Below are 67126 nucleotides of genomic sequence, written 5' to 3' on the forward strand. Positions count from 1 at the left end.
TTCCCAGCTTCTTCATGGAACATAACAGGAATTACAGTGCTGATGCTGACTACTCAATTTCTGAGGCCAGAGGAAATGGGAGACACTTGTGCAGGCCTAGACCAGTGCCGGCATGAAATCAGTCTGATCATGGGGGGATCAGGAGAGGGAAAGCAGTCCTCTTATTCTCACCTTCACGATGGCTTTCCCCACAGGTGGAGCTCATTGCGGGCAGCTCAGAGGAAGTTATCCCACGCCTAAGAGCTCAGTACCAGCTGAATCGGGCAGATCTGGTGCTACTGGCACATCGACCTCGATATTATCTAAGGGATCTGCAGCTACTGGAAGCCCATGCTCTACTCCCAAGTGGTGCCACTGTATTGGCTGACCATGTGCTTTTTCCTGGTGCACCCCGCTTCCTACAATACACAAAGAGCTGCGGCCGCTATCGCTGTCGCCTCCACCACACCAGCCTCCCAGACTTCCCTGCCATCAAGGATGGCATAGCCCAACTCACCTATGCTGGACCTGGCTGAGATCTAGAACCTGGGATAAATTACTGACACAACCCCAACCCGACTCAAGCAAGGACCTCAGAATATTCCCTTTCCCTTTCTGTTAGTGTCCAACATATGCTAGGTTCAGGCTGGGGAAGCTTTCTTCTCAACTCTGCCTGCTCCCAACCTCCATATCAATCCAAAGTGTCAAATTCTATCAGTCTTCTTGGTCCCACAAGATCCTCTCCTAGACAACTGGAAACTGGAAGCAAGAGTCCTGAGCCCTTGTTCTGTTATCGATTGCTCCCTCCAGGTGAGTCCTTCCTTCTTCTGAGATTCTTATTCTCTTAATACTAAGGGCTGGAAAGATGGCTCAGCAGTGAAGAGCACTGGCTGCTGCTCCCTATCTAGAGGACTCAGGTTCAATTTTCAGCACTCACATGGCACAGGCACACATGTGATATACATACACACATACATACAAAAAATCTCTAAGCATAAATAAATTACAACAAAAAGACAGCTGGCTGGCAGAGCCCCAGAGCCTCCCAGCTGTGAGACTCAGACAGCTTCTGGATGGAATCAGAGGCAGCTGCAGACAATGAGGCCCCGTAGAGCATCCAGGTACAAGCTAGGCCACAAGAATTATCAATCACAGAAGCCTGGCCTCCAATCCTGGCACACTTGGTCAATTAGGTTTGCTTGAGATCCCTTAAAGACCCCTTCCCACTGTCCAAGAAAAGATACTGGACTCCTCTGGGTCCCACCAACAAACAGGGAATAGACATTGGGGGAAAGAATCAGTCCTGTGTCTTTATTAAAGAGGGTTAGAAAGAGACCACACCTGGCAACCAAGGAATGAGGTACCAGCCAGGAAGGTGGGATGGGCTCAGGCTCTAGGGATTCAAGGGAAGACTGATGGCCTGGGAGGGCCCAAGGAGACCTTGTCCTGGAAGCAGCAGAGACAGTGCCTAAGGGGAAGCTTTAGACACTACAATCACAGCTGGTTCTGCAGGCTGAGGGGCTGAGGCTGTGGATGTAAGATAGGTTGGGGTGGCCAGGAATCACCCTGAGGCCACCTTGGCTTGTCTACCTAGATCATCCACTGGTCCTGATCCTGTTCGTTGCCTTCCATGTCCACCTGAAGAGGAGGCTGGGTGTGGGTGGGGAGGGGCCTCAGCCAGCCTCAGCCCAGATCCTGCCCCTGGGTAGAGCCAGGGTTTTTGCATCCCTCGGCCATCAGTTAGATCAGGGGCAGGAGCCTAGGAACAAAGGCACTCCCTACACCCCGCCTACCTCGTTGACCTCTCCATCATCAGGGGACTCATTATAGTCATTCATCTCATCCATGTCCTGCATGTCCTCATCATCTTCTGAATCCTCTTCACTGTCCTCGTCATCTTCATCATCCTCTTCTTCCTCATCATCATAGTGCTGGTGGGGCCAGAGAGAGTCTGGAGGTCTCAGGGCTACCTGGGCCAGGTCAAGAGCTGGCCTACAGGGAGCCTCCTCCTTTCCATCCCTGCCCACCTTGAGTATGGAAGGCTGCTGCATGACATGGAGGACCTTAATGCTAGGCCTAATGCCTACCCCCTCAAGTACCCACTTTTGCTGCCTACCCAGATTAAGAACAATCGTTCTGAGTCAGAAGCAAGGCCATTAAATTAAAATGAAGCCCTGATCTACTGGGCTCCACACGGTCCCCATCCGCTGGGGCCACTCACCTCTGAGGCTGGCTTGCCAATAGGTACCAGGTTGTTGTCTTTCTCTGCGATGCTTTGGAGCTGTGGGCAAAGGAGTTTGGGGAAAAGTGGGCCAAGGCCCAAGCAGAGCAGGTCAAGGGCATAGGACTAGCTTACTCTATCCCTTCCAAGATCCCCAAATGTTGAAACAAAACTTCTTCCCCCCAGTTCCCAGGAAGATTCGACCCCCTTTCTCCTGTCATCTGCTCTTTATAAAATTGTGTATGAAGTCTTTTGGTCTCAGGTTTCTCATATAATTCTGGAGAGAGTAAAATGAGACACTCAGCCTGGAATATGGCATCTTGTAGGCCCTCACTAAGTAATTAAGTTAAAATCATTAAGTTCTGTGATATATAGATAGAATTCAGGCTGTCAGGAGCTTGACAACTAATCTAGCCCTGAAGTCCTGTTCCCTCAAGCAGTTAGGGTTCCACAAAATGAGAACTTCAGCCTCCAAGTACCCAGCGTGATTATCCCAACTCAGAGAGAAATGCTTTTCCCAAGCAGGTCTCCAGGATAAGGTAAGGTCGTCTCCATGCTGAGCTAGGTCCTCACTCACCCAGGCCTGATGCTGCTGCTCCTGCTGCTGCAGCTCTGTCTCCTCCACACAGGGTCGATCCAGATTAAACCACAGTGTCTCAGTCACACGAGGGAACAGTGACGGGAACAGGGTGGACATGGCCCCTAAGCTGAGGGAGAGGTTCAAGTGAGTACGTTTTGTTTTGTTCTGATGCAGTTGTAATTTGATTTAGGGGTGGGGTGGAGTGGAAGGCAGCAGAGAAGCTTCCCTTCCCTCTCGAAATCAGACAGACCTGAGTTTGAGTCCTGGCTCCATCACTTACTAGCTGTTTGACTTTGGCCAATACACTTAACCTCTCTGGGCCTCAGTTTCCTCATCTGTAAAAATGGGGATAATAACAATTATATCATCCTTAAAGTTATTCTGACAACAAAACAAAATAATGGATAAATTCGTTTGCCGCTTAAGAAGAGAAGAGACTGGGAGCCAGAGATGAAATGTGGCATTGTGATTATATACAAAATTAGCACTAGCAGGAATCCAGTAAAATTCTCCTTTAACATACACACAAACACACAGACAACATAAAACTCATTCTTTGCTCTTTTGATTAATATCACATCCAACCAGTGCAAAAATGTTTTGGACATGAACCACCTCTCACCGACCAGTCAAACTGCACAACACACAAGTAGGAAGCATGGACAAATAGACAGACAATAAACAGAAGAATGAATGATGAACTGACATGTGAGAGAACAAATAAAATCAACTTTGTGGATTAAAGTTGAAGCCCAGGAAGGTCAACAAGAAGCTGATTTAAAATCTACCAGCTCATAAGACCCAGTGACAGGTAGGCTTGACTTTATGTCGCACGCTGGGTGGGGTTTATTTAGAACACACACAAGGAAGGGATCCTAGTCCAGCAATGTAGCAAAAGAACAGGAAAAACAGAATTGGTGTCCCCCCCCCTTTTTTTTTTCCAATGAGATAGGGTCTCATTAAGTAGCCCTGGCTGGTGTGGAACTCACTATAAAGACCAGGCTAGTCCCAAACTCACAGAGATCCGCATGCCTCAGCCCCCGAATGCTAGGATTAAAGGCGTACACCAGCCATCACACTCGGCTCTACTCTATCTTTTGTTCTAATCTGATCCACGCAGAACTAGCCGCTGCCATTCCCTAGACCAGAGTTTCCCAGACCCGTGTGACAGGAAAACGGGGCCAACCCTCATCCCAAAAGTACTGACAGAATCTGTATCCTAAAACCCTACCCACCACCGCCCATTCTTGGCTCATTATGATAGTAACTGTGAGCTTGACCAACAGGAAGGAGGTAGGGGCGGGTCTCTGACAGAATTTTGCCCTAATAGGGATGCTAGTCGCAAAAAATGCGCGCGGCCTGGCTGAAGCCAATTAACTGAAAGAAATGCTGGGTGACAGGAAGTGAAACCAATGAATGACGGAACTTGTGTGATGGGTGGGGCTTAGATTTAAGGAAGCGGCCAATGAACAGGATGTCGTTAAGCGTCAAGGAGCGGAATATGAGTTGCTGGGAAGGCGAGTCAAAGGAACTGGGTTTCTCTGGAAGCAGGAAGAAAGAACGAGCAAGGAGACGGCAACAGCTTCGTTTCCGCACTTACCGCGCCAAGAACCGGCAGCCGGCAGCGACCCGGAAGCGCTTCCCCAAGCCTGAACGGAAGAATCCACCAAATTCCGGGACCCACTCAACGCATGCGTCCTCCGTCTTCTTTTGTTTCCCGCTCTAACCTACCAGACCGGAAGTGATGTGACGTAACGTAGCACGCTCTAGTTGGGGGGGGACACTTACTTGCCAGGCCTACCTGTTGGCCCCGCCTGGAATCTCAGGCCTCGGGTTTCTGCAGACCGAACCCTTCCCCGGCCTGGCGTTAGGCCGTGCGTGCGTGCGTGCGAGCGAGCGTGAGTGCGTGCTAGTCTCTTGGGAATAATGCCTCCCATAGACGTGCGACGTGCGCTTGTTTGAACGTGCGTGTGTCTCGCTGCGTTTCAGGACATCTATTTCCAGCCTTCTCAGTCTCCCATTTGAACAATTTTTTTTTTTTTTTTTTTTTGGTGAGGATACCTTGAACATGCTGGACAAACCTCATATTCATAATATTTTCTTTTCATTTTTGAGACAGGGTCGCACTGTGTATTCCTGGCAGGCCTGAAACTCACTTTGTAGACCAGGCTAGCCTCGAATTCTTCCTGCCTTGCCCGTGCCTGTATTAAAAGTGTGCACCACCATACTGGCCTCCTTTGAGTTATTTAATTTTAAATTTTATCTTATGTGTATGAGTATTTGGCCTGCATATATGTATTTGGTGCCTAGTGGTTGTAGATGCCAGAAGAGATTGTTAGATCTCCAAAATCCAGCTGGAGTTAAAGAAGGTTGTGAGCCACCATGGCAGTGCTGGAAATTGAACATGGGTCCTCTGGAAGGGCAGCTAGTACTTTTTTGTTGTTTTGGATTTTACAGGCACGGTTTCTCTGTAACTGCCCTAGCTGCCCTGGAACTCGCTTTGTAGACCAGCCTGACTTTGAATTCTCAGAGATCTGCCTCTCTCTCTCTCTCTCTCTTTCTCTCTCTCTCTCTGTCTTTTATATGTTGTTTTTCTTTTCTTTTCTTTTCTTTTTTTTTTTTTCCGAGACAGGGTTTCTCTGTAGCTTTGGAGCCTGTCCTGGAATTGCTATGTAGACCAGGCTGGCCCCAAACTCACAGAAATCCGCCTGCCTCTGCCTCCCGAGTGCTGGGATTAAAGGCGTGCACCACCACCGCCGGGCCTATATGTTGTTTTTCAAGACAGGGTTTCTCTTATGTAGCCTTAGCTGTCCTGTAATTCACTCTATAGACCAGACTGGTCTGGAACTCAGAGGTTCACCTGGCTCCTAAATGCTGGAATTAAAGAATTGAAGATATGTGCCACCACACCTGGCCTTTCTCATTCTTTTATGTATGCCTTGGACAAAAAAGTATTTTGTGTCTGAAGTCTGTTCCAGATTCTGATACAAACTGGGAAGAAATCTATGAACATGGCTGTTGCCCTCAAAATCCTTATAACAAGCTTATGGAACTAGTCAGCTGTAGACACTGCATTCTATTTCTAGGAAACTCAACGGCTCTTCTGAGGTGTCGTCCAAACGCCCTGGGAAGGTCTTGGTTACCTGTTCCAGTACTGATGCCTCATTTTGCCTCTGCTTTGGCTTTCCCAGTCATCCAAAGTCTCACTGTTGTCCCAACTAGACCTGTAAACTTTGGAAAATTCATTAGTGTTTTTGTTCATTTGTTTTTCTTTTCATGAGCACGTGGTGTGTGTGGGTGCACATATTTGAATGTATGCAAGTGCACATGCATGTATATGTGAACAACCCAAGGTGACCCTGGGAATCTTCTTCAGTGGTCTGTCTAAGACTTTAATAAACTCTGCTTTTTAAAATTGTGGTAGCACAGACCCATAATCCTAGCACTCAGAAACGCGAGGCAAGAGGATGTGAAGTTGGACTAGGCTGTATAGCATGTTCAAGGCCACCCTGAAATATATAATTAGACCCTGTCTCTGAGAAAACCAAGTATAAATTTTAAAAATAAGAGCCAATGAGATGATTCAGTGGTTAGAGATACCACTTGCATGGAAACCTAATGAATACTCTGAGCTCAATCCCTGGGACGCACATGTAGGAGAGAGCTGACTCTTCTAAATTCTCTTCTGGCCTTCACACGCACACTGTGGCAGTTGTGAGTGCTGCCTTCTACACTGAATAAATGGGAATCAGAAAAAAAAAGGTTAACCAGGCATGACAACACACGCCTTTGATGCCAGCACCCACAACGGAGAAGTAAGCAGATCTCTGGGAGTTCAATGCCAGCATAGTTTACAAAGTGAGTTCCAGGACAGTCAAAGCTGTCTCAAAAAAACATAAATAAACACATAAATAAATAAATAAATACCCCTGTACTTGGAGTTGGGGTCTGGAGAATCAGGCATTCAAGGCCACCCTGGATTATACAGCAAGTTTGAGACCAGGCTGTGCTGCACAAGATTGCACAACAAAAGGCAGAGGCAGGTAGATCTCTGAGTCTGAGGCCGGCCTGGACTACAAGAGTGAGTTCCAGGACTGCACACTAAAAACCCTATCTTGAAAAACAAAAATGACCAGGCATCCAGTGCAGAGGCCCCAGCAAAGCCCCAGCTCAGTGTCCTGTGTGATAAAGGCATAGAGAACAGGGAGGCAGCAAGAGCCCTAGGCAACACCACCTCGCAGGGAGGGGCACAGACTCTGACTTTTATGTTGTGTGAGGAGAAAATGAGGGTATGAACAGAGGTCTATACAGTCTTTATATTTTAACATTAGTTTGTCTCCTTAAGAAAAGAAATGGCCTGGCCTGATAGCACACACCTTTAATCCCAGCACACAAGAGGCAGAGGCAGGTAGATCTCTGAGTTTGAGGCCAGCCTGATCTACAGTGAGGGTTCCAGGACAGCCAGAGCTGTTACACAGAGAAACCCTGTCTCAAAAACCAATAAATAAATAAATAGATAGATAGATAGATAGATAGATAATAAAAAAGAAGAAGAAGAGTATTAGGTATATTTCTTAAGACAAACCTCTCCGCTGACAACATTCCTGATTCTTTTTTTAAAATATTTATTTATTTATTTATTTATTTATTATGTATACAATATTCTGTCTGTGTATATGTCTGCAGGCCAGAAGAGGGCACGAGATCTCATTACAGATGGTTGTGGGCCACCATGTGGTTGCCAGGAATTGAACTCCGGACCTTTGGAAGGGCAGGCTCTTTACCACTGAGCCATCTCTCCAGCCCCCAACATTCCTGATTCTTGATAAAGGGAATTGGGAACTCTGGATTTTTAAGATCCACCTGAAACCTGTTAGTTCAGGGCAGTGAAGCCTGTTAAAGAGGCACACCACTCTGTATTTTAGCAGGAAACTTTGCAAATAAAGTAATGAGCTACCAGTACCCAAGTCATTAAATGCCATTAGACAGATCTGGAAGAGATAAATGAGCAAAAACGAGACAGCTTTTTTAGCTATGCAGGCAATCCCAAGTCTCTTCCCAGTCCTTGGAGAACACCAGCCTAGAAGCAGTGCTTGCCCTTAGCTGCTGAGTACCAGAGGTCCAAAGATTTTTTTCTGTGTGTGTGGGGGGATTTAGTCTACCTCTCTCAGCAGGATGAGAAGATCGATTCCCCAGAAGGCATTCAGGAAGCTGAAGAGGTGAAAGGCCGCTTTTCGCTGTGTGGGTGGCTTTGCCAAACCCAAAAGCAAGCCTGGAGGCGAAATGATCTTTGCAACCATGTATATCCTTTCTTTCTTTCTTTCTTTCTTTTTTTTTTTTTTTTTTTTTTGGTGGTGGTGCACACTTTATTTTTTTTCTGTACATGCACTTTTTTGATATTTTTTTTCAAAATATTTTTTATGGTTTATTTAACTTTATTTTATGTGCATTGGTGTGAACGTGTCAGATCCTCTGCAGCTGGATCTTCAGACAGCTGTGAGCTGCCATGTGGGTGCTGGGAATTGAACCCAGGTCCTCTGGAAGAGCAGTCAGTGCTCTTAACCACTGAGCCATCTCTCCAGCCCCCTTTTTTGATATTTATTGAGCGCTACATTTTTCTCTGCTCCCTTCCCTGCCTCTCCCTTCCCCCCTTCAGCACTTCCCCAAGGTCCCCATGCTCCCAATTTACTCAGATCTTGTCTTTTTCTACTTTCTACTTCCCATGTAGATTAGATCTATGTAAGTCTCTCTTAGTGTCCTCATTGTTGTCTAAGTTCTCTGGAATTGTAGTTTGTAGGCTGGCTTTCTTTGCTTTATGTTTAAAAACCACTTATGAGTGAGTACATGTGGTAATTGTCTTTCAGTGTCTGTGTTACCTCACTCAAAATAAGCTCCATTCATTTCTAGCTCCATTCATTTTCCTGCAAAATTCAAGATGTTGTTAATTTTTTCTGCTGTGTAGTACTCCATTGTGTAAATGTACCACATTTTCCTTATTCATTCTTTGGTCAAGGGGCATTTAGGTTGTTTCCAGGTTCTGGCTATGACAAACAAAGCTGCTATGAACATAGTTGAGCACATGTCCTTGTGGCATGATTGAGCATCCTCTGGATAGATACCCAAAAGTGGTATTACTGGGTCTTGAGAAGGTTGTTTCCTAATTTTCTGAGAAATCACCACACTGACATCCAAAGGGGTTGTACCAGCTTGCATTCCCACCAGCAATGCAGAAGTGTTCCCTTTTCCCCACAACCTCTCCAGCATAAGTTGTCATCAGTGTTTTTGATCTTGGCCATTCTTTCAGGTGTAAGATGGAATCTCAGAGTTGTTTTGATTTGCATTTCTCTGATGACTAAGGACGTTGAACATTTCCTTAAGTGTCTTTCAGCCATTTTAGATTTCCTCTGTTGAGAGTTCTCTGTTTAGGTCTGTACTCCTGTTGTGATCCAGCTGCCCTCACTCCCCCTGACTGACTGCTGAACTTCCTTGTGGTCTGTATGACATCTGTTGACAAGGATGTTTGTGTTCTTTCTGGGCGGTGGTTTTCCACAGATGCAGTAGAGGTATAAAAGGCTTTAGCTGGGCAAAATAAAGGTTGTTGTTCTTCCACCTGAAAAGAAGCCTCTGTATCTCAATCCCAGCAACCCCTGCCAGTCTCAGCATCCAGGCTGTGCTGGGTGCGGCATACTCCATTCTTTTTTTTTTTATTGGATTATGTGATCTTTTGGTGTCCAATTTCTTGAGTTCTTTGTATATTTTGGAGATCAGCCATTTGTCTGATATGGGGTTAGTGAAGATCTTTTCCCATTCTGTTGGCTATTGTTTTGTCTTGTTGACCGTGTCCTTTGCTTTACAGAAGCTTTTCAGTTTCAGGAGGTCCCATTTATTAATTGTTTCTCTCAGTGTCTGTGCTGCTGGTTATATTTAGGAAGTGGTTCCCTGTGCCAATGAGTTCAAGTGTACTTCCCACTTTCTCTTCTATAAGGTTCAGTGTGGCTAACTTTATGTTGAAGTCTTTGATCCATCTGAACTTGAGTTTTGTGCATGGTGATAGATATGGGTCTATTTTCCTTCTTCTACATGTTGATATCCAGTTATGCCAGCACCACTTGTTAAATATGCTTTCTTTTTTCCATTTGATATTTTTTTGCTTCCTTGTCAAAAATCAGGTGTTTGAAGACGTAACCACATACATTCTTGGAGGAGCTAAAGGGTGTTGCAGAAGGTGGCATGACTCTGTGTTAGAGGCTCTTTTCTTAAATACCACACTCTGAGATTTGTAAAGGCACTTAAGAATTGGGTACCATTACCTGTTATTTTTAACTGGGCATATAAGCTAAATTTAGATGTGTATTTTATCCAATTAGTTACAGTTTACCAATGCTAGTAAATATAATAAGATTAAAGGAATATTTTAATAAGTCAAAGAATAATTAGCACACATGGGTACTTTTATCCAAGATGGTGATGGGGATCAAAATGGCAGTTACCCACGTGTTTGTATTTTTCCAGAGTTGTTTTAGTCTGGAGTTATCTTAAAACAAGCACACATGCACAAGGAAACATAAATCCACATATTTACACAGACATACTGTGGCCACATCATTCTAACAGACAGACAAATAAAACACTTTTAGAAACCTGTGTCAGCTGACTAACTTAAAATCCCAGTGTAGTTTAGCAAACGCTGTAAGCGGAACCAGTGTCAGCTGACCAACTTAAAATTACGTGTAGTTAGGTGGCAGAAGCCAGGAAAGTGGAAGGACAGGAGGAAACAGATTTTTTTAAAATCCCAGAGTGAGACAAACAGCTTAGAGAAGCAGGGAGAGGGGAGCAGGGGAGCAAGCAGAGCACACATCTAGAAACTGTGGGCTTTGGAGCCTTGTTTGCTTTGCGTTAGATGTTAGATAACCCCAGTTTAAAAGGATTTTTGTAAAAGGCCACCCAAGGGATTTGAGTAATTGGCTTGAATCATGGGAACCTATCTAGAAGCCCATGCCTTATTGGGACTTGGGTCTGTTGCAATGCATCCATCGGACAGAACTCAAGTGAAAATGGGGCGGGTGTTGTACATGAGAAATGAGTGGTGGACATCTCTAAACACACCCAGATCTCATCTCAGCTAAACCCTTGGCTTAGCCGCCTGGGTCAGGCTTCTGGTGCAGCCATACCTTCAACGGAAAACCCGAAAAGCAAATGGGCCCCCCTACCCTACCTGCCATGTACTCCAAAAGGGGAACTGAGGGAGTCTGAGCCCATCTTAGCCTGGTGGAGTGTGCTCTAAGGGCGTTTCCAGCACGTGGCACTGAGCCTGTGGGAAAAATAGATCCCCACAGTGGGAAACCTCCATAATGTTAGAAATAATCCTTAAGACCAGACTCTTTGCCGATACAGATAATTCCAGTCAGACCAAATCAGACCAAATCAGTACCCATGTTTACTGCAGCACTCCCAGGTGACAGGCAAAACCCAAAAACCACATGTTTCAGTTTTTGGGCAGCAGCCTAAATAGCCTGTGGGAGTGGTCCTGACCCTCCGCGGGAAGGGGTCAGTGATTGGCAGGCCTTTCTGGAGGTAGAGTCTGGACCAAGGCAACTCCCAGGTGAGGGTTTTCCAAAGGTGGATGCTGGGGCTAGGATGATGCTTTCAATCAGTCAAAAAGAAAAAATTTGGGGGTCTGAAGGGATGGCTCACTAGTTAAAATTGCTGGCTGCTCTTCCAGAGGTCCTGGGTTTAATTCCCAGCATCCATATGGCAGCTCACAACTGTCTGTAGCTCCAGTTCCAGGGGATCCAACACCCATAATTGCAGACAAAACACCAATGCCCATGAAATACAAATAAATAAATAATGAATAATTTTCTAAAGGAAGACAAGACTGGGGAGCTCAGCAGCATGGGCAGGGAGAACCTTTGGAAGCCTAAAATAATCTGGATGAATGGGACAGGAGATATCTCTCAGCAATTAAGAGGCTGTTTTGCAGAATATTTGTGTACATTGTGAAGATGTGTCTTTGCTAAGGCACTTTCTGATTAGTTTAATAAAGAGCTGAATAACCGGGACTGGAGAGATGGCTCAGAGGTTAAGAGAACTGACTGCTGTTCCGGAGGTCCTCAGTTCAATTCCCAGCAACCACATGATGGCTCACACCCATCTATAATGAGATCTGGTGCCCAGAACACTATATACATAATAAATAAATTTTAAAAAAAAGAGCTGAATAACCAACAACTAGGCAGGAGAGGATGGGTGGGATTTCTGGGGGAAGAATCTAGGTGTGAGGGTTATTCATTCCAGTGAGATGCCAGAGAGACACTGAAGAGGTCAGACATATAGTACAGAGCAGAGGTAACTGAGTCACATGGCAGAATATAGATTAATAGAAACAAGTTAATTTAAGTTATAAGAGCTAATGGGACAAGCCTAAGCTAATGACCAAACTTTCATAATCAATAAGAAGTCTTGCTGGGTGGTGGTGGTGCATGCCTTTAATCCCAGCACTCGGGAGGCAAAGGCAGGTGGATCTCTGTGAGTTCGAAGCCAGCCTGGTCTATAAGAGCTAGTTCCAGGACAGGCTCAAAAACTACAGAGAAACCCTGTCTCGAAAAACAAAAAACACTACCAACAACAAAACAAGTCTTTGTGTCGATATTTGGGGTCTGGTGATCTAAAGATAGTCCAACAAGAAAGCTTGCTACAAGTATTGTTCTTTAAAAAGAATATAATGATGGGATGCCCCGGGCGGCTCGCAGAGCAGCTTCTAGTCCGACAAGGATGACTGTGGGTCCCTGCAAGATCTCCAGGGTGGCAGCACCATGCGGCCGGGGGAGTCAGGCAGGTGGTTACGGCGGATAAAAGGTTCATAGGACATAGTATTATTTAAAGAAGAGGGAGACATTTATTGCTTAAAGAAGAGGAAAACAGAGAGACATAAGAGAAACAGAGAAAAGCAAAGACACATGTACACACGACAGGAGACAAACACAAGAGAGAGAAAGATGGCGACGGGGGAGGTCAGAAGTGGCTGGGGTGGGCGTGGTTAGCTCTGAAAGTGATCGCAAAGGAATAACAAGAATGTATTAAATCAAAATACTGGTATTGGTTTTAATATTGGTTAACCTTAATCCCCTTACAGGCTGTCCTTGACCTGGCAATGTAGCTAGTATAGTCTTGAACTCCTGATTTTCCTAAGGACAGGGATTATATATGTGCACAGTGTCTCTCAATGAACTATCTTGCGATTGGAAAAGTGGTAGTGTACAAATTCATTGCCAAAATTACATAGAATCTTTTATCTTTGGCATTACTTTCATCAAAACTTTTCTATAATGTAAACAGATTTTACTTTGGGCCACCAGCTCACTAAAAATAACGCAGAGCCTTATTATTAATTATGAAAGCTTGCCTTAGATTTGACTCGTTCACTAGCTTTGATAATTTAATTAACCCATATTTTTAAGTTTATGTTCTTTTACATGGTTCAGTTACCTTTGTACTATCCATCCTGCTTCCTCAATGTCTGACTGGCAACTCTGTGTTTCTTCTTCCCAGAGCTCTCTCTGTCCAGAAGCCGTACCTAAACCTCCTGTCTAGCCATTGACCATTCAACTCTTTATTAAACCGATCACAGTGACACATTTTCACACAGTGTAAAGGAATATTCCACAACACTCCGAGAGTTCTCGTCAAAGAATGCCTTTGCCTTATGTGAATAACATCTGCACTGCATTAGAGGGTGCACTGCATTAGAGGGGTGCACCGCATTAGAGGGGTGCACCGCATTAGAGGGGTGCACTGCATTAGAGGGGTGTACTGCATTAGAGGGGTGCACTGCTAAATGTACTGCTCCCACAGAGGACTAATGTTCAGTTCCAACATCCGTATTAGGAAGCTGGCAACAGCTTAGAACTCCAGCTCAAGGGGACTCAGTGTCCTCTTCTGGCCCTATGGGCACTGTATTCACATACTCAGACTCACACACAGACATACACAATACTGATAATTAAAAATAAAGACAAGTGTGGTGACACACACCTTTAAACCCAACATTCAGAAAGCAGAGACAGGTAGATCTCTAGGAGTTCAAGGCTAACCTGGTCTATATATCAAATTCCAGGCCATTTAAGGCTACGCAGTGAGACCCTGTCTCAAATAAAAAATAAAGGAACAAGAAGAGTGGCTCTACAGTTAAGAGTACTTGTTGGCTGGGCTGTGGTGGCGCATGCCTTTAATCAAAGCACTTGAGAGGCAGAGGTAGGCGGATCCCTGTGAGTCTACAAGTAGTAGTTCCAGGACAGGTCCCAAAGCTACAGAGAAATCCTGTCTTGAAAAGCCACAAAAAAAGCAAAAAAAAAATGTATACACATGAGATAAAATAATTTTTTGTATAGATTCTTTTTCAAAATTTAATTTTTTAAAAAATTGCTTTTTTTTTTTACTGATTTTATTGAGCTATACACTTTTCTCTGCTCTCCTCCCTTCTGCTCTCCCCTTCAACCCTCTCCCATGGTCCAAAAGAGATAAAATTTAAAAGAAATCCAGAAGTAGAGGATAAGAAGTGAATTTTGAATGAAGTAGAAGTAGAGAAATCAGCTGGGCATGGTGTTCCACATGTTTAATTCCAGCACTTGGGAGGCAGAGGCAGGTGGATCTCCATGAGTTTGAGGCCAGCCTGGTCTACGTAGCAAATTCCAGGACAGCTAGGATTATATAGAGAGACCTTCTCTAAAATGAAACAAAAGAAATATAGAAGTTGAGAAATCAAGGTTTGCTGACAGGCTATAGTTTCTGAAGCATCCACAAGAAAGAAACTATAAATTTTGACTCAAACAACTAGAAGATGGTTGTTGCCATTTTTTGAGGATGAAAAGACCTTGTTTTGGTGGAACACTCTTTGTTGAGTTTGAGATATTGAGGGAGTACAGGGTCTTGTGGTCTGCAGCTCAGTGTTGAGAGCTTGGGACTTACGGTGTCTAAGGTACATGATGGGGTGAGGTCATCGAGAGTGAATGGAGACCCAAGAGGGGACGGGGTGGGAAGTCCTGCTCTCTCCTCCTATCTTCTTACATCAGGTCACAAGATCAAGGTGAAAAGGAGAACCCCATGTAGGAACTTTGCATCCATAAGTTCTGCCTCAGTATCTGTGTTGGGGAGAGCGGAGGCAGACGGACCCAGGCAGCCAAGGTGTTGGAGCAGCTCAGGAGAAATGAAAAGATTACTGACTGTTCACTGCACTCGCTGTCCGTGAGCCAAGGCGGCCTGAAGGGGCGGGAGTGTGAGTTATGGAAAAATAACTTCTCACATACTGGAAACCTTGGCTTTGGGATTCAAGCACACATTGACCTGGGCATCAAATATGACCCAAGCATTGGGATCTACGGCCTGGACTACTATGTGGTGCTGGGCAGGCCAGGTTTCAGCATCACCGACAAGAAGCTCAGGACAGGCTGCATTGGTACTCAACAGAATCAGCAAAGAGGAAGCCATTCGCTGGTTATGGTTCTATTATGATGGGATCATCCTTCCTGGCAAATAAATTTTATCCAGAAGGCCTACCAGCTCTCCACACCACCCGTTGTCATACCTGCCATCCTGCCTGTGCCTTCTCCTTACTCTCTGCAACTTCATCCTGCCCAGGGAATCCCTTGACTCCAGGATGGTTATCTCTGTCCTCTTGTTCTCTGATTCTCTATGATCCATGTGCCATACTGAGAAGACAGGGAACCATCTCCTGGACCTGTTTCTCACAAAGTACCCATTGCCATGGTGACTACACAGTAGGATCTCAGTCAGTGCCATTCCTTGGGCACACCACATTCTTACGGCCTTGTCTGTCTTGACCAGAACGTCTTCTCCTGACTCCTTTATCTTGTAGGTTTCATTTCCTTTGAGGACCCTTTCGCAGCTCTCTCCTTCATGCTGTTTTTCCTCAATAACCCCGTTTTTCTCTTTTCCGAATTGATCTCTATTATAGCATTCGTCACATAAATTAATGACATGACCATTTGAGTGACTGGAAAGCCAGTTCCAGTCACTGGAAACAGACCCACACTGCACAAACACTGAGCAGTTACTCTACAGGGTCTGCGGGACTGGGGACTCAAATCAACTCTCTCTGTGGGTTTTCATTGTGAGGAGTGTTGAGATGGTTCAGTGGGTAAGGGGACTTACTGTCAACCTAGAGACCTGAGTTCAAGTCCCTGAAGCCACACAGCGGAAGGAGAAAACCAAGTCCTAACCTCCACTCAAGTGAGTGTGTACACACAAACAAATATAATTTCAGAAAGATTAGAAGGTTTTACGAAATGAAAGAATTGCATTATTTTTGTTTGTTTTGAGACTGGGTTGCCTGTATCTGAGGTTGGCCTCAAATTCACCATACAGCTGAGGATGACCTTGAATTTCCGACCCTCCTGCGTCTGCCTTCCCAGTGCTGGGATCAAGGCATGGGCTACCACACTCAGTTTATGCAGTGTTCATGATCAACCGCCTGCCTCTGCCTCCCGAGTGCGCCACCACTGCCCGGCTGCCAATGTTCTTAATAGTAGATTTAGCTCAAGTGAGCCACTTTGCTTTCCTGACCCCTAGGCTTATATATATATATATATATATATATATATATATATATATATATATATATATATATATATATATATATATACACACACACACACACACACACACACACACACAGGGTTTTACCTGTCTTAGCTTTGGTTGGCTCAGAATTCTCTATGTAGAAGAGAGTGGCCTTAAACTCAGACATCTACCTATCTCTACCTATCTCTAGTGCTGAGATTAGAAGTGTGTGTGAGTGTTTTGCCTGTAACTATGTCTAGGTACCACACGTGGGCAGTGTCCTTGGAAGCTAGAAGACACCATTGGAGCCCCTGAAACCGAAATTAGAAGGTTCTAGATTACAGATACAAATACCTTATGGGTGCTGGGAATAGAACCCCCAGATCCCTGAAAGAGCAGTCAGTGCTCTTAACCACTGAGCCGTCTCACCAGCCCCCTTACTAATCTTCTAAGGACTCTTGTCCCCATCCAGCATGTCAGAGAATCTAGGTAATATCTGTCTCAAGATACATATCTTCATTGCACCTGCATTCCTTTTTCCTTATGAAGTAAATTCACAGCTTCTGGATGTTAAGTAAATTCACAGCGTCTGGATGCCATTAAACACAGGTACCATCCCTCTGCCATACAGTCTCATAATAGCACATGTCCTGCCTGTGTCCCGGCCTCCCCGAGTTGTGGCACTGTCCCAAAAGCAGGAATGTTGGATAGAGACCCAGGGAACAGACTATAGCAATCTTGTCACAGGAAGTTACAACCTCAGGAGCTGGCTGTTTACCAGCAGGAGTTCCAGGGCTGTGCTTCCAGGCAAACCTGCCTTGTTTCTTCCTAAGGAACTTTAGCCTTCCCCAAAGTCCACCCTTCGCTATCCAACAGCAGCCACTGCCCACAACGCTTGTCAGAAACAGTCTTTATCCCCTGCACTGTGAGAATCCTAATTATTCTTCTTCCCACACAGCACCCGATCCTAGCTTCAAGTTTTTCGGTTTCTAAAAACGGTTTGTGAGGCAATAATGGCACATGCCTTTAATTCCAGCACTGGGGAGGCAGAGACAGGTGGATCTCTGAGTTTGAGACCAAACTGCGTTACAGAGTAAGTTCCAGGATGGTCAGGGCTACACAGAGAAGCCCTGTCTCAAAACCAAAAAACAAAGAACCCCATAAAACCAATAAATAAAATAAAATAAATCCAACTGGTTAGGCCTCGTGTGGTTGCACATGGCCATAATCCCAGCACTTTCTATATAGAAGCAGGAAGACTCGGGTGCTGGAGAGATGGCTCAGTGGTTAAGAGCACTGACTGCTCTTCCAGAGATCCTGAGTTCAATTCCCAGCAACCACATGGTGGCTCACAACCATCTGTAATGAGGCATGGCGCCCCCTTCTGGCATGTGGGCACACATGGAAGAAATGCTGTACACATAATAAATAAATCTTAAAAAAAAAAGCAGGAAGACTCAGTAGTTTAAGGTCATCCTTGGCTACATTATGAGTTTCAGGTTAGCTATATGAGACTCTGTTTCAAAAATAAAGTAAATTCAGCTGGGTGGTGATGGCGCACACCTTTAATCCCAGCACTTGGGAGGCAGAGGCAGGGTCTATAAGAGCTAGTTCCAGGACCGGCACCAAAGCTACAGAGAAACCCTGTATCAAAAAAAAAATAATAATCAATCAATAAATAGTGCTGGCGAGATGGCTTAGTGGGTAAAGGCACCCACTGCCCAGTCTGACAACATGTGCTTTTGACCCTTGGAGCACTGGTGGGAAGAGAGAACTGTCTCCACAAAGTCGTGACCACCACCCCACCAGATGAGCCATCTTGTTGGCCCATTTTAAATATTGCTTTTCTGTTTAGTATGTGACTGTGTGCAAGTGTCCTAGGAGGTCAACAGGTGTCAGATTCTTAGGAGCTGGAGTTACAGGTGGCTGTGAGCCACTTCATATGGGTGCTAGGGTCTTCTGTAAAAGCAATGTGTACTTTTTTTTTTTTTAAAGTAGTTGTTTTAGATGTTTGTTCTTGAGATAAGATCTTTTTGTTTGTTTTTGCTTTGCTTTTTGAGACAGGTTTTCTCTATATAGCTTCGGCTGTCCTGGAACTCACAGTAGATTAGGCTGGCCTCAAAATTATCTGTCTAATTCTGCTTTCCTGAGAGCCACTACTGCACACTGTGTAGATCAGACTGTTCTCTTATATCTGTGTTTGTGAGCCTAGCCTTTAACGGCTGTGTCATGTGCAGCACACCAAATTTCCTTCCTACGGGAACATACCATATTTTATTTTATTTTATTCAATTTTTAAATTTTTTTCAAACCTGTCCTGGAACTAGCTCTTGTAGACCAGGCTGGCCCCCAAATCACAGACATCTGCCTGCCTCTGCCTCTCAAGTGCTGGGATTAAAGGTGTGCGCCACCACTGCCCAGCTGCATACTATATTTTATAATAATGAAAAGGGGACAGGAGAGATGGCTTAGCACTTGAGAGCACTGGCTGCTCTTCCAGAGGACCAAGGTTCTAGTCATAGCACCCTCATGGCAGTTCACAACTGTCTGTGACTCCAGTCCCAGGGTATCAGATGCCCTCTGCTGACCTTTTTGGGCACACATGTACACAGTCATGCATACAAGCAAAACAGTCACATACATTAGAAAACACAACCATTCTAATACAATACAATCGAAAAATATACTTTTTGGGGGGTAATTTGTTTATTTGTTTAGGTTTTTGGGGACAGGGTCTCATTATATATTTCTGGCTGTCCTAGAACTATCACTACATAGACCAGGCTAGTCTCAGACTCACAGATACCCACTTTTCTTTTCTTCCAAAGTGCTGGGGTTAAAGGTGTATGTGACCATGCCTGGCTCAGGTAAGATGATGATGATGATGATGATGATGATGATGATGATGATGATGATTTACGGTTTTCTTAGGTAGGATAATTTTTTGAGATAAAGTCTCAAGTAGCCTGGGTATATCTCCTGACCCCAATCTCCTCAGTGATAAAATCACAGACATGCACCAGCTCATCCAACAAGCAATCTAACAAGGATACTTACATACTTACATGTTGAGGAATAATGGCAGGAAAATACTCACTCTTTATTTCTGTAATTAAACTGGTACATTCTTACATGAACATCAGTAACTTTCATGTTGTTGTGATAAAACACCTTGACAAAGACAAGATAGGGAAGAGAGAGTGTATTTTGGCTTACAGTTCTGGGGAAGCACAGTCCTTCATGGTGGAGAAGGCACCGCAGCAGGATGTGAGGCTGGCTGGCAGTTAGGAAGCTGGCTCATCACATTCTTTCTTTGGTTTTTTGTTGTTGTTGTTTTGTTTTATTTCGTTTGTTTTTTTGAGACAGGGCTTCTCTGTGAAACAGTCCTGAGTGTCCTGGAACTCACTCTGTAGCCAAACTGGCCTCGAATTTACAGAGACCCACCTGCCTCTGACTCCTGAGTGCTGGGATTAAAGACATGCACCACCACTGCAGGGCTGGTGATCATATTTCATATGCATGCAGGAAGTAGATAGAGATCAGGAAGTAGGGTCAAACCAAAACAAACAAACAAACAAAAAACAAATACAAAGACTCCTCTGAGAGATGATGTACTTCCTCCAGTACAGCCCCACCCACTAAAGGTTCCATAACCTTTCAAAATACCAGTTGTGGACTAAGTACTTAAAGAAGTGAGCCTGTGGGGGGCTGTAAATGAGGCAGAGCTTTTCTTTTGTCCTGACTGCCCAGTACAAATTGCTGCAGCCAGCACAGCCTGGATAACCAAGACTGGACGGGGTGGAGGTGGGGTGGTGGTGGGGATGGGGGGGGTGAGGGGAGTGGTGAATAGCCCTCTAATATTCACTGTCTTAGGTAGCATCCTGCCCCCAAAGTATTGCCTGTCCGTGGCTACCCAGACACATAGCCCTAAACCAAGTATCCCCAGGACTGACCGTGTCAAGGAGCCAGATCAGTGCTGCAACCATCTAGCATGCACTAACTGGGTGGTAAAATTAACAAAAGCAGTATTCCAAACCCCTCTCATATGACGGTTGAGTTCCATAACAGTAGCAGAAGCATGCAATACAGTGCCATGAGTAACACACATAACATGATTAACTGTTGAAAAGTCCAAAGATAGTCCACTTGTTCTTGAACCAGAGCCACTTGTTGGTTCAAGGTCAATATGCCCAATTGAATATTGAATGTCCAAAACATTGCTGACTCTTTCAGCAATCTGGTTGACAGTCTCAGCCGTCTGCACAGTCTGTGAGAGAGCAAGTCTGGCAGCAGTAGCTGTGGTGGCAAAGCTCTGCTCCAGCTGCCTTCTGGCCCCAGCCGCACTCACTCTGGATCTAAACTGCTGCATGGAGTGGAGCAGAACTCAGGGAAGCAGGCTCGCTGCTCCTGAACCACTGAAGGGGTGCCCATTTAAACAATCTTTTAGGGAATTTCGGCGTCGTCAATCTGTCTGGCTACTTCCTGCTGAGCGGGGGTGTTGCATTTTTGGGGGTATTTTACATCAACATTTCAGGGGATCTCGGTGATTCAAACCACATAAATTTGCAACGAATCCACAGGTTCTCATCCTCTGTGGAGACAAAAGCAGAACCTCTTTTTCAAAGCATCAAATTCTTAGGCCCATATTTTAAAGTCAAAATACCTTTCTTAGCAGTTCCCAGATCAAATGTCTTTGTTCAGTACAGAACACAAAAAACAATACAATTAACACAATAACATATATCTCTACACATTCTATCTTTTGAGGCCTCAATTCACCTTCCTGCCTCCTTTTTATTACTTCCCTACTGGCCAATCTTCCAGAGGGCCTCTCTCAGAGCATCTCTGGGGATGAAGAAGCACATATTCATTTTAGTCTGACTTGACTTGTTCCCAGTCTGGAACATTTAAACCCCCTCCTGTACAAAATCTTCGGCTGTCTTCCTTGTTACTTCCGTGCCTTGTTGCTTTAAGAGTTTCAGTTACTTTTTGAGGCCTTTCAATTCACCCTCCTGCCTCTTTATACTTGCTTATCTTTTGGAGGATGTCCCTCAAAGTTATCTCTGGGGATGAAAAATAAAAACACTTTACCTTCCCCAATATGGCTAGAGCGACCCCGTTCACATATCCCCACTTTCCAGATCTTGATGGGACCTCTACTTGCCACGGCCAGTGCAGCCTGGATAGCCAAGACCAGTGGGGGTGCCGGGATTGAGACACAGAGGCTTCTTTTCAGGTGGAAGAACAGCAGCCTTTATTTCACCCAGCATCCTTCTATCTCCTTTATCTCCTTCTGTGGAGACCCCCCAGCCAGAAAGAACACAAACATCCTTGTCAATTACAGACCACAAGGAAGTTCTGCTGCAGGTCAGGGGGAGTGAGGGCAGCTGGATAACAACACAAATAATTGCACAAAAGCTTATATTAGTTACATAACGTTTGGCCTATAATTCAGGCTTATTATTATCAAGCTTTTATAACTTATATTAACCCATTTCCATTAATCTACATGTTGTCATGTGGCCTCATGGCTTTACTTGTTCTCTAGCATCTTGCTTCCCTGACTCTGCCCATCTTTCGCTCTGTATCTCTGTTTGGCTTTCCCTCCCAGCTTTATTCTGCCTGTCTATAGGCCAGCTCAACTTTTATTATCAGCCAATGAGAGCAATATATTCACAGTGTACGGAAGAACTATCCCACAGCAAACAGCGAGTATGGTGGTTTGAAAGAAATTGGCCCCCAAGAGGGATGACACTATTAGGAGGTGTGGCTTTGTTGGAGTGGGTGTGGCCTTGTTAGAGGAAGTGTGCCACTGTGGGGGTCGGCTTTGAGGTCTCATATATGTTCAAGATATGCCCCGTGTGGCACACAGTTGCTTCTGCTGCCTGCTGACCAAGATGTAGAACTTTTAGCTCCTTGTCCAGCACGTCTGCTTGCATGCTGCCATGACAATAACGGACTAAACCTCGGAAACTGAAAGTCACCCCAGTTCATTTCTTTTCTTTTCTTTTTTTTTTCTTTTGGTTTTTTTGAGACAGGGTTTCTCTGTTCAGCAGTCCTGGCTGTCCTGGAACTTGCTCTTGTAGACCAGGCTGGCCTCGAACTCACAGAGACCCACCTGTCTCTGCCTCCCAAGTGCTGGGATTAAAGTTCTGTGCTACCACTGCCCGGTTTATTTTATTTTCATTTTAAGAGTTGCCATGATCATGGTGTCTCTTCACAGCAATAGAAACACTTAGACAGGGACATTTCACATCCAGACCAGGACAAACAGAAAACTTTGTAGGCACAGTAGAAAAGTCACAACTCACTGCATACAAGTCTTGATCTGAGGCCAAGTGTCTTAGGGAGTGTTTCTGTACACATGTCATGTGTTCAGAACCAAGACTGCCGTGAATTCGTGGGGTGCAGCCTAGCCAATCTCTACCAGAAATACCTCGTGTTTGTTACCTGGTCTATTAATTTTTGGTTGTGGAACATTCAGAAACTTCACTGTTGTCAAGCTGTTTGGGACCCTTACTTTCAGTTATATGATTCCACACGGGGCCATGAGTACAGAAGCTTGTGGGTCTAGAGGGGCCAAGGCTCCTTCCAGAAACCCTGTCTCAAAAAACAAAACAAAAAAGACCAAATGAAGTTGGAGTGTGTCTCAGGAGAGGAAGGGTCTGATCTTGACAGGGAATAAATTTTGGGGTTAGAAAGGTCAGTCAGCTCTGGTGGGGCACATGGGACAGGATATGATCCTGAAAGGCATCTCCCAGGATGGCACCCAATTGTAAGGTACAGAGTTCATATATCTAGCCCCACTGTGAGTCAAGTCTTTATACCATGGTTTATACCCTCTCAGTGACTATGACCTAAGAGCCTACTCAACAGGTGGTAGCCTTCACTTCAGTGGTGAAAGAATAGGCCTAACAGGAAAACAAGGTCATGTGGGAATTGAGGAGAAGGAATGGGGCACATTTCCTAGCCTTCCTTATGTGTCAGAACTCAATGGCAAGACCTAAGAGGAGACAGGTTCCTTAAGAAGGCCATCCCACAGTGCACATACAGAGGGGTCGGGCTCTCCCGTTAGACTCTGAGGGTAACAGTCAGGTGTGCTGGGAAGACATCCCACAAAGGGCCCAGTAACTTTGCCTTAGGGGGTTATTAATGTTTTCCAGGAAGACAAAGAAGAAAAGGGAAGCTGGTCAAAAGTCAGTGTGTACCCAAGTTAGAGGTGACAGCATGAACTAGCGGCCAGTTTGGTCCAGTTTTGTGTGACCAAAGCCACAGAGGAGGGGAGGAAGCCAGGGCCTAGCCAGTTTGGTGTGACCAAAGCCACAGAGGAGGGGAGGAAGCCAGGGCCTCGCTTGCTACTTGAGATTCCTGAAGCTCTTCTGAGCAAACAAGCTTCCATTTGAACTCAAGGTTCAGAAGAGGTGCAGAGCGTTGTTCCTCTATCTCCCATAGGTTTCACATATGCGAAAGGTCAGTGTTGGGGGAGACAGAGAGACTGGTGTGGACGGGCTTCAGGCCGTGGAGGCTTGAACTCACTGCAGGGAAGTTCAAATCCCTGCGTTGTCTTGGTCACGTCCAACATTCCATTCCTGTTCCCTTCTTCTCCTAATTTTTTTTTTCTCATTGCGACAGAATCTTACAATTTATCCTCAGTGTGGACCAGGGTCCCCTCAAATGTATGAGGGTTCTCCTGCTTGAGCCTCCTCAGTGATGGGATTAGAGGCGTGTGCTTCCATGCCCCACATGCCTTCTGAAAATATTGTTAATATGGTGAAAACTATACACAAAAGGTATCATTTTCAGGCTGGTCAGATGACTCGGCAGGCACTTGTCTTCCAGCCTGAGAGACAATCCTGGGCAGAAGGAGAAAATGGACCTGTTCAGGCTCTGGAAGGAACAAGTGCCCCAACGGAGCTGCTGCAGCTCTGAGAGGATGGGCTTCCCTAATGGAGGTGTTGCTGCTCTGAGGAAAGGCAGAATACCAAAGTCATACGGCACAACAAACCCTACACAAGAGACTTACTGGGAGAGACACAAGAGGATGGCCACCTCTGCTCAGAAGAGAAGCAGCAAAGAGCTGAGCAGGAGGCAGGCTTCATGTAGGCTTTCTTGGTGGTGGGGAGCTATTCAGAGTGGCCTGGGATTGGTGGGATTCTGTGGCCTGATCTTGGGTCAAGTTCAGGGATTGGTGGGCTTTGTAAGTTTTTTTCACCCAAAGTGGGCTTAGACCTTTTACCCTATATCCCAGTGAATGAAGTTGCATGCCTGTGTCTATACATATATATACATATCTGTACATGTGCACACATGCACAAACAAACTTTTTAAAGCTGTTTAGGGTCTGGAGGGCCAACTCAGTGGTTAAGAGCAACGGGTACTTTTCTGGAGGAAGCAAGTTCAATTCCCAGCACCTACCTTGTGTTTTACAACCATGTACAGTTCTAGTTCCAGGGTTTGGTGTTTTCTTCCGCCTCTGTGGGTACCAGGTACTCAAATATACATACCTGAAAAACACCTATACACATAAAGAAAAAAAATTTAAAACTGTTCAGAGGCATGAATTACACACATGTTGTGTAACTGCCACTGTCACCTACTTCGAGAACTTCTTCATCCTCCCACACTGAAACCAAAGGCCCCCTTCCCCCTTTGTTCTCATAAGCCCTCTGGAATCCTTCCTTCCTGTCTGCAGGCACAGAACTTGGAGAGGGAGAGGCGCCTGTAACTGAGTGACAGCCTAACTCCAAGTAGCCTCCCTCATCCCCCAGTCCCTCCTACAGGCCAGCAGTGCTTTTCGTTGTATCCAGAAGCTTCTGCAGTGGCAGATCCCGCAACCTTGGTTGGCAAGTGTGGTGTGCATATGGTTTTACAGGGTAATGAGATTTGGGGCAGCCAGGGAGGAACATGTGAAGAAGTGGGGAGCCCAGAAGTATGCCGTGAGCCAGCCAGCATGGGGTGAGAGTGAGGACCAGCCTGTCTGAAGAGAGGGAGACTTGGTCTCATCTCCATGGATTTCTTGACAGTTTCTCCTGTGTGCCTGGACCAACCGCATTGCCTCTCTCACTTGGACAGAGGTCCAAGAGTGTTCATCTTCTGGAGAGTCAGAGGAACCTCTAGGCCTTCCACCTGTCCTTGTTAACATTCATTGTCAGTTTAACAAGATGGAGAAACACCTAGGGCATAGTCCTCCGAACACATCTGAGAGGGACTTTCTACTTTACCGTAACGAAGGGAGAAAGGCCACAGAGAATGTGGTCAGCACTAGTTCATGGGCTGGAGTCCTAGAGTGAATAAAGAGAAGAAAGTGGGTGTCGGAGAGGAAGGGCTACAGGATGAGAAACAGCAACAGAATAGTAACTAAGACAAAGAAATGAAATGAAATTTATGCCCTGGCAATGCTGCATGCATGGGCAGCTGGTACATGGCAGTTGAACTTGCTCATATTGGGTTTCATGGTCTAAGTTGATGAGGACGACTGACCAGGTCTCTTCCTCAAGAGGGCTCCAGATCTCATTACAGATGGTTGTGAGTCACCATGTGGGTGCTGGGAATTGAACTCAGGACCTCTGGAAGAGCAGCCAGTGCTCTCAATCGCTGAGCCATCTCTCCAGGCCCCTCTTCACATATATCTTGTACCTTATAAATAAGTTGGGGTGAGTGGGTTGAGAAAATCCACTGCTTCACCACTGGAACTGAGGCCCAAATGATGCTGAGTAGTTCAACTCTGAAAGCCACTGGAAAAACCAGGTCCCTGAACATCCCAGCACCCATATCAGTTGGCTCACTTTGGCCTGTAATTCCATTTCCAGGGAATCTGATGTCTTCTTCTGGCTTCCATGGGCATTGAATGAATGTGGTACACATACATACTCAGGCATACACATATAGAAAATAAATTTATATATACATATATATGTGTGTGTGTGTGTGTGTGTGTGTGTGTGTGTGTGTGTGTTTAAATGTTGATTAGGAATCAGCAAGGTGGCTCAGTAGGTGACCATAAATTCTGCTAATAAGTCTGGTGACCTGAGCTGGATCTCTAGAACCCATGTGGTAGAAGGAGGGAACTGATTCCCATGAACTGACCTTTGACCTCCAGTAGCTGTGGCATGCTGCATGTGCTCATTCACACATATACACCATCACACTTTGCACACACACTCATACCCACACTGTTGTGAGTCTTTCTCTGCCGGGCCATATTATTAATTATGAAAGTTTGGCCAATAGCTTAGGCTTGTTGCTAACTAGCTCTTATAACTTAAATTAACCCATTACTTTTAATCTGAGTTCTTTTTTTAAGATTTATTCATTTATTTATTATATATACAGTGTTCTGTCTGCATGTATTTCCCTGCAGGCCAGAAGAGGGCACCAGATCTCATTATAGATGGTTGTGAGTCACCATGTGGTTGCTGGGAATTGAACTCAGGACCTGTGGAAGACCAGCCAGTGCTCTTAACCTCTGAGCCATCTCTCCAGCCCCTTAATCTAAGTTCTTTTACAGGACTTGGTTATCTTTACTTTATAATGGCCATACAGCTTACTATGAGCCCTGGTGTTTTTCTGGAGTTTCTGCCTTCTTCCCAGCATCTTCTCTGCCCCAAAAATCTTGCCTAACCATTGCCCATTTAACTTTCTTTTTCTTTTTTTTTAATTTTATTTATTTATTTTATATAATATGGAATGCTTCACGAATTTGCATGTCATCCTTGCGCAGGGGCCATGCTAATCTTCTGTATCATTCCAATTTTAGTATATGTGCTGCCGAAGTGAGCACCATTTAAATTTCTTATAAACCAAATACAGTGACATATCTTCACACAGTGTAAGGAATATTCCAAAACATTTACCCCCTTTTCTCCAAATAAAACTATATATATAACATAATAAAACTATAAATAATAAGGTAGACAGACTTTCCTGCCCTACCACCCCACTCCCAAATAACCACACAGAGACTTATTATTAATTATAAATACTTGACCAATAACATAGGCTTGTTACTAACTAGCTCTTACAACTTAAATTAATCCACATTTCTTATCTACACTCTACCACATGCCAATGCCTTTTTTCAGCATGGCAAGTTTATCTCCTGATTCCTCTGCATCTCCTGGCAACTCTTCCCTCCTTCTTCCCAGGACAACTTGGCTCTCCCACCTAACCTCTTCCTGCCTAGCTATCAGCCAGTCAGCTCTTTATTTACTTTTGGGCCAAAATTGTCTCAGGGCCTGTACCTCGAGGCCTGTAGGACAAAAAAAAGTCTGGCTCGAGTTTGAAGGAAAGTCTCAAAGCTACTGAGTGAGGATGAGAGGGCAAAATCTAGGTAGATGCCCTCCAGCCTGTTGGAGGAGATCACTTGTTCATCCCGGCTGCCCAGAACCAAAATAACCACACAGAAACTATATTATTTAAATCACAGCTTGGCCCATTAGCTCTAGCTTCTTATTGGCTAACTCTTACATCTTAATTTAACCCATCTCTATTAATCTGTGCATCACCATGAGGTTTCAGCACATCTGTCTCTGGTGGTGGTTTCATGGTGTCTTCCTCTCCAGCTTCCTTCTCCCAGTATCCAGTCAAGTTTTCCCCACTTACTGAAGTTCTGTCTTAGCAACAGGCCAAGGCAGTTTCTTTATTCATTAACCAATAAAAGCAACACATAAACAGAAGGACCTCCCACGTTATTTCTCCTTTTTTGTTTAAACAAAAAGCAAGGCATAGTAAAATTACATAGAACAAAACAGGTGTCAAGCAAGAATTACAGTTGCAATATTTACATCTATTTTTATCTTTTATCATAACTAAGGAAAACTATAACTATAAATTTTTCAACTCCACAAAGACCACAGAAGGGTATAACATTACTTAAGTAAACAGATAGTGCATTGTAAGCAACTTCTAAAACTCTAGAATTGACAGAGACATCTTGCTGCCTGGACAGTCACCCAAAGTTCTTCTGTACCATTGGGGTATCCATCTTCAGCCCACAGGCCCATAGTATTCAGCAAACTTTTCTGTGAAGCAGGAAATTTCGAAGACAGGTCTGCCTGTATTATTGGCAGTTTGCCAGTCACTTTCTTCTGTGTCCTGCAGACTTTCTCAGGTCTCACCTTTAGGCAAGTTCAGCAGTCATTTTTCTGTGGGTTCTGCAAGTCCAGTCAAACAGTTCAGGCAAAAGCAGTTTCTTATCCAAATGGCTAACCAATACTATAAAGACCCTCTGCAATGCCCATCATCCTCTTGAAGTAGCTTGGTGCTGCCAGGAGCAGATGTGTCTCACTATCATGAAAAGTCTTAAGTTTTTAAACATTTTAAATGCCATATTCTGAAGGTCTCTGAAAGATTTGAAGAATACCTATTCATCTGAAATACATCTCTGTACATCTAGAAAATCTAACTAACATGACTATAAGCTTGACTATTATAGATGACTATCTACTAACCTATATTTCTTAACTATACATTATATTTTTAAGAACTACACAATCATAATACCTTAATCAAGATCAGAAATACATATACATATAACAAAATTGACCTTAAATTTGTATCGATAAACCAAGATCCATACCAATGTAGATTATTCATATGTATAACATATCCCCCTTTAAATGTAAGCAAGCATTTATAGACAATATTTGGGAATATGGGTGTAGTTTTGTCCATACTGCTTCCTGCTGATTGGGGGTGCTGTCAGTCAGTTCTTTTATGATGTATCCTGTGTGCTAGGTCACCAGCTGGGCGAAGTAATTTTTTTGAGGGGTGTTCAAGGTGACCTTTCAGGGGGGGTCTTATTCCATCAAACCACATTAGCCTAGAATGAATCCAAAGGTTTTCATCTTTTGTGAAAGCAAAAGAAGAATATCTTTTCCAAAGCAACATATCCTTAGTCTCAAATTTGGAAGTCATGATACCTTTATAATATACATGCTGGTTTTGCTTAGCAGCCCATACAATGAAATATCTCTCTGTACTTAGCTCATTCACAGTCAAAAAAATTCAGACAACACAACAATATACATAATCCAGATTCTCTGTGAATTTTCCATCTTTACTTGGCTTGTTTTTCCTCTATTATTTTTTTCATATTTATTTTATTTTTACTCCTTTAACCTATGACTGTATTCTGTCTCTTTAAAGACTTTACCATTTTTTAAAAGCATTAACTTTATTTTATGACTCTCTGTACTCTTTTTCTTCTCTTTCAAGCCTACGTACATTTATCCAACTCTATGACTCATCTGGATTTGACTTTATTGCATAGCTGTAATTTTTCCTGTCCAGGAGCAGTTTTTAAAATGCTAAGCACGTCTTAAGCTGCGCCATTACTATGGCATTCCCAGTACTTCCTGCTCAGTCTAAAACTTGAGTTGCACTCTTACTATGACCACTCCCACAGGGTGTTTAACTTGGCTCCCAGAGAAAAGTGTTGCCTGTTTATCTATTTCAGATGGCCCTCCTGGCAGTGATCATGTTCACTCTTCTCACAGGGATCAAGTCCAGGCAGCAAGCCCCCACCAACCACAGAAGGTGATGTGGATCTTGTCAAGCTCTGGTGCTGAAGGGATCCTAAACCAGAATTTTCAGATGATGACACCCTGGACATGGTGGCCTGACCTGATGTTTGACCTCTGCAATTTGGCCGTGGAAGCTGGGATGTGGGAGACTAGATTCCGGGGATCAAAGGAAGACCTGAAAGCAGAGGCTCTCAGGGGTACACCCTACCCCAGGCATCTTACTGTAATGAGCCTGGGTGTTCTTATGTCCTTAGGAGACATGCCGTCCTGCAGACATCCTTTTATGTATGGCCAGGAAGCAACCGGACTGCCTCCGTCCTTAGAACTATTAGAAACTCGGGGTGGGGGTGCTCCCAATTACTATTGTTTTTCCTGGGGCTGTGAGCGGACTGGGACTGGACACTGGATAAAACAACATGGAGATACAATGATCTCCAGGTTGTCCCAGGTACCCCTATCCCAGAACCCCCCATATGAAAGATGTACTTGATTTAGAAGTAATCCTCTGATATTAAGGTTCACAGATCAGGGGAAGAAAAGGGACCTATCCTGTTTAACTGGGAAGATGTAGGGATTAAGACTATACCCAAAGGGATATGATCATGGCCTTATACTCATGCTTTGAATGGAGCTACTTCCTGAGGACCCACATCAGATGCTGGGGCCTGCTTCCAAGCTAATGCCCATGGGGCACATGCCTGTATATACCTCAACTTTACATGCCTTCACCCCCACATTATCTACCCCTAAGGTATCCTTCACCAAGCCACCCGGAGATGTAGGGGGATTAGAAGTCTCACCTTATTTGATGCAGACCATTAAGATGGCCTTTATGGCTTTAAACCTTACCCACCCTGAAGCCACCGAGGCCTGTTGGCTTTGCTTACAGCCACTACCCCCCTTACTTTGAAGCCTTTGGGGTAAATGGCTCTTATGAAATACTAGATAAAGCTGATATTTGTAGATGGGAAAACCCCAGATGGGAAAGATGTCGGGACTGACTATCCATCCCCCTTTGGAAGATGATGAATGCAACTTGTGTCTTGTACACCAGACACCCTCTTTTTAACCTCACTTGTGAAGTGGGTGATGGGTTCATGGAGGGTGCCCAAAGATCATGGATATTTTTGGGTCTGCCAAGAATGGGGTTACTCCTTGCCTGCGTGCGTTAATTTCCCCTCATGTGCTTTACCACATGCAAGAAGAATTCCTGACCCAAAGTCATAAGAGAGAGCCCCTAATGGCCCTGGCCATCACCACATTGATGGGGCTAGGAGTGGCTGAGACTGTCCTAGGCACCTCATTCCTGGTGATTTTACAACAAGAAATGAGAATAATTTGCTCACAATTGACAGTGACCTTAGAAAAGACAGAGACTGCATTACATTATGTACAAAAGTCTTTGGATTCCTTAGCAAGGGTAACCTTACAAAATAGGAGAGGCTTGGACTTCATGTTTGTGGAACAGGGAGAAATTTGCAGGGCACTTGGGGAAGAATGTTGCTTCTATGCAGACCATTCCAGCATAGTTACAAGAACCCAGATGAGTTAAGAAAAGATTCGTTTAAGTCAAGGACCCCCTATGAGACCTGATTTAATTAGTCCCCATGACTTACTACACTCATCTTTTCCCTAATTGGGCCAATGGCTATTTGTTTATTGATCTGTCTTTTTGGTCCATGTGTTCTCCAAAGGCTGAAACAAGCATTCCAAAAACAGATACAACAGATACAACTCATGGCCCTTCGAGTATTTTATGATAGGCTCGATACATCTCACCCCAAAGATGGACTCTCAATTTGAGGGTATCCAGATCAAAATTCCAGACAGGGGTGGCCCTGACCTGTACCCTCTCCCTGGTGGGCTATTCTGGCCTGGTGACCAGGGTAGGGGGTGGAATATAAAACAAAAAGGGGAAGGTGTTAGGCCAAAATTATTTCAGGGCCTATACCTCAAGGTCTGTAGGACAGAAAAAAGCCTGGCTCGAGTTTGAAGGATAGTCTCAAAGCTACCGACTGAGGATGAGACTGCAAAATCTAGGTAGTAGCTCCTCCAGCCAGAGGGAGGGCTTGGCTGTCTCTGATTGGCTGGAAGTACTCCCGTATCACATGATGTCACTTAACCTATATAAGCTGACACTCACACTTGACTCTCTATCGTGTTTGATTGTCCTGCTTCATGGGGCTGTGGAATGGACAGATAATACACTCACCTTTCCCTGGGGAATAAAGCTATGGAGGCCTGTTATTAACAATGATAGCAGTGCATCTTCACAGTGTACAGAAGGGTTATTCCACAACACAGTAAGGACAGTTATCAGGTCCAGATTACATTTACAACTTCTAGTCCATTTGTATTTGTCTTATTTGGAGAAAATACTCTATTATCTATTCTATCTTGGTGAGTCCTAATTTACCTTCCAATCATAACTAAGGAAAATGGCAACTATAACTACCTAGTCTTCAACACCATCTCCAAAGTCTTTACTTAGTATATAGGAAATGCAGTGCAAGCCACTTTCTTTTTTAAAGATTTATTTATTTATTATGTATACAGTGTTCTGCCTGCATGTATGCCTGCATCCCAGAAGAGGGCCCCAGATCTCATTACAGATGGTTGTGAGCCACCATGTGGTTTCTGCGAATTGAACTCAGGGCTTCTGGAAGAACAGTCAATGATCTTAACCACTAAGCCATCTCTCCAGCCCCCACAAGCCATTTTCAAACTTATAGAAATGACAGACACCTGGCTGCCTAGACAGTCACCCAAGGTTCCTGTGCAACATAGGACATCCAATCTTTGGCCTACAGGCCTAGAATATGTGGCAGACTCTTCTATAAAGCGTGGAATTTTGAAGGACTGTCCTACCTAGTCTTGGCAAAGTCCAGCCACGGTTTTCCCATGTGTCCTGTGGAATGTCTGGTAGACTTTTCTATGAAGCAGGAATTTTCAAGGACTGTCCCACTTAATTCTGACAAGGTTCAACAGTTTTTCTCCTTTGTGTCGTATTTGTCCAGTTTGTATAGCATACTGCCAGTAATCAAGGTGAAAGCAGTTTCTTCCCCCCCCCCTTTTTTTGTATTTTTGTTTTTTGAGACAAGGCGGATCTCTGTGAGATTGAGACCAACCTGGTCTATAGGAGCTAGTTTCAGGACAGGCTCCAAAGCTGCAGAGAAACCAAAAAACAAAAGAAAACAAAACTAAAACAAAAAACCTCAGGTTACTAAACATCTTAAATGCCACATTCTGTAAGTCTTTGAAGTGTTTGGAGATCATTTATCTATCTATTTATCTAAATATAACTGTTTAATCTTGAAAACATAATGTGACTACAAGTTTGATTGTTACAGGTGACTAATTACTAACATGTATTTCTATGGCAGTGTGACTTGCTCTGCATCCTGGAATCTCCCTGGCATCTCTGAGGCCTTCTTCTTCCCAATGTCCTTTCTACCCTGAAAATTCTGTCTAGCTATTGGCTATTTAGATCTTTATTAAACCAATCACAGGAATATTTCACAACATCACACTAAACAAATAAATGCTTTTGTTTATTTGATTTTGATTTTTCAAGACAGTGTTGTGGAATATTCCTTTACACTGTGTGAAGATGTGTCACTGTGATTGGTTTAATAAAGAGCTGAATGACCAATAGCTAGGCAGGAAGAGTTTAGGTGGGTCTTCTCAGGACAGAGAGAGTTCCAGGAAGAGGAAAGGGAGTTGCAGCCAGCCAGATGTAGAGGAAGCAGGACATGCAGGAGGAAAAGTAAAAGCCAAGAACCATTTGGCAGCATGTAGATTAATAGAAATGGGTTAATTTAAGTTATAAGAGACAGTTAGAAACAAGTCCAAGCTAAAGTTGAGCTTTTATAATTAGAAAGAAAAAGTCTCCTTGTTATTTGAAAGCTGGGTAGCAGGACAGAGAAAGCTCATTACAAGACAGGGTTTCTCTGTGTAGCTTTGTCAGTCCTGGAACTCACTCTGTAGAGCAGACTGACGTTAACCTCATAGATCTGCCTGCCTCTGCACCTGAGTGCTGGGGTTAAAGGCGTGTGCTGCCACCACCTGACTAAGTACATGTATTTAAGAATTGTTTTAAATGTCAATCAGGTCAGGCACGGTGGCACATGCCTATTATCCCAGTACTCAGGAGGCAGAGGCAGGCAGTTGGTGGTTCTCTGTGAGACCAAGCCTGATCTACGTAGTGGTTTCCAGTTACATGGTGAGACCACCTCAAACAAACAACAGTAGCAGCACACAATAAAAAGTGTCTATTAGCAAGACCTCAGGTAGTGAATCTCTGTGTGAGAGCTGCTGACAGTGTATGGGTAGTCTTCCTTGAGAGACCTGGCAAACGGGGCCCCAAGGAAAGATCAAAGTTAACCTCACCAAGCGAAAGAAAACCCAGACCCATGTATTCCCTATCAGAATACAACAGGTACACAATTTTACCTAGGGGTATCCCTGCCAACTTCCTCTATCTATCATCTGTCTGTCTATCTGTCTGTCTATCTGTCTATCTGTCTATCTATCTATCTATCTATCTATCTATCTATCTATCTATCTATCTATCTATCTATCTGAGACAGGGTCTCAAGTAGCCCAATGTCTTATAGTGTTATCCTTGCTGTGATGAAACACCATGACCAAAGCAACCAGGGGAGGAAGGGCTTATTTGACTTACTCTTCCACATCGCTGTTCATCACTGAAGTCAGGACAGAAACTCAAACAGGGTAGGACCCTGGAGGCAGGAGCTGATGCAGAGGCCATGGAGGAGTTCTGCTTATTGGCTTGTTCCACATGGCTTGCTCAGCCTGATTTCATATAGAACCCAGGACCATTCTCCCAGAATGGTACCACCCACAAATGCGTGGGCCCTTCCTCATCCATCACTAATTAAGAAAATGCTGTACAGGCTTGCCTACAGCTCAGTCTTTTGTTTTGTTTGTTTTTTGGTTTTGAGACAGGGTTTCTCTGTGTATAGCCCTGACTGTCCTAGAACTTGCTTTGTAGGCCAGACTAGCCTTGAACTCACAGAAACCAGCCTGCCCCTAACTGTGTACAGCTCAGTCTTATTGGGGCATTTTCTTTCTTTTTATTATACATACAGTATTCTATTTGTATCCATGTCTGCAGGCCAGAAGACATCAGATCTCATTACAGATGTTGTGAGACACCATGTGGCTTCTGGGAATTGAACTCGGGACCTCTAGAAGACCAGTTGGTGCTCTTAACCTTGAGTCATCTCTCTGGCCTTTGAGGCATTTTAAAACTGAGGATACCTTCTCTCAGATGAATATAGCTTGTGCCAAGTTGATATGAAACTAGCCAACACTGCTGGGCGATGGTGGCACAACCTTTAATCCCAGAAGGACCTGTCTTGTCCCGTGGGATCCCTTTTTCAGGAGATGTCCTGTTTGAGGGAATTTCTCATACCTTCTGTTTTTTTGACCCAAAGACTTAGGGTCTATCCATTGCATTAGGCTATGGGTCCCCGCATAGACTTGCAAAACGGGTACCTACAATTTGAGTCCTGATCCCCAAATACCCTTGAACTGTCTTTTACAAAACCCTTTTAAATTGGGGCTATCTGTCCTTGACACCTAAATTTTTTTTTTTTTTTGCCAGCGTGAGAACAAGTAAACGAGCCCCCCCCCCCAATACCCATGGTTTCTGAATACTGTGCTCCTGCTCCCCCTCCCACTCCCTTCTCGCTTCTTTTGTTGTTTGCTGTTTGTCTGCATTCCTGGCATGTGATCTGGTCACACTGGGATTCTCTCTGCAATGGATCTGTTCTCTCCCACCCCCAGCTGCACAGGTGTTCTGTCCTCAACAGGACCACCTGTGTGCTTGCCTGACCTCAACAGCCGACTCCAAAAGTTTTAGGTTGGTCAGCTGACACAGTTTCCTGGAAAAAGTTTTGTTCATCTGTCTGCTAATATATATATGTGTAAATAATGTGGCCATGGTATGCTTGTTTTATGTCTGTGTGTGTATGTGCGCTTGTTTTAAAATCTGTAAAACTTGTAACTCCAGATTACAACAGCTCTGGAAAAATACAAACACATGGATAGCCACCATTTTTGGTTGAGGTCAAAACAAAAACCTCAGCATCATCTTTGGTAAAAGAACCCATGTGTAAACTGAATGGTGGTGCATGACTTTAATCCCAGCACTTGGAAGGCACAGGCAGGTGGGTCTCTGCGAGTTCAAGGCCAGTCAGGTCTACAAGAGCTAGTTCCAGGATAGGTTCCAAAGAAACAGAGAAACCTTGTCTCAAAAAAACACAAAACAAAAAATAAACAGAACAAAAAAAATAGCTATCAAAATTGTATGTATATATCTAATCAAAAATCCTCTTCTAGACTTCATTTCCAACACTGAAATCTTTCTGTAGTCTAGGCAGAATCTGAATTTACAATCCTCTAGCCTCAACACTCGAAACTAGAATTACAGGCATAGAGCTACTAAGCCTGATTGTAATGGAGTAAATAAAAATGCTGCAGATCCCCAAGTGCCTCCAGTGGCAGAAATGTTGCAGGTCCCCAAGCAGCGGCAGTGGGCAGCGGGTCCCGAGAGCAGCCAGTTCCAGGCAGGGACAGTACAGTTCCTCAAGTGACTGCAGTGAGCCACGCGGGGCAGCGAGTCCCACAAGGAGACACAGACGGATAGGCGCACCACGAGACCTCGCTGCAGGTCTCTGAAGGTGGCTGGTCCCAGGCAGGAAGTCATACAGCAGGTGAGAGACAGAGACACGGATAGGTGCTCCAATCAGAGTGAGGTTGAATATTTATTTAGTGGGTTATGGAAGGAAAGGGAAGAGGGGGGTAAGAGGAGAAGGGAGAAAAGCAGAGAGAAACAGAGAGAGACAGACAGAGAGAGGGGGAAGAGAAGTGGGGAGAATGGAGCAAGGCAGAAGCTGACTCTTTGGGAGAAAGACAGAAAAGAGAAGAGATTCAGGCTGGAAGCTGAAGATCAATTTGTCTTGGTAGACAGGGGAGGAAGTGGGCATGGCTTGTCTCTTAAAGGGACAGAGCAGAACATTACATTCCCAGGTATATTAAATTGGGAATGTTGCCCCAGTCCCTGGAATCCATCCCAGCCCCCCATCGTAGTGAGGAGCTGTGGGCAGCCCGATGCTCCTTTTACATCCCATGGCCTGGGAGTTGCTTTGGTCTGGACTCCAAATCCCAGCATGACAGGGTATTTAAGTGGACTCCCAGAGGAGGAACACGTGGCCCTGGATTTGCCTCCCCTGCCATGTTCTCAGCCACCCGAGAGTGCTGCTCTTAATAAAACATGGACATTTTAATTTGGTTTAATCTGACCTAATTGGATTTCTTTGAGCCGGTGAAGTGGTTTGTCTTAGGATTTTTTCCTAACACTGACTTCTTATTGACTTTTTTCCTCCCGAGACAGGGTCTGGCTGTGCAGCCCTGACTGGTCTTGAACCAGGAGAATCCCATTGCCTTTGCCTCATAAATGCTTGGATTTTCAGGTGCTAATCTCAAACCCTTGGACAAATGCCTGAGATGCCTATCTAATGTAGCAAAGCATACCTGGCTGCCAGGTTCTCCCATCATCCCTACCTGTTACAGGGATGGCTGTCATCCTCAGACCCCTGAACTCTCCAGCCCAGAGGCTCTGTCCTATATAATCCAACCGTTTTGGTTACCTGGCCTTTTTTCGTCTACCTTTTATCCTCCTGCCTCTTGGTCTGGCTCTCCCCTCCACCCTCCCCTTCCCTCCCCTCTCCTCCTCTCCCCTCCCATGGTCAGGTCATTTCCACTCTGGACTCTGCCAGATGTCCCTGTCTCTGACTATCTCTCCCTTTTATCTACAATAAAGCTTCTCCTCCACCACACGTAGGAACTGTCATGTCTTTCCTTTCATTTCTTTTTTTTCTTTCACTCAACAGGCATGCACCACTATGCCCAGCTTTTCTTGTTGACTCTTAATGCATTCCTGTGGTACTTTGTGTTTGGTTGGAAGCATCACCTCAACCCCTGACGTTCATTTTGGAATGTTGGATGTTAAGTTCCATTTCAAGCTCCCTCCCCTGGGAGTTGCCTCAGTCCAAACTCCACCTCCAAGAAAGCCCACCAAACCATGACCCCTCCCCCAGGGAAGGTCAAGACCACTCCCACAGGCTATTTAAATTGCCCCCCAGAGAAAGAACACATGGTCTCCCAGGTTCTCCTTCCCCTTCTCTGTGTTTTCCTGGGGAGCATCCCAGGGGTGCTGGCATCCATTAAACCTGGGCCTTTTCTAATTTGGTTTGATTTGGTCCGATCTGGATTATTGCATTGGCAGAGAGAGGCCTATCAGGCCAGAAAATCTTTACATCTGGAGGCCCCACTGAGACGGGCTGTTTTTCCACTGGCCCAGGGCTACATGTTGGAAAACACCCTTCTCATCCGAGCTTTCCACCAGGCTAAGATCGGCTTTGTCTGGGTGAGTTCCCCTTTTTCAAGTACATACCCGTAAGGCCCAGGGCCTAATATGTTTGTCAGGTGTCTGTTGAAACCGTGGCCTGCGCCAGACCCCCAACCTGGCTGAAAGTTCTGCTGGAGGGAGACATCCTTCCACGGAATTCTCACACCCCTCTGTTTTTTTGACTCAAGAGTCTTATCACAGTGGATGTATTGTGGTAGGCTTTGAGTCACAAGACTCAGCATAGACTTGTAAAAATGGACACTTGCAATTTGAGGCCTGATCTCCAAATGCCCTTGAGCTGTCTTTTATAAAAATCCTTTTAAATTGGGGCTATTAAATCTAACATAAAACAAACAAGGCTCCAAATGCCCACGGTTTCTGGACCCATGCTCTCCTTTCCGGTTCCTCCTCCCTGCTTCTGTAGTTGTTTGTCTCATGCTGGAAATCAGTACAAGGGGTTCTGCTCACCCCACCCCACCCCGTCCTTCTAAACACCTTCTGTATAGGTGTTCCGTTCTTCTGTTTCTGTTCCCTCTTACAGCGTCTGCTAATCTGGTCCTTAATGAGACCACCTGTGTATTTCCCTGGCTTCTGCCCACCTACCTACACCAGGATTTTAAGTTGGCCAGGCGACACAGGTTCCTGAAAAAAAGTTTTATTTGTCTGTCTGTCAAAATAATGTGATCACATTATGCTTTTATGTCTACGTGTGTATGTATGTTTGTTTTCATAGTATTCTTGTCTTATTTCTCTATGTGTATGTGTACAAGTTTTAAGATCTGTAAAACTTGTAACTACAGATTACAACAGCTCTGGAAAAATACAAATACAAAAAATACAAGCTGCCAATTTGAAGAGCACTTATGCGAGTCACAGACGGCACCAATTTTATACTTTAAAATAAAATCTGCGTGTCCCGGGAGAGTGTCTTGCAATCTGTATGTCCCAGGAGAGCAGTTTGTGATCTGCCCATCCGAGACTGGCTGTGGGTCCCTGCAAGATCCCAGCAAGCGGGCCATATGGCAGCAGGCAGACACATGGCAGGCGGACAGGAGACAGAGACATGGATGGACACAACATGTAGAGTGAGATTGAAATATTTATTCAGGGGGTTATGGAGGTGAAGGGGAAAGGGGACAGAGAGAGAGAGAGGGAGGGAGGGAGGGAGGGAGGGAGAGAGAGAGAGAGAGAGAGAGAGAGAGAGAAAGAGAAAGAGAAGGAAACGGGGAGATGCCGCAACCCCAAGAGAGGAGAGTAAGTGAGGGAACCAAGATGGCGGGGAGAGGTCAGGGGTCACCAGGAATGGGCGTGGCTTGCCCCTTAAAGGGTCAAAAGCATAACAGTACTCACATGTGCTGGACTTACCAAGGAGACATTCTGCCTCCAAAATTCTTTAACTTACTAATATATTCCTTTTAATCTTCTTACATTTACTAGGATTGGTAAGATGTAACTAATTGGGTAAAATATATGTCTAAATTTAACTTATATGTCTAATTTAAATATAACTAACAGGTAATGGTACCCAATTCTCAAGTGCCTTTACAGATCTGAGAGTATGGCATTTTACAAAAGAGCTTCCAACACAGAGACATGCCAGCTTTTGCAGCACCTTTAGCTCCTCCAAGAAGATACATGGTTGCAAAAGATCGGCTGCCTGGAGGCTTGCTTTTGGATATGGAAAAGCCACCCACACAGCAAAAAGCAGCCTTCCACCTTATCAGCTTCCTGGACACAACACCAGAGGATTGATGGTCTCATCCTGTGAAAACGGGTAGACTAAATCTTCCCCCCACAGGAAAATCTTCGGGCCTCCTGGACTCAGCAGCTAATGGAAAGTACTGCTTCTAAGACTGGTGTTTGCCAAAGACTATTACAAAGAGACTTGGGATTGCCTGCCTAGCTAAAATGCTGTCTCATTTCTGTTCATTTATCCCTCATATCTGTCTAATGGCATTTGGCGTCTTAAGGTACTGATAACTCATTACTTCATTTGTTACGTTTTCTGCTAAAAATACAGACAGGTGTGCCTCTTTCACAAGCTTCATAGTCCAAGATTAACAGGTTTCAAATGTATCTTCAGAAATCTAGAGTTCCCAATTCTCTTTAACTATCTTCTAAAATATTCCTATTCCAGTTGTCTTACGGATACCTGTAGGTTCCTGAAAAGTTCTGTTTCTGTATCAAAAATCAAGTCTGGTAAAAATTAACAGTTTCCAGAGCCTATTTTAACCCTATCTATTTTTTTGCAGGTCACTCCTGCTGTCTGGGCCAAGACCAACTTACAAAGGGCCCTTCAGTTAACGCCAAGACCTGCACCAGCTCCTGGGACTTCATCATAGGTACCAACTCTCCTGGCTCAAAAGGACACCTACCAACTAAAATCTGGTTTCAAAATCTGCTGTCTTGTCTCACACATTCACCTGAGCCTCATCGGTACAACCAGGTCGTTTAATGACTTCCCATGGTAGCCCCATTCATATGACAATACTTTTTTCTCCTAGTCACCTGACTTCTCATCTCCCTCAAGGAACAGATATGCCTTAGGTCTCCAGCCACACCTCTCTGAGTGTGAGCCCACTAACTCCCAGCTCTCCCCTCTCCCAGGTCTCTCCATGCATGCAGGAAATTGCTAGACTTGAGCCAGCACCCCTTTATCCAAGGAGTCTGGGTTGTTTGGTTGGAAGCATCACTTCAGCTGCTAATATTCTTATCCAAAAATGTCTGAAATGCTTGGTTGGAAGTGTCACCCCAGCCCCTGACATTCATTTTGGAATGTTTGAGTGGAAAGTTCCATTCAAGTCCCCTCCCCTGGGAGTTGCCTCAGTCCAAAGTCCACCTCTGAGAAAGACCACCAAATGGTGACCCTTCCCCAGGGATGGTCAAGACCACTCCCTCAGGCTATTTAAATGGCCCCAGAGAACAAACACATGGTCTCTCTGGTTATTCTTCCTCCCAGAAGCTCTGGCATCCATTGAACCTGGGCCTTTCTAATTCGGTTTGATTTGGTCTGATTTGGATTATTGCGTCAGCAGAGAGGTTTATCAGGCCGGAACAACTTTGCACTTTGTAGAACTCAAACTTTTTCAGTGGTATGGAAAGACCCTAGCTCCTTTTCAGCCCCATGTCAAATAATTCTCTTTTCCACACCCATTAATAAGCCACACTCACACATCCCACTCTGGGAACTCCTTCCAGCAATTCCCTCTCTGTGTGCCTAGAGTGTTCTTCATTCATCTCTGCAAGCTGGACCCTTGCGGCCTCTTAGACGTCTTGATGGTTTGCATGAGACAGCTCCCATAGTCTGAGCATTTTGAATACTCATCCCCATTTGGTGACTGGGGAGGTTTAGGAGGTATAGCTTGGCGGGAGAAAGTATGCCACTGGGGGAGGGCTTTAAGAGTTCAAATTACTTAACACTGGTTGGAGTTCTGTCTTGGGGCCTGGAGAGCTGGTTCAGGGGTTAAAAGCATTGACTGCTCTTCCAGAGAACCTGAGTTAGATTCCCAGCACCCACAAGGCAGCTCACACCTGTCTGTAACTCCAGTTTCAGGGAATGTGACACCCGTAGCAAAAACATAAGTGCACATAAAAATAAAATAAAATAAAGAATTCTTGCCTCCTCCCTTCCTGCTTGCAGTTTGAGCTCTCAGACCTCAACCTTCAGCTTTGGTGCCCATCACCCCACGGTGATGGTAAGGAATTCTTATCTCTCTGGAACTGTCAACCCCAAGTAAACACGTTCTTCTACAAGTTGTTCGTGGTGTTTTATCACAGCAACAAGAAAGTAACTAAGACAGACCTCAACCTACAGTTGCCCACTAAAGCAACTTCAGACCGTCAGTCTAAGGAAACTACCCACTCTAGTCCCCAGGAAGAGATGTCATTCTGTACCCATGCTTTCCCCCTCACAAAATGTGCACATGTGAAGCAGGGTGGGAGACAGTGACATTTTGTCATGGATGCCCAGGGCTTGGGTTTTGAATGGGAGGAGCTGGGAAGTTAGGAATGTAGGCTTTCATCCTGTCAGCACAGACTAGTCTTTTGGCAGGAAGGTACAGGACGGAGTGCCATGCAAGAGTCTAGTAGGGCAGGTATACCCAAGAGTCAACAAGGCTTCCAACAGCAAGGTGGGGGTGGAGAGTTGGCTCAGAGGTTGAGAGCACTGACTACTCTTCTAGAAGTCCTGAGTTCAATTCCCAGCAACCACAACTCTCTGTAATGAGATCTGGCGCCCTCTTCTGGCCTGCAGGAATACATGCAGACAGAATGAGGTATAGATACAAAATAAATCCATTTTTTTTTAATTGCTAGTTTCTATTTTTATTGCAAAATTAAAGTGGAAAAGATTCCTTTTTATTGAGATTGTATAAAGAATTAATTTTATTATGACATTTTTATATATGTGTATCATGTACTTTGATCATACTCACCCCACCTTTTTGCTTGTTTTTTGAGATAAAGTTTCTCCTTTTTTAAAATTTATTTTATTGATATTTATTGAGCGCTACATTTTTCTCTGCTTCCCTCCCTGCCTGTCCCCTTCAATCCTCCCCCAAGGTCCCCATGCTCCCAGTTTACTCAGGAGATCTTGTCTTTTTATACTTTCTACTTCCCATGTAGATTAGATCTATGTAAATCTCTCTTAGTGTCCGCATTGTTGTCTAAGTTCTCTGGGATTGTGGTTTGTAGGCTAGCTTTCTTTGCTTTTGCTTTATGTTTAAAAACCACCTATGAGTGAGTACATGTGATAATTGTCTTTTTGTGTCTGTGTTACCTCATTCAAAATAATGTTTTCTAGCTTCATTCATTTTCCTGAAAAATCCAAGCTGTCATTTTTTTCTGCTGTGTAGTACTCCATCGTGTAAATGTAAACATTTTCCTTATGCATTCTTCGATCGAGGAGCATTTAGGTTGTTTCCAGGTTCTGGCTATGACAAACAAAGCTGCTATGAACATAACTGAGCACATGTCCTTGTGGCATGATTGAGCATTCTTTGGATATATACCCAAAAGTGGTATTACTGGGTCTTGAGAAGGTTGTTTCCTAATTTTCTAAGAAATCGTCATACTGACATCCAAGCAGGTTGTACCAGCTTGCATTCCCACCAGCAATGCAGAAGTGTTCCCTTTTCCCCACAACCTCTCCTGCATAAGTTGTCGTCAGTGTTTTTGATCTTGGCCATTCTCAGAGTTGTTTTGAGTTGCATTTCTCTGACCACTAAGGATGTTGAGCATTTCCTTTAAGTGTCTTTCAGTCATTTCAGATTCCTCTGTTGAAAGTTCTCTGTCTAGGTCTGTACTCCTTTTTTTTTTTTTTATTGGATTGTGTGATCTTTTGGTGTCCAATTTCTTGAGTTCTTTGTATATTTTGGAGATCAGACCTCTGTTTGATGTGGGTTAGTGAAGATCTTTTCCCATTCTGTAGGTTGTCATTTTGTCTTGTTGACCATATTCTTTGCTTTACAGAAGCTTTTCAGTTTCAGAAGGTCCCATTTATTAATTGTTTCTCTCAGTGTCTGTGCTGCTGGGGTTATATTTAGGAAGTGGTCTCCTGTGCTAATGCATTCAAGTGTACTTCCCACTTTCTCTTCTATAAGGTTCAGTGTGGCTGGCTTTATGTTGAAGTCTTTGATTCATTTGGACTTGAGTTTTGTGCATGGTGATAGATATGGGTCTATTTTCATTTTTCTACATGTTGATATCCAGCTATGCCAGCACCACTTGTTAAATATGCTTTCTTTTTTTTCCATTTGATATTTTTTTGCTTCTTTATCAAAGATCAGGTGTTTAATGATGTGTCTACATGGGAAGTAGAAAGTAGAAGACAAGATCTCCTGAGTAAATTGGGAGCATGGGGACCTTGGGGGAAGATTAAAAGGGGGAGGGGAGAGGCAGGGAGGAGAGCAGAGAAAAATGTAGAGCTCAGTAAATATCAATAAAATAAAAAAAAACTTAAAAAAAATAAAAAATAACCTAAAAAAACCCAGCAAGGTGGGCCTTGCTTGTAAAGAAGTACAAGCAGAGTTCCCAGCTGGTAGAGAAGGAAGTTCTAAGAAATGCAGGCAAGAGAGGGGTCAAAGAAACAGCAAGGAGCCTGTAATCCTAGGATGCTGTTCCAGGATGCCTGTCTGAAGGACATCAGACTTGCAGATAGAATCCAGTGTGTCCACAGCTGAGGATGGGCGGTGTGAAAAGCATGTGTGTGGGCTGACACTCAGAAAAGCTCAAGATCCTCTCCCCCTGCCATCTGGAGGCCTCCCTTACTCCGTGGTCCTTAGTACCCCGCTGGGGTAAAGGGGAGGGGGAGAGGCAATAACCGGTTATTACTGCCTGGTCACAAGGCTGGGCCAGAAGGAAAGTTGGTGGTCAGTTTTGCGGCTAGTAAGCTGCTAGCTCAGGGAGATACTCCCTGGACTGGTTTCTCCCTAGTGGTCAAATAATCCTGGAGCGTAGGCTCCAGGTGGATGCAACACCTCAAGATCCAGGGCAGTATTTGTTAAGAAAAATCCTCTCCGCCGCGCCCAGAAATCCAATCATGCCAAATCAAACCGAGTTAAAATGTTCATGTTTAAATAAATGCAGCATTCTCGCAGGGCCGAGAGCATGGCAGGGGAGACAGAAAACCAGGGAGCACAGGCTAACCGGAGTCCACACTTAAATACCCTGTGGGAGAGGTCAGGACTTGGCATGCTGGCATTTGGGGTCCAGACCAATCAACTCCCAGGTTGGGGTGGGGGGGGGGCTGGGATGCATGCCAGGGGCTGGGTTGACTCCCAACTTAATATCACATTATTTCAAGCCTGGACAAAATATCAAAGTTAAAGTTGGTCACCAGGTTCTCCCAGCATTCCTCAGCCCCTACCTGTTACAGGCTCCTCCAGGCTGGCACACCCAGTCCTCTACCTGAAACTTCTGCCCAGGAGCTGGGCCGCCCTTCCCTAGGCCACCCTTCACCAGTAACTTTGGCTGCCCGGCTCTTTGTTCTTTCGGTCTCCTCATTTCCTGGTTCTCCCCGCCCCCTTCCCTGCCCTCTTCTCCCCACTGGTCCAGCTCAAGGTCGTGTTCTCTCCGGACCCCTCTGGCTACCCTCTCCCTTATCACACCTAGAAGCAGCCACGCCCTTTTTATTTCTTTAGTTTTGAGACAAAGTTTTTCTGTGCAGCCCTAGCTATCCAGAAACTCACCACGTAGACCAGGCAGGCCTTGAACTCAGAGATCTGCTTGCCTCTTCCTCCCAAGTAATGGAATTAAAGGCGCGCGCGCGCTTCTTTCTTTTCTCGTTCAGGCAGGACTCTGAGGCTTATGGAAGGTTGGTGGAATGATTCAGCCACACAGCATGGCTGACACTTCCAGGTTCTAGGGCCAGGCACACGGACAAGCCCATGGCTCCAGGGGATCTTAAAGGACCCTGCGTGCCCCACGTGTGGCATGGTTGCATCACCTACATCTGACGCAACTGCGTGAGCCCTTGCGCTCAGGCATGAGCTCTGTCATCTGCGTCTGATGTAGTCACGTCATCCCCCCTGTGCGCACGCGCTAGGCAGCCCTTAAAAACTGTTCGCACCGTCTTCAAGCTCTCTCTCTGCACACCGACCTCACCAGGCCTGTATAACCTTCACCCACCACAATAAACTCCTAAGCGGGTTTGTTGCGTGTTCTGCGTTTCCTTCTCACTTGCGCCAGGTAATTTTAGTGGAGGTTCACACAGGCCCTGAGCTCAATCTTCAACTCCAATCCTTACTAGAGAGGTTACTTATTCAGAAGCTGTGGTGCTCAGGACAGGCCCAAGGGACAAACTTCACTTTTCAACAAGGAGCCATAAAGGGCAGTTAATAATCAGCCCCCAGGTCAGAGGCAGGTTCTGTCTGCCCAGGACCTCCGGCTCCACGTATTGATAGGTACTTGGCTCTCCCCTCCCTAATTAAACAAGAAAGGAGGTCCAAAGGCTCTAGAGGTCCTCAACCTATTGTGATCTTCAAGGGACAAACATTCCTGGGGTGTCACAGGATTCAGGTACACTTCTGAGGCCATGAAGAAGGCTGCCAGACAAGAGGCCTCCAGGAAGCTGGTCTCCTTGGAGGACATTCCTTTTTGGCTGGTTTTTCTCCAGAGGCCAAATTGTTTCCTTTCCTTCCTCCTCGTCCTCTTTCTCCTCCTTCATTTTTTTCACCAAGGTACTGGCCTCTATTTCCTTACCCAAAGTTCTGTTGAGATCCACAGGCTGGCACCCCCCACATTTAGGTGCAACTTGTAACCTTCTCTGGGGCCACACACGCCAGGTACCTGATCAACAGTTTGCTTTTTCCCGCTCAAATCTCTCCACTTCCTTTCCCAAAGGGGCAGCACCACCCTGGGCTCCTGAGTGGGGGATGGATGTGGGGGATTCTTTTGGGGCTGCAGTGGGAGGTGTTAAAAGAGCTCATCCTGAAAGGACCATAAAGACCATAATAGGAGTGGGAGTTGAGTGAGGAGAGAAGGGAAGGGGCCTGGGCTTTCAAACTACTGAGCCTCCACGAGATGGTTTTGTGAGTGGAAGTGGAGGATGATTGGGTTGGTGAGGTTGGGGGAACTAGTAACTCGTGGAAGTTGGAAGCCTGTGTCTTGTGATGATCCTGCCCTTGGCTCTGATGTGGTTCTCTGGGTCTCATTCTGTTCATCTGTAGAACAGAACACTGATGGAGGAAGTGAATGTGATCATCTTTAAGGGTTCTGGGTCTTAGCAGCTTAAGCCACAAAGGTTTAGTTTTTGTTTTTAGGACTGAGTGACTTCATAGGCTTTTTGTTTGCAGTGCGGGGGATTGAACCCAGGGCCTCGTGCAAGACAAACCCTTGCCATACACCCTCAGAACCAAACCAGGGCTATCAATTCCATCTCTCCAGAGGCCTGACTGGCGCTGCTCAAAGGCAATAATTAACAACTGAGTGTCCTTCGCTCAGTCTCAGCCTCCATTCCTGGGCTTCCTTCCCACTGCCTGCTCCACAGCCCCCGTCTCCTAGGCCACTAAACCTCAGCAGTCTCCAGGAATGAAAGCAAAAGAAGCCCAGAGCAGAGCAAAAGCCTGAACCAGTCTTGAGAGCTGCTTCCGTTCCCAGGTATTCTGGTCGTCTTCTCATTAGGGACCACATACCCTAAGGTACCCCCGGCCTATGTTAAAGGGTTTGCTGAACTAGAAAGGCCTTCTGTATGCCTGAAGTCCAGAGAATCCAGAGGTGGACACTGAGGCCCAGATCAGAGCATGACCAGCACAAGGTTAAACTGTGAGGTAGAAAAAAGCGTTTGTCTTTAGCTGGAACTTAAGGATCCGGCCCTTCAGCCAAGAGCTGAGTTCTTAGCTCCTAGTCTGGAGCCCCCTACGTGTTGCTTGTGGTGGTTACGGCAGGGGCAGTGTCGCAGGTGGACTAATCGGAACTGTGACTTGAAAATGATGAGCTTGCAGAATGCAAGGCCCAGGGAGACGGAGAATACTGGCTGAAGGGAAAGAAAAAGGGACCATTGGCTGGAAAAGATCCAAGGAGGCGGGGCTGAGGGGACTCAGTAGGAACTTGGGACATTTTAGCAATTTGGAGCTTTTTGCAGGGGGAGGGGCTTGGGGAAGGGTCAGTCTTGGGTGGGTAGTCCTAGCTGTTGGATTTACGCTTGTCCCTCAGCCAGGTTTAGTTGGTCACACATATATGAAATTGGCCATTATTTGGTGATTTTTTTTTCTTCTACGTTTCCTCTTGTGGTCCTTTCCGCATGGTCAAGCAGGGAGTGGAGCGAGGTCTGGGCTGGGCTCAGCTCTTTGAACTTTAGTCTGTGCTCCAAGCAAGCAGGGCTTGTTTGACCCCCCACAGGAGCTGAAGAAGACACACCTGACGCTCCAGTAGGACTGACTTCCCTGGCCTGGGCTTGGAGAACAGAGTAAGTAGATCAACAGAGGCATAGCTGGGTCCTGGAGAGAGTGATTTCGGAGAGAGAATGGATGATTGGGATAAATCATTTTGATAAACTGGGCTGAGGCAAGGAGATTAAAATTTCTAGGGCTGGGCGGTAGAATGAGCTCAAGATCAGCCTGGAGATTTACTAAGAGCGAGTCACGTGGCAGTGGCTGCACCTTTAAACCCAGCAGAGGCAGGTGGATCCCTGTGAGTTTGAGGGCAGCTTGGCCTAGAGTGAGGTCCAGATAGCCAGGGTTGTTATATAGAGAATCCTTGTCACGAAAAACCAGAAAGAAAAAAAATTCAAAAAACAAAGTTAGTTTAAGAGTAGCTTAGGAGACAGCAATCTGGTGCAGAGTAACATTTTGTGGAGTAGAGAAGAAAGAGAAGAATGCTGGATGGGCCTCCATCTGATGAGACTCTTGTCAGGACACCCAAGTTTTGGGGACTTTTTGTTTGTTTTATTTTTATGTTGGGATCTCACTATCCCAGGCTGGCCTCAGATTTGGTATGTAATTGAAAATGACCTTGAGTTTTTGATCCTCTTGCCCCTAAATTCTGAGAATCTACTACCAACTGAGCTGTTTCCAGTCCCAGAACACCAAGGTCTTTTTTGTTTTTCCCAAGACAAGGAGGATTTCTCTGTATAGCCCTGGCTGTCCTGGATCTAGTTCTGTAAATCAAGCTGAGATTTACTTGCATCTGCCGTGATTAATGATTGTGCCCAGCACACCCAGTGGGCACCATGTTCTAAGGGAAATAGGATAATATGGAGACAAGATACAGTTGGAGATGGGAAAGCCGTAAGCTGAGGACATGACCGCTCCAATGCGCTGATGAGGGGAAGGCTGTTTGGAGACAGGATTTCTCTGTGTAACAGTCCTGGCTGTCCTGGAACTCACTCTGTAGACCAGGCTGGCTTCAAAATCACTTGAGATCTGCCTGCCTCTGCCTCCCGAGTGCTGGAATTAAAGGCTGAGACACCACTGCCTGGCTGAGGGGAAGGTTTTATTGTAGCTACGAGGAAGAGTCCATCAAGAGGAGTCCAGAGAGAGGAAGCAATAGATTGAGTATGGCTGACTGGACTGGGCCGTGAGAGGAGAGAGCAGGAGAGCAAGGCACGAGCAAGAGGGAAGGGGATCAAAAGAGGAAGACAGAAAACAGCCCAAGAGCTAGAGAAGGTTAAGGTGGGGACTGGGCAAGCTGAGAGCTACCACCCCCACCTGCTGGTAGCGCTCCTGAGGGAGCCTGTAGGTCAGCGCGGCTTAGGTATGTTAATAGGCACCGCGGACAGCCATTTGACCTGAATTTCTTTTGGACTTTACTTTATCGGCTCTTGAATGAGACACAGACTTGGAGGGAGGTGGAGAGGGTTCATGGGAAATAAATTTGGAACATTTTAGCAATGTGGAGCATTTTGTGGGGGGTGTGGACAAGTACAGACAGTCCCTTCCGAAGATCCAGTGTCTAAAGTCAAGATAGTGAGGTGGGAGCCAGCCCAGCTCTGTGGGAGGAGCCAGCCCCAGCTCTGTGGGTGGAGCCAGCCCAGCTCTGTGGGAGGAGGCTCCGAAGCCTCCAGGATCTAGGGCTGCCCAGCTGGCTGGGAGCTCCCCCTGGTCACTGAGTCTCTGGGAGGAGCTGTCCAGATAATCCTGAAAAGAAGAAAGGAGAGAAAAAGTCTAGGTGTGGCTGCAGTTGCTATAGTTCCACCTCTGTAGGAGGTTATTCCTCGGGGTTCTTTTCTGTAGTCCTGGCTGTCCTGGAACTCACTTTATATAGACCAGGGTGTTTGTTCTACAGAGGTCTGCCTGCCTCTGCCTCCTGAGTGCTGGATTAAGGGCAAGAACTACCACTGTTTGGTTTGAGTTTGGGATTTCAGGCTAGTCTGGGCCGCTAAACAAACAACAAACAAAATTCCACAAATCTTCAGTTTATTTGCAGCTTCTTAAGTATTTTTTTATTTTAATTAGTTAATTTGTTCTTCTGTCATATATAACATCCTGACCTCAGGTTTTGGTGGTGGGTCGGTCCAAACCACGGCGGGTTCCCCTCTGTCCTCTCCTCCCAGTCCTTCTCCCCCTGTTTTGTTTTTTTGAGAGAGGGTCACACTATGTTATCCTTGGCTGTTCAGTAACTCAGAGATCTACCTGCCTCTTCCTCCCCAGTGCTGGGATCGGTCTGTACCACCAAACTAAATTACTTTATTTTAAAGCTTTTATACAAAGTCATTTGGCATCAAAATCCTACTTGCCAGTCTTATTGGTTTAAGGCAGATACCTTGTGAGTTCAAGGCCTGCCTGGTCTACGTAGCAAGTTCTAGACCAACCAGGGATACATAGTGAGACCCTGACTAAAACCCAAAACAAAACAGAATTCTCTGAGTTAAATAGTTTACTGGGGCTAGAGTGCTCGCTTTATCTGAAAGGCACCTGCTCCCAAGCCTGACAACGAAGGCGGTGTGAACTGGCGGGGGCGGGGGGAGGGGGGGCACGGGAGGGGACACGACAGGACACAAGCAGACAGAGCTTGAGAGAGGAGTTTGAGATGAAGGAAATGGGGGGAAGGGGGTCAGAAGAGGAGAGGCCTTCACCAGGAGGCGGAGCTTGTCTCTTAAAGGGACCTTTGCACTGCGCACAGTGGGACTGCTTGCCATAAGCCGCAGGGTGACTGTGCCCAAAGGGCAGGGCCAAGGTGAGTCTGGATACTAACAGAAGGAAAGAAATCAATCCTGAAAGTTGTTCTTTGGCCTTCACACACTTGACAAAGTAAGAATGTATGTGTACCCAAAACAAACTAGATAAATAAGTGTAAAAAAATTTTTAAAGAGGGCTGGAGAGATGGATCAGAGGTTAAGAGCACCTGCTGCCCTTCCAGAGAACCTGAGTCCAACTCCCAACAACCATATGGTGGCTCACAACCATCTGTTATGAGATCTGGCGGACTCTTTTGGCCTGCAGGCATACACGCAGACAGAACATTGTATACATAATAAATAAATAAATCTTTAAAAATAAATTAGAGAAGAAAAAAAATTGACCTTAAAAAAAAAAGGGTGGGGGTAGCCGGGTGGTGGTGGCACATACCTTTAATCCCAGCACTCAGGCAAATCTTTGTGAGTTCGAGGCTTGCCTGGTCTACAAGAGCTTGATCTAGGACAGCCAGGGCTATTACGCAGAGAAACCTTGGCTTCTATTTATTACCCCTTATAACACAGAGTAATGGATGTTACATGAACATCATATCACTTTTATTAATTTTAAAACCATGTGTTTGTGTATAGCAATGCAATATATAGATTTACTACGACTATGATTGACCGGACGGTGGTGGCGCACGCCTTTAATCCCGGTACTTGGGAGGCAGAGGCAAGTGGATCCCTGTGAGTTCGAGACTTGCCTGGTCTACAAGAGCTACTTCCAGGACAGGCTCCAAAGCTACAGAGAAACCCTGTCTCGAAAAACCAAGAAAAAAATGACTATGGTTGATATAATTAATGTTAAAAAAAGAGATAATTGGGGGCTGGAGAGATGGCTCAGAGGTTAAGAGCACTGACTGCTCTTCCAGAGGTCCAGAGTTCAATTCCCAGCAACCACATGGTGGCTCACAACCATCTGGCCTGCAAGGATACACACAAGCAGAACACTGTATATGTAATAAATAAATAAATCTTTTAAAAAAAAGAGATAATTAATGCAGTTTAAAACAGAATTTGTTAATCCCACTGGGTGAGAATAAAACACTACCACAATTTTTGAACCAAATTTGGAGCAAACTTTATTAAATTCTGGTCAGCCCGATAGACATTGCCCAGATTCATACCCAGAGTATGGCCCCGAATCACATTAGATAGAGTCTTAAAAAGGCAAGACCTCACCCCCCCCCCCCCCCGCAAGGCTATGTCCAATTAGGGGCGAGCATATGTCCTGAAGTACTTCCTGTCTAAGTACATCTCTCCCTCGTGTGGTCAGGTAATGCTGTGCGATTGGGCAGCCAGCCTTGTGATTCTACCTAAACAACAGAGCTACTCCTCAACTCCAGAAAGTTATTTGTCCTTGGGCAGGTGGGGCTTACAGGGTAGGGGTAGTTTTGTTTTATAGATCCCTTAAACACGATAATTGAAGTTTAAAATTGAGGGAAGGACAGACAGTTCATACATTAAGATAGTGTTATGCCCAAGTTAATAATTATCCCTCCCCGCAAGAAACTCCTTGGAATTGGATTCCAATGTAAAGCACAAGAGGGTTTTTAATATACAGATTCAAGTATGGACCACACCAGCACACCAACGCCGTGAGGGAAGAGCAGCCCTGAGCCGGGCATGGGGAGAACTTTTAAAGGGGAGCTCATGTCCTGGGTTTAGGGTTGGGTAAGGAGGGCATAGGGTAAGGTAGTTTCTGAAGCCATTGGTCAGTTTTTGGGTGTGAAACACTAACAAAGAGCCGTTCACAACAGACAAGGTATATGCAAGGACAGCCTGCCTCCTAGGAACATCTATCTGGACCTCATTAAACTTTATGGCCCTGTTTCCTAGCTCCTAATTGACTATTTCTAAGGTATCCATTTAAATTTTGCTATCACAGCACATTTCTGGAGCTGAGATCGGCCCCCACTATATATATAGCTTAAGATGAAGCCCTTCTTTAAAATGGAGTTTGCTAAGTCAGGGCCTCACAGCAGCACTGGCTACTCTTTCAGAGGACCCACGTGAGATTTCCTGCATTCACATGGTGCCTCATAACCATCTCTAACCCCAGTCCCGCGGATCTTAATGCCCTTTTCTGGCCTCTGCACCCCTGCATGCATGCTGTGCATGAACATACTTGCAGCCAAAACACTCATACACATAAAAAGAAATTATTTCTATTGATTGATTGATTGATTGGTTGGTTGGTTTTTCAAGACAGGATTTCTCAGTAGCTTTGGAGCCAGTTCTGGAACTAGCTCTTGTAGACCAGGCTAGACTCGAACTCACAGAGATCCACCTGCCTCTACCTCCTGAGTGCTGGGATGAAAGGCATGCGCCACCACTGCCCAACAAAGTAAAAAAATAAATTTTTAATCATTTTTTAGAGTGGGTCAATGTGACAAATGCTCTTTATTGTGTCTAGATACTCTGCACTGTGGGCAGTGGATTAAAGAAAGGCCAGCGCTCACAGTCACTGCTTCAGTGTAATAACACATTCTGGATTCTTCCGTAATGCAAAAGTGGTTCTCACTCCTTCAGTGCACAGTTGAGTTCACAGATATCTGGGAGTGGGGGAGAGTATAATGAAGCTGAAATTAGGGGAAAAAATAGTTTTCTATCCTCCTTTAGGGCTTACGTTCTTCTGGCAACCTCCTGTCTCACCATCTAGGTTTTGTTTTGTTTTGTTTTTTTGTGGATTTTCAAGACAGAGTTTCTCTGTGTAGCCTTGGCTGTCCTGGAGCTAGCTCTGTAGACTAGGCTAGCCTAACTCGGAGATCCACCTGCATCTGCCTCTGCAGTTCTGGGATTAAAGGTGCACATCATGGCCTGGCTACATCATCAACTAATATTTTATATACTCTTGGCTTCCTCTCTAAATTTTAAAACTTTTTGCCCACACCTAAACCTGGATTACCTTTATCACCGTTTTTGTTGTTATTTTTCGACACAGAGTTTCTCTGTGTGTAGCCTTGGCTGTTCTGGAACTAACTCTGTAGACCAGGCTAGCCCCCGTCTCCCAAGCACTGGGTTTAAAGGTGTACAGCACCACCTCCCTGCAACCTGCATCACTTTTTATTAAACCTTAGAAAATTTTAGCTCTGAAACATTTGCCTCCAAGGACTTCGAGTATGGGAGTGGGCAAACTCTAATTGTTTTTGCAAATAGCCATTTCTTGTTTTTCCATTGCCTCGTTTGAGTCTCACTGAAATCAAAAAGGCTCAGACCAGTGACTGTCTCCAGGGCGTCTGAGCCTCATAGTCTGGGAAGACTGAGAGGAGGAGGTGACACACTGTCCATGAGTGCAGGTACCGCCCACTGCAGCTGAGTACACTCTTGGAGGTTGCTCTGACCGTAGCTCTCCCTTCAGGGTCTGCCATGGCTCATCTGATGACAGCACAGTTGTTGCTCCTGCTGATCTGGGTGACCGAGTGTGCCCGGGTCAGAACTGAACTGCTCAATGTTTGCATGGATGCCAAGCACCACAAAGAGAAACCAGGCCCCGAGGACAATTTACACAACCAGGTAGGACGATGGTGAGGCCCGGGGTGACTTGGGGCTGGTCAGGAGAGGGGGGTGTTTAGCTCAGTCTATGGTGGAGGAAACCGTCTGTTCTCTGGAACATGGATGACTTTGACAGTACGTATTGGCTGTCAATCGGCAGTGTAATGCTAGTCGCTCGTCTTGGTAGCTGGGTTTTGACATTGCATAAACAAGGAAGTCAGCTCAGGGAGAAGTTTGGGAAATGAACAGGCAGACCATTGTGGTAGTTTTAAGTGAAGGTTGCGGAAGATTCCTCTGGGGTCTCAGGGAAGAGGCTGTGTGCTGCTAACAGTTGCTCTTTTCGATCAACCTATGAGACTGGCTGATAAGATGGAGTCGGGCATCTAGAAAACATCTGGACTAGCCCTCGCCCGTGCAGGGCTGTGCTGTAACAGATGTTTGCCATAACCCATTTATTATCCAAGACCACCTAAACATTTAGTACAGTAAGTACAATACAGCTGTAAAGTAAAATGACAGAAGGTCAGCTCCTGGGGAGTCTGAGACAGGAGGACAGTCTGACCCTGTCACTTCACAGTCAGGAGGGTGTCTCAAAAAAAAGCCAAAACTAAGGACCATCCTAGTTCCAGGGGTACAGTGACCTCTTCTGAATCTGCAGGCACCAGCCATGCAAAGGTCACGTGCAAAACACCTAAAATAAATAACATTGATAAATGAATAAACAAATACATAGGGCTGATAGAGTACCTGCACAGTGTTCTAAACTGAATCCCTAGCACTACATAAAACTAGCTGTAAACTGAGCAGTGGTGGCGCACGCCTTTAATCCCAGCACTCAGGAAGCAGAGGCCAGCAGATCTGTGTGTTCTAGGCCAGCCTGGTCTACACAGAGAAACCCTGTCCAAAAAGAGAAACAAACAAACAAACTGCTTGTATTGGCACATAGCTGTAATCTGGAGGGTTACCCTCACCTACATAGTGAGTTCAGTGTCAACTGAACTCATAGTGAGTTCAGTGTCAATACATGAAACCCCATCAAGAAAGAGAGGGAAAGAGAGAGAAAGAAAAACAATTGGGGGGGGGGCGATGACCGGGTTTTACCATGTAATTATGGCTGGCCTGAAACTCAGTTCTGCCTACCTCCTGAGTGCTTGGAGTAAAGGCGAGAGCTACCACAGCAGGGAGACATTTTATTTTATTATTTTTTAAAAATATTTATTTATGTATTCTGATACATAATATTATACTGTCTACATGTATGCCTGCAGGCCAGAAGAGGGCACCAGACCTCATTACAGATGGTTGTGAGCCACCATGTGGTTGCTGGGAATTGAACTCAGGACCTTTGGAAGAGCAGGCAATGCTCTTAACCACTGAGCCATCTCTCCAGCCCCAGGGAGACATTTTAAAAAGCAAAGGAAAACAATGTGTGCTTCCTTCGACTTAGAAATGAACATCTTGACTCTGTGATGAGAGCCATCACAGCTCTTTTTTTCAATTTATTGTTATGGGTATTTTGTGTGTATGTCTGTGCACCAAGTGCAGTTCCTGCAGAGGCCAGAAGGTAGCATTGGATTCTCCATAACCGGAGTTACAAATGGTTGTATAGGCTTCCATGTGGGTGCTGGGAGCTAACCCAGGTCCTGTGCAAGAACAACAATGCTCTTAACTGCTGAGCCCTATTTGATGTTTTTTGTTTTTTAATAACATTTTAAAATTTATTCTTTGAGAATTTCATACATGCATTTGATCCTATCTGGCAACCTCCCCTGTGTTCTCCTACTATGTTTTTTGTTGTTGTTGTTGTTGTTGGGTTTTTGGTTTTTGAGACAGGCTTTCTCTGTTTAGCCCTGGCTGTCCTGGAACTCACTCTGTAGACACCACCATTGCCTGGCTCCTTTTCTTTATAATAAACCAAGGAGTCAAATTGTTGCTGCTCATATACGTAGAGCGTGAGGCCGTTCACTGGATCATGGTCAGCCTACCATGGACCACTCTCTTAAAGAAAATCGAATGTTCCCAGGAGCCACCCCATCAGTAGCTCCTCAGCGAGGGATGAGAAGGCTCCTCTGTCCTTCCCTTATCCATGCTCGTGTTGGTATTTTGTGTGTTGTGTTTTGTTTTGTCTGTGAGACAGAATCTCACGTGTAGCCTCCACTGGTCTGGTACTCAACATATAGACCCGGCTGGACTCCTGAGGGCTGGAATTAAAGGTGGTCCCCTCTGCACCTGGTGAAACTATTTTGAATCATTGAGCACACTGTTGCTAGCTTAGACTATGCAGTGGCTACCTTGAGCAGTAACTTACTAACTTATTCAACCTTTACTTTCTTCTCCTTTTTCTTTAATTTATTTTTGTCACTTGGGAGGTGAAGCAGATGGATCTCTGAGTTTGAGGCCAGTCTGGTCAACTTGGCAAGTTCTATACAGTGAGATCCTCTCTCAGAATAAGAAAGCCTTATTTTTATTCACACCTAGGTGTCCGTGTGAAGACCAGAGCAAGGCCTGAGAGTCTCTGCAGCTGGGGTTACAGGCGGGTTTCCTTAGGATGTGGTGTTGGACCGAAGACTCTTAACTGCTCAGTCATCTCTAACTTTTTATTTTTTTTTAAAAACTAGGCCTTTAATTCTAGTACTGTGAGAGGTAGAAGCAGGCAGATCTCAGTGAGTTCAAGTCAGCTTGATCTACATAGCAAGTTCCAGGGCTTCATAGAGAGAGGCCTGGTCTCAAAAATAGATGAAATGAGCAAAACAACAACAAAATTGTTTTGAATGTGTTTTTAAAAACTTTGCATTGGGCGATGGTGGTGCTCGCCTTAAATCCTAGCACTTGGGAGGCAGAGGCAGATCTCTGTGAGTTCCAGGACAGCCACAGCTGTTACCAAAAAAAAAAAGTGTTGTTTGTTTGTTTGTTTGTTTAGATTGGCAAAATTTGCAGGGCGGTGGTGGCGCAGTCTTTAATCCCAGCACTCAGGAGGCAGGGGCAGGCGGATCTCTGTGAGTTTGAGGCCAGTCTGGTCTACACAGTGAGATCCAGCTAGGGTTGTTACACAGAGAAACCCTGTCTCAAAAAACAAAACAAAACAAAAAGATTGGCAAAATTTATGTTAAACAAAACCAAAAGATCTGAATAAATGAGTGTTGGCCTGAACGGGGAACAGCTCGAGTGAGGGAAGTCGTTTCCTATGTGGTGATACAAATAAAAGTAGTGTAGACCTCAGACCAGAGAAACCCTGTCTTGAAAAACAAACAGACAAAAACCTTTGCGCATCATACTAAGTTTTCCAGGCCAAGTGTCTTCTTCCCTCACTGGACCATAGAATCCTCCAGGTCTCCGTCATTCCTTCAGCGAGGTCTAACCTGACCGTCTGGTGGCACTGCAAGTCCAAATGCCTTTCTAGTGCCTTAATTTATTTTCCTGAAGCAGTTGGCACGTTGTTTTTATCATTTTATCCATTATCTCCTAGAAAAGTGCCTGGCTTAGCTTGGATAGGGGCTTATAGCGAAGTCAAGTGAACTAAACCCTGGGTGTGTTGCCAGCCTTGGAGTGTTAGACCTGTCTGTGAGTGCTGGGTTAGCCTGGTCAGTCTGGGAGTGTTAGACTCATCTGTGAGTGCTAAGTTAGCCTGGTGTATATGGTGAATTCAACTCACCAGGGTTACATAGCGAGAACCTGGCTTAAAAAATAAAGGCTGGATGTAGAAAAAGCTGTGTGTAGCGGCTGTAATCCCCATTGAGAGGTTGCCGTGAGACAGAGACAAGTGAGTCCCAAGTCCCCGTGCTTAACAGCAATTAATAGAGCTTAACTTGTGATTTTCAGGCCTCCAAAGTGTCTTCTGACCTCTGCACATGCACACACACACACACAGAGGCGCATGTGCATAAGAAAAAAAAACTGAAAGAAACAATAAATGTTAATTAATGATTTTTTATTTTTTGAGATAGGGTTTCTCTGTAATAGCTCTGCTGTCCTGAAATTTACACTATAGAACAGGCAGGCTTTGAACCTGCCTCTATCTGATCTGCCTCCACCTCCTGAAGGTTGGGATTAAGGGTGTGCCCTACCACACCCAGTGTGAATTAGTGAATTTTTAATTTTTTTATTTTTACTTTGTGTGTATATTTGCTTGCACGTAAGCATGTATATTCATCATCTTTGTGTCTGGTGCCCAGGAAGGCCAGAAGAGGGCATCAGATCCCTTAAAATAGGAATTCAAACAGTTGTGAACAACCATGCACCCACAGGGAAACGAAACCCTGGTGTTCTACAAGGGCAGAAAGTGTTCTCCAGGTCTCGTGAGTTAATGACTTTTGTAAGGATTGTACCTCTTGGGCTTCTACGGTCAGTCAGGGCTCAACAGCTCAACAGCAAGAGTTACAAAGGGCTGGGCTGGGTGTCTTTAATCTCAGCCTTTGGGGAGGCAGGGCCAGCCTGGTCTACACTGTGAGTTCCAGGACAGCCAGGGCTGTTACACAGAGCAACCCTGTCTTCTGTCTGTGCTGGCCGTGGACTTGGCCCTGTGTCTCCCGCCAAACAGTGCAGTCCCTGGAAGAGGAATTCCTGCTGCACCGCCAACACAAGCCGGGAAGCTCATGAGGACATTTCCTACCTGTACCGATTCAACTGGGACCACTGTGGGAAGATGACATCGACATGCAAGCGACACTTTATCCAGGACACCTGCCTCTATGAGTGTTCTCCTAACTTGGGGCCATGGACCCAGCAGGTATGAGTGTCCCCAAAGCCAACAGAGCAGCTGCGCTCTCTAAATATCTCTCCAGGGCCTGCCTCCCGCACCAGGTCCTACTCAGGCTGCAGTGCTGAGGTTCCTGAGCTCAAAAACTTCCTCATCGTCTCGCAGGTGGACCAGAGCTGGCGCAAAGAGCGAATCCTTGATGTCCCCCTGTGCAGAGAGGACTGTCAGCAATGGTGGGAGGATTGCCGCACCTCTCTCACCTGCAAGAGCAACTGGCACAAGGGGTGGAACTGGACCTCCGGTAAGGACTACGTGGGCGGGAGGGGTGGGCTGGACCTCCGGTAAGAACTACGTGGGAGGGAGGTGGGGCTGGGCAACTCTTGTGTGAAGATCTGGGGTTCTGACGCTGGCACAACCAGAGATAGTTCTAGGCACGGTGGCTAAAAGTCTTCCATGATTTCTCTAGGGTATAACCAGTGCCCTGTGGGGGCCTCCTGCCGGCCCTTCACCTTCTATTTCCCTACACCTGCTACTCTGTGTGAGGAAATCTGGAGCCACTCCTACAAACTCAGCAACTACAGCAGAGGGAGCGGCCGCTGCATCCAGATGTGGTTCGACCCAGCCCAAGGCAACCCTAATGAGGAGGTGGCGAGGTTCTACGCCGAGGCTATGAGTGGAGCTGAGCTTCACAGGGCCTGGCCACTAGTGTGCAGCCTGTCCTTAATGCTGTTCTGGGTGTTCAGCTGAATCCATTCCTCTTCAGATGCCTGGGGAGCTCCCTGCTTGGCTTAGCCTCTCACCTCCTAGCCTCCTTTGTGGTAGGACCTCTGACAGCCTGCTTAAATAAACCAGACATTCAAAATCTGTCTTAAATTATTTGGGTATGAATTGGAATATAATTATTTTGCTTCCTCCTTCCCACTGATTGAAGTTTAAACTTGGTTAGTTCCCTGTTCTGACATTTTCTGTGGGTTACTCAGACAGACTTCATTTTCCTAAGCCGTGCCATGTTCCTAGTTCTTGATTTCATTTTTCATATGAACCCTAATTTATAGCCAAGCCCAGGGTTTCACCTCATTTATTGATTGATTGATTGATTGATTGATTGATTTTTTTTGAGACAGGTTTCTCTGTATAGCTGTCTGTCCTGGAACTTGCTTCGTAGACCAGGCTGACCCACAACTCACAGAGATCCACCTGCCTCCCAAGTGCTGGGAGTAAAGGTGTGTGCCAATACATTGGCTAAGGATTTTGCCATTTTAAATCTAACCCTAGCAGGACTAACCACTCAGTGATGTCCTCAGCTCTCTAATGGAAGAGCAGGAAATGAGAGTATCCTGCAAGTTCTACACTTGATCTTAGCCAAAGGTCCAGAGGTGATCCCAGCTTGTTCTATATGAATGGGTGGGGAGAAGGAAAGAAGAGAGCCGTGCCCTCCTTACTGTCTTAGATTTTATTTTGAGACAGGGTCTCATGTAGCCCAAGTTAGCCTTGAATTCACCTTGAGCTACAGATCCTCCTGTCTCTATCTCTTAAGTATTGGGATTACAAGTACCACACCTGAGCTAGGCAATGCCAGCGCACGCCTTTAATCCCAGCACTTGGGAGGCAGAGGCAGGTGAAATTGCTTGATGTACAGGGTGAGTTCCAGGACAGCCAGGGCTGTTACAGAGAAAACCTGTCTCGAAGAACAAAACAAAAATATACCACACTGGACTTCTAAATTTTAAAGTTTGTTTCTCATTTATTATTAGTGTGTACTATGTATGTATATGCTGTGTGCGTGTCCCTCTCCTTGCCGGGGTGCTCATATGAGAAGAGTTACAAGAACCTCTGGGTGCTGAGAAATGGACACAGGTCCTCTGGAAGAGCAACCAGAGCTCTGAACTGCTGAGTCTTCCCGCCTTGTCTGTGGTGGTTGAAGGAGAATGGCCCTCTTAGGCTCATGTAGATACAGAGGAATCTTAAGCTCCCGGGAGTGGAACTCCTTGATAGGACTGGGAGATGTGGCCTTGCTGGAGGAAGGAAGTATGTGCTCCTGGGAGTGGGCTTTGAGGTTCCAAAAGCCCATGTTAGGCTGTGGACCAGGATGTGGCTCTCAGCTACTGCTCCAGCGCCATGTCTGCCTGCCCCCATGTTCCCTGCCGTGATGATACTGGACTAACCCTCTGAAACTGTAAGCAAGCCCCCAATTAAATGTGTTCCCTTCTAAGAGTTGCCTTGGTCAGGGTGTCTCTTCACAGCCATAGAACAGTGACTGAGCCTTTTCTCCAGTTTGGTTTTTATTAGCGTCTCCGTGAATCTGGAGTTCACCAGTTAGACTAGACTAGAGGACTTAGTGAACTCCCAGGCTCCACCTGTCCCCACTTCCCAGGAGAGACTGCAGGCGCCATCTCAGCAGTCTAGTAGAAATGTGTGCGCAGGCTTCGAGACCAGAAGAGTGAACTAGCTCTCCTGGGCCGGAGTTAGAGCAGCTGCGAACAACCTGTTGTGGGTGCCGACTTTGGTCTCTGGTAGAGCAGCAAGTGCTCTTAATGACTAACACAGATTCTCCATCTCTTACAATACATTCCTAATATTCTAAATCTAGAAGTTTAATACAACATTTATTTCTTGATTAAGCTATTGTGTTGACTGGATTTTTAGGGAGCTTTTGCTACTTAACTGGGATCCCAGGCTGAGAGATAAGGTGTTCTGTGGTGGGGGGAGTTGGTCCTATCTTATCACACACTTCCTGAGATGAGACAAGAGACTTGAATTGTGGAGAAGCCTTCACACCCCTGCCACCTACCAGTTCTTTTATTGCCAAATGAGGTCATGACCAAGCCCAAAGTCCAGGAATTCTAGAAAATATCATAATCCTACTAAGTTCCAGAAGGAACAGAAAACCACCTGGTCTGTCAAACAAGCCACAGTCACTACAAAGACCTTCTTACCTCACTTCTGGAATGGTCTCCCTGACAAAATCCCCGAGGAGACAATTTAAGGGAAGACTGTGTGTTTCCCTCTCCGTTTCAGGGAGTTCCACTGTTTCTGGGTTTCTGTTGAGACAGAGAACAAGGGCAGTGGGAGCACCTGGAGAGGACGCTGACCACTGATCACGGAGCAAGTGACTAGATGTGAGCCGTCAGGGCACACTAGTGGCCTACTCCCGGTTAAGTCCCCTCCTTTCCACCACCTCCATTGGGTTATTTGTTTTGCAGCTTGTTTATTTTGAGACAGAGTCTCACTCTGTAGTTTGGGCTGCCCTAAAATTCACAAGTAACCCAGGTTGGCTTTGAACTCATGACAATCCTCCATCCAACTTGCCATCATATGATGAATCTATCAATGGATGAATTCATTTTTAGGTCAGAGCTGTCAAGGTCTAATCCTTTCTCAGTGTACTTTCTAACAGAGGTCCAAGCTCTATTGGATATTTTTAAATCAATTTTTATCTACTTGAGAAAAGATCTTACTAAATAGCCCTAGCTGACCTCTTCGTTGGCCAGGCTAGTCTCAAATTTACTGAGATCTGTCTGCCTGACTCCTAGGTGCTGGGATTAAAGGTGTGCACCACCACCGCCCAGCTGTTAGTCTAGTTTTTTGTTGTTGTTGTTGTTGTTGTTGGCTTTTTTTGTTTTGGGTTTTTTTTTGTTTTTGTTTTTTTGAGACAGGGTTTCTCTATAGCTTTGAAACCTGTCCTGGAACTAGCTCTTGTCGACCAGGCTGGCCTCGAACTCACAGAGATCCACCTGCCTCTGCCTCCTGAGTGCTGTGGTGGGATGAAAGGCGTGCGCCACCACTGCCAGGCTTGTTAGTCTGCTTTTTATGTGTGTATATATGACTATGAATTTATATGTGCGCAGGAGGCCAGAAGAAAGGTCAGGTCCCTGGAACTGGAGTAACAGCCCCATTGTGGTCTGGCGTGTTGGGTGTGGTACTAGGAACCAAACCCGGGACCTCTGGCTGACCAGGAGTGTGTTCAGCCAATGAGCTGTCTCCTGAGCTCCAAGTTACTGGTGCAGCTTCTCAGTGTGATCCCACTGGGAAGGGGTGACTCTGGGAACCTGCACACATGACTGTATCAGCACGAAAAGCTCTGGTCACCACCCTCGCCTTGTAAGAAGACTAATATGGGGAGGCAGAGGGAGCCTAATCTCTGAGTTCGAGGCCAACCTGGTCCATGCAGTAAGTTCCAGGGCTATATAGTAAGATCCTGTCCCAAAAAATGAGAAAGAGGCCCCCTAGGGGAGGTTTGGGGTCGGGGAGGGTGGCAACAGTCCAGGGAGAACCCTGTTCCCAGAGCAGGCTGTAGACAAATCCAGTTGGGACATTTCAGGGAGTTGCCTACTGACCAAGGACTTTAAAAGAGAATGTTTATTCCAGCGGACACAAGTACAGCACTCAATTGAGGGTCACAGACCAGAGCGGGGCAGGGTGGAGAAGGCTGTGCTGTATGACAGATCAAAAAAAAATTATAACGGGATCTTAACCACAACCACATCTCCCTCAGCAACTTGACTCAGTCCTTTAAATTATTCCTCGGGTGAGCATCTCTCTCCACGTCTTCTGCCCAGAGGCTCCAAGTTTTCTGGAAACCCTCAGAGTTTGACTCATCACTTAAAGTGTTACTTTAAGGCAGTGATGTCATTTACACGAGTCTGTTTCCTGTCAGCAAATTGTGGGAGGAATCTTTAAATAGACAAGTGGGGAGAAGAGAAACCACCTATAGATGCTATCAGATGGCTAGGGCAGCTTGTTCATTTTCAATACCAGAGTGAAAAGAGGCCAGGCAGGGTGGTGCACCTCCCTCTCCAGCACATGCTGTCTGTCCTGGAGGCAGAGGCAGGTGGATCTGAGTTCAAGGCCAGTATGGTCTACAGAGTGAGTTCCAGGACACCAGGGCTACACAGAGAAACTCTGTCTCAAAAAAACAAACAAGCACCCCCCCCCCCCAAAAAAAAACCAACAACAACAAACAAAAACCAGAATGAAAGAGAAGAAAGTTTACTGGGATGGGACAGCATAAACCTACTATCCTTCTAGGCAGTGGTGGCGCACGCCTTCAGTCCAGCACTCGGAGGCAAAGGCAGGTAGGTGGATCTCTGAGTTCGAGGCCAGCCTGGTCTAAAAAGTGAGTTCCAGGACAGCCGGGGCTGCACAAAGAAATCCTGTCTTGAAAAATAAAAATTTAAAGTTAGAGTGGACCTACTTTCCTAGTTTGTTCTCATCTGGATCACAGCCTCAGGAAGAGCAGTCAGGGCTTAAACTCAAAGCATTAACTGTTAATCCCAAAGACAGAGAAAGACCACCAATCCAAGTCATCATGTCCAAATTAATTGAAGCAAGTTTTTGTTTGGTTTGGTTTGGTTTTTCTGTGTAGCTGTCCTGGAACTCACTTTGTAGCCCAGGCTGGCCTCGAACTCACAGAGATCTGCCTGCCTCTGCCTCCTGAGTGCTGGGATTAAAGGTGTGGGTCACCACTGCCTGGCTAAAGCAAGCTTTTTTTATTCATGTACATGGACTCAGGGGTGGGAGGGTTCCAAGAAGGAGATTTGGTGGAAAAATAGGTGGGTTTATTGGAGCAGAACATGGTAACATGTAAATCCTAAGGACTCTCTGAAACAAAGACATGGTTGCAAGTTGGGCATAACAAGGCGGTCATAACCACAGGTAGTCACAACAGAGTGGTGGTAGGGGGTCATATAACCTTCTGAAACAAAGGTAGGGTTGCAAAATGGTTACAAACAACTTTTTGAAACGAAGACATGATTATCATTTCCTGGAACAGGCAGAACAGAATCATTCGTAGTTAAGGTTACAAGTAGGGCATAGTCTAATCCTTGAGAAACATTGGTTTAATCATAAACGGGCATAGACCTAGTTTGTCTTTTCTATAAGACGACTTTTAAGCTGAAGATGGAGGTAGGCCAGGTCTTTAGAACCTTGAGGCAGGAACTGAAATAGAGGATGTGAAGGAGCAGTGCTTACTGGCTTGTTCCTGATAAGCCAGACTTATTGGCAGAGGCTTGTGCCGCTCTTTTTTAAAGAGAAATATACCACGCCCCAGTGGGCTGGTATTTCAGCAGCTACTGGCTGAAGGAGCGGAAGGCGCTCCCGCAGCACCGTGGGCTTGTACTTCAGCGACTATTGGCTGAAGGAGCAGAAGGTGCTCCCACAACACCTCCCCCTTTTGTTTAAGTAAGAGAGTTCTAAGCCTACTACGAAATTATATACAGTAAGTACAAACCTACAAAATTATATACAATAAGTACAAATATCCTATTCTAACTAGCTAAAATCTTGTATAATAAATAACTTGGCCAAGTCATGAGAGGAAAGTAGCTACATTTATCTAGTCTTCAACCCCATAGAAGATCCGAGATGTGAAATAATGTTACCTGAGTAATTAGGAAGTGCAATCAAAGAACTTCTAAAACATGCAACAAATCACAGAGACAACTGGCTACTTGGGCAATCACCAAAGACCTGTTTGCAGCGTTGAAGCAACCAACTTTGACTAAGGCCTAGAATAACTGACAGATTATTTTTAACAGGCAAGAGATTTTTCAAAACCATCTTACCCTGTCTTGGCAAGATTTAACAATTCTGTTTATCCATTTCCGAATTTTATCCATTTCCAGATTTTAACAGGCAAGAGATTTTTCAAAATCATCTTACCCTGTCTTGGTAAGATTTGACAGTTCTGCTTATCCATTTCCAGATACCGTGTATTTGTCAGTAGTTGAGGTATGGGCAGTTCCTTGCAGAGGCCAGTTTTGTCAAGAAGACAAGCTCCAAGTGGAGTGTCTTTGGTGCTCAACAATCTCTCGGGAATAGGTCGGTGTTGCCAGGAGTGATTGTATCTCGCTACACAGAACTCTAAGATTAAATTAAATGCCATTTTCTACAGCTCTTCAAAGAGGTTGAAGACTATTTATATATAATCTCTATGTATCTAAAGAACCTGATTAGTCTAACCATAAATATGACAGACATAGATGACTATTGATCTACAATTCTTAACATGTATCTAACTTAAAGACTAAGAGAATAAACAACTGTGCAATAAATAGGGACAATGACCTCCAAATGTAAACAATAATATCAATACATAAACAATATATGAGAATCTTAATCAGAGGTAGAAATGTACACTGCAATATGGTATACATATATCAATACAATATATATCAATACATAAAAAATGTTTTAAACAGGTAGAAGCATGCATACATACAATATTCAATATAATTTAACTTTGTATCCATATACAAAAATCTATGTGATGTAATTATCTATAAACAATAACTCACAAATACCATTATTATCTATCCAATTTTCCCTCTCTTTTTTTTTTTTCAAAAAGATCCCTGAGCTTATAAAATTCCTTTCCCAACTCTCAACCGTATGGTAATTATAATCAATCCCTAAATATTGTTCCTAAACCTGAGGACAAACTTTGCTGAGAGAGGCAGAGGCAGGAGGATCACGAGTTCGAGGCCAGCCTGGGCTTGCCGCTCTTTTTTAAAGAGAAATATACCACGCCCCAGTGGGCTGGTATTTCAGCAGTTATTGGCCAAAGGAGCGGAAGGCGCTCCTGCAGCACTGTGGGCTCGTACTTCAGCGACTATTGACTGAAGGAGCGGAAGGTACTCCCGCAGCACCCCTGCAATTCCAGAACTCAAGAGGTTGAGTGTCATATATTCAAGATCAGGGTTTGGAGTGGCTTAGTGGTTAGGAGCATTGGTTACTAGTGCAGAGAAGCCAGGTGTGATTCCCAGCACCCACATGGTGACTTGTAATGGTGGGTAACTCCAGTCCTGGGGCATCAATGCCCTCTTCTAGTCCTCCAAAGGGATTGCACACCCTTGTTCTCAGGCACTCATACACATAAGATAATAAAATAATTAAAAAAATAAAAGAAGTTCAGGGCTGGAGAGATGGCTCAGTGGTTAAGAGCAGTGGCTGCTCTTCCAGAGGACCCAGGTTCAATTCCCAGCACCCACCTGGCAGCTTACA

General features: G+C 45.2%; 3 protein-coding genes, 1 non-coding gene and 1 pseudogene across 10 annotated transcripts in view; 3 read left to right on the forward strand and 2 right to left on the reverse strand.

Annotated features, from left to right (window-relative positions):
- Tomt (transmembrane O-methyltransferase) overlaps positions 1 to 1552 on the forward strand; it is a 6456-nt gene extending 4904 nt beyond the window's left edge. For all 3 annotated transcript variants that reach the window (XM_085692819.2, XM_048429647.3, XM_085692820.2), the window contains exon 5: positions 195 to 1552. In XM_085692819.2, coding sequence (XP_085548945.2) covers positions 195 to 515 — 321 coding nt within the window. In that variant the 3' untranslated portion in view covers positions 516 to 1552. The remainder of the gene's footprint in view (positions 1 to 194) is intronic.
- On the reverse strand, positions 1264 to 4509 carry Anapc15 (anaphase promoting complex subunit 15). Of its 5 annotated transcripts, none has more exons than XM_048429666.3 (6): positions 4381 to 4509; positions 3061 to 3115; positions 2778 to 2907; positions 2201 to 2260; positions 1773 to 1910; positions 1264 to 1617 (listed from the first exon to the last, which is right to left on the reverse strand). In XM_048429666.3, exons 3-6 carry the CDS (start codon positions 2895 to 2897, stop codon positions 1570 to 1572), a joined length of 366 nt encoding a protein of 121 aa, XP_048285623.1. In that variant the 5' UTR covers positions 2898 to 2907; positions 3061 to 3115; positions 4381 to 4509; the 3' UTR covers positions 1264 to 1569. The 5 variants fall into 5 exon arrangements, with proteins under 5 accessions (XP_048285623.1, XP_048285619.1, XP_048285621.1 ...); XM_048429662.3 differs by having other exon boundaries at positions 3031 to 3115; positions 4381 to 4503; XM_048429664.3 differs by lacking the exon at positions 4381 to 4509 and adding an exon at positions 4016 to 4053 and having other exon boundaries at positions 3031 to 3115.
- A 10273-nt stretch (positions 4510 to 14782) lies between these two features.
- Positions 14783 to 15755, forward strand: LOC125397304 (large ribosomal subunit protein uL5 pseudogene; annotated as a pseudogene).
- Positions 15756 to 27033: 11278 nt separating this feature from the next.
- On the reverse strand, positions 27034 to 27138 carry LOC125397383 (U6 spliceosomal RNA). Its single transcript, XR_007231049.1, has one exon. It is a non-coding gene; the product is annotated as a U6 spliceosomal RNA (small nuclear RNA).
- A 19054-nt stretch (positions 27139 to 46192) lies between these two features.
- On the forward strand, positions 46193 to 59998 carry LOC125397336 (folate receptor alpha). The gene is made up of 7 exons (XM_048429673.3): positions 46193 to 46334; positions 47111 to 47414; positions 48156 to 48222; positions 54293 to 54447; positions 58964 to 59152; positions 59288 to 59423; positions 59589 to 59998. Exons 4-7 carry the CDS (start codon positions 54301 to 54303, stop codon positions 59867 to 59869), a joined length of 753 nt encoding a protein of 250 aa, XP_048285630.3. The 5' UTR covers positions 46193 to 46334; positions 47111 to 47414; positions 48156 to 48222; positions 54293 to 54300; the 3' UTR covers positions 59870 to 59998.
- The last annotated feature ends 7128 nt before the right edge of the window (positions 59999 to 67126 follow it).

This window comes from Myodes glareolus, chromosome 7 (genome assembly GCF_982192425.1).
Source record: "Myodes glareolus chromosome 7, mMyoGla1.1, whole genome shotgun sequence".
Classification (NCBI taxonomy): domain Eukaryota; kingdom Metazoa; phylum Chordata; class Mammalia; order Rodentia; family Cricetidae; genus Myodes; species Myodes glareolus.

Coding starts and splice junctions, on each gene's coding strand:
- Anapc15 (XM_048429662.3), bottom strand. CDS start 3,053: ATGGAGCCAGGACTCAAACTCAG. Junction 2,908..3,030: donor GAGCCAGGACTCAAACTCAG/GTCTGTCTGATT, acceptor CCTCTCCCTCAG/CTTAGGGGCCATGTCCACCC. Junction 1,911..2,200: donor TTGGCAAGCCAGCCTCAGAG/GTGAGTGGCCCC, acceptor TGGCCCCACCAG/CACTATGATGATGAGGAAGA.
- LOC125397336 (XM_048429673.3), top strand. CDS start 54,301: ATGGCTCATCTGATGACAGCACAGTTGTTGCTCCTGCTGATCTGGGTG. Junction 54,448..58,963: donor AGGACAATTTACACAACCAG/GTAGGACGATGG, acceptor CCCGCCAAACAG/TGCAGTCCCTGGAAGAGGAA. Junction 59,153..59,287: donor TGGGGCCATGGACCCAGCAG/GTATGAGTGTCC, acceptor ATCGTCTCGCAG/GTGGACCAGAGCTGGCGCAA.